This window comes from Trichosurus vulpecula, chromosome 1, assembly GCF_011100635.1.
Source record: "Trichosurus vulpecula isolate mTriVul1 chromosome 1, mTriVul1.pri, whole genome shotgun sequence".
In the NCBI taxonomy this organism is placed as follows: Eukaryota; Metazoa; Chordata; class Mammalia; order Diprotodontia; family Phalangeridae; genus Trichosurus; species Trichosurus vulpecula.
This window is the reverse complement of record NC_050573.1, coordinates 193,394,101-193,466,189: the sequence shown is the minus strand read 5'-3', so window position 1 is coordinate 193,466,189 and position 72,089 is coordinate 193,394,101. Positions and strand designations below refer to the sequence as shown.

The 72,089-nt window shown below is 37.6% G+C and overlaps 2 protein-coding genes across 5 annotated transcripts in view; one reads left to right on the top strand and one right to left on the bottom strand.

The window, feature by feature from the left end:
• The window catches only part of DCDC2 (doublecortin domain containing 2), a 204,545-nt gene extending 191,477 nt beyond the window's left edge, over nucleotides 1-13,068 (top strand). The window contains exons 10-12 of one of the 3 annotated variants that reach the window (XR_005010671.1): nucleotides 9,340-9,633; nucleotides 11,226-11,542; nucleotides 12,253-13,068. Coding sequence is in view for 2 of the 3 variants with exons in the window: in XM_036763243.1 (XP_036619138.1) it covers nucleotides 9,340-9,633; nucleotides 11,226-11,330 (399 nt within the window). In the remaining variant the exon portion in view is untranslated. Of the gene's footprint in view, nucleotides 1-9,339; nucleotides 9,634-11,225; nucleotides 11,792-12,252 lie in introns of those variants that run through there. The other 2 variants (XM_036763243.1, XM_036763247.1) reach the window with 2 other exon arrangements.
• Nucleotides 13,069-35,040: 21,972 nt separating this feature from the next.
• Nucleotides 35,041-53,137, bottom strand: NRSN1 (neurensin 1). 2 transcript variants are annotated; one of them, XM_036750763.1, is made up of 4 exons: nucleotides 52,998-53,137; nucleotides 51,253-51,326; nucleotides 41,722-41,919; nucleotides 35,041-36,799 (listed from the first exon to the last, which is right to left on the bottom strand). In XM_036750763.1, exons 3-4 carry the CDS (start codon nucleotides 41,908-41,910, stop codon nucleotides 36,401-36,403), a joined length of 588 nt encoding a protein of 195 aa, XP_036606658.1. In that variant the 5' UTR covers nucleotides 41,911-41,919; nucleotides 51,253-51,326; nucleotides 52,998-53,137; the 3' UTR covers nucleotides 35,041-36,400. The 2 variants fall into 2 exon arrangements, with proteins under 2 accessions (XP_036606658.1, XP_036606668.1); XM_036750773.1 differs by lacking the exons at nucleotides 51,253-51,326; nucleotides 52,998-53,137 and adding an exon at nucleotides 46,664-46,685 and having other exon boundaries at nucleotides 35,050-36,799.
• Nucleotides 53,138-72,089: the final 18,952 nt, after the last annotated feature.

Sequence of the window (72,089 nt, the reverse complement as noted above, 5' to 3'; positions counted from 1 at the left end):
CCACCAAGGGTCATAGGTGGGATTTGAATTGAGGTTTTCTGACTTTAGCTAGTACTCTTTCCACTGTATGGTACTATCTCCAAACTGGATTAGGAATAGGAAGCTTGTTGTCTGACGGTGGAAAAAATTGGATTGGATTTGGAATTGGGGAACCTGGAGCTACTAACGAATGCTAAAGCAAACAAAAAAGGATTTAAAATAGTTATATTGAAAGAAAGAGAAGGATCAAAGAAAGGATAAGATTCCTATTTGGAGTTATTAGAATGTTGATAATGGGCAATGAAACTGATACCATCTTATTAGTGGCAAAACATAAATAAAGCTCTTGCTTTATTTATCTAAACTAGTTGGATTCAGGGAATAGCACAAGTCCCATTCTCCTTAATAAATCATAGTATGTGTGATCCTCACCAAAGAAATTTGAATGAAGAGAAGAAAATTAGGCTCCTTCTCATAATTTTCTTACCTATAATTCTTTGTTTGGCTTCTGTCCTTCACTTTGGCCACACAAAGGTTTGTTCTTCCATTGTGGTCACACACCCCATAGTGAAAAGACTGTCCTTTTGACTTCCTTACAGGTAATCAGCCAAGTATAGATTTTCTGGGTATCTGTGTGAAAAAAGTAGTATTCCTTCTGGGGATGGCTTGATTGATGTGCACACTGGAAACATCTTTAATAATTGAATGCCTCCTTCAAAGGAGATTACACCAAAAAGCACATTGCTTTTCATTTATTCATTACAAATATGTCATAGCAATGTTTTTGCCTTGAGTTGTTAAGACTGTCATACCAATATATTTTGTGCAAAATCTGGGATATTTTAAAGGATTATAAGCCTTTTACCTAATCTTACTGCTTCATTCAAGTTGATCAAATCAGACATTTAGCATATCCTTGCCTTTCTGGAATCAGAGCTAATGAGATGTGGCTTCACTGATGACTGTTCAAATAGTTGTCCTGGGAAGAGTTCATGGGGCAAAAGGATAAACCTGCTTGTTAATAATTGCAGTGATTTTTAGCCAGTTGTTGAGGGAATAGAAGTGTGAATTTAGGGAATGAATTGTCCAAACTTGGGGTTTTTTATTCTTTTCTTTGTATCAAAGTTAGCCATTTATAGTTGGCTCCAGACAAGATGTGTAAAATGAAAGAAGAGAACATATTTGTGATAAGGTCAAGTACTTTCTTTTGTAATTTAGAATGCTGCATTTCTTGACACCCTTCTCTCTTGTGTCGGTGCACCCTTGTGATTTTTTTTTTAAATTCAAGACAAGTTCAGCTGTTGAGAAATGAAAGCAGAATTATTCTTTTATTTTGTTATGGATAGTAACCTATAAAGTTCTATGCTTATTGATGTGATAGTACATTTTCTCTTTTTCTTTCTTCAGTGCTTAGCACAATGCCAGGTACATAGTAGTTGCTAAATAAATGTTTATTGATTGATTTCTATAGCATTTCTGGGTTCTAGCTAGACAATTGTATTGTCAGGACTCAATAAAATAAGCTTTAAAATATTCCTGTCCTATTGCAGTCTAGTTTTTGGCATGCTGAATATTTTGTTCTAAAGGGGATTTCAATGGAAGGTGGCATAAGGGGAAATAAACCTTTAAATAGGAAGAGAAATACTCTAAGACTCAGTAGTTTGCCTAGATGTACAAGAGTGTAAGGCTGCTCTTTGTTATCCCCAGAGCCACCCAGTTATTGTTGGCTTCTTTTGGTTGTTTGCAGTCAAGTGCCTTCTTACCACAAACTTATCCCTAGCTGAATGGAAATATGGAAGCGACTGCTTAAAAGAATTTGGATGCAATGAATTTAGCAGACTGGAAGGGAACCTTGCAATTCTGGAAAAAACTAACATTGTAGGCTGTGTCAGAGCTATGTACTGTATTCAGTACCATTCCTTGGGGACATTGTCAGCCTTGAGCAAGTTACACTGTGTTACGCCCACTACCATCAGTTTTGTGCAAGTGAAATAAGCTTAAAATGAACCTTATAGGCTGCCTTGAAGGAACTCAAGGAGTTCATGAAAGGGTAACCTAAAGTCTCATGAGCATGTGTGGAAGAGGGAGTGAGATCATGATTTTACTTGGAGATTGGAGGAAAGAACTTTAGTAGGTGAGATGATGGGCTGATTTTATGCATGCATAAGAGCCTTGAGTCTTATTTTATTTTTTAAAAATAGTTGAGATATTAAGATAATATACATACAACATTTTTTACTGAGCACTGACACAATTTTCAGGATTCCTAGCCACAGATTTCTCTAAAAAATTATCTAAGTTGACAAATAATAATTTTCTCTCCCTTCCATTCCTACCTCCCCTTCCCCGCAAATAAAATAGTCAAGCAAAACCAATTCCCATGTTGGTCATGTCCAAAAAGGTGTAGCTCATTGTGCACGTTAATTTGGTAGTATTCTTTATCCTTGGCTCTTTGGAATCATGCCCCATTGGTCCTTGTGCTTATCACTGGGCTATGAAGTCTTCTAAAGTTGTCAGTTTTTGCACTCTTGTTGTTAATTGGATAAATCGTTTTTCTGGTTCTGCTCACTTCACTCTGTATCAGTTTACTCAAGTCCTCCCAGGTTTCTCTAATATTGCCCCCTGTAGCATTTCCTAGAGGGGAAGGGAATAAACATTCATATAGTGCCTGCCATGTGCCAAATATAGTGCTAATTGCTTTACAAATGTTATCTCATCTGATTCTTACAACAAACCTTGGAGGTAGGTGGTGGTATTATCCCAATTTTACAGTTGAAGAAAGTGAATCAAATGGAGGTTAAGTAACATGCCCAAGGTCGCAGAATTAGTGAGTGTCTGAGGCTATATTTGAACTCAGGACTTCTTGACTTCAGGCCCAGTGTTCTGCCTACTGCACCACTCAGCTATAAGCATAATAGTATTCCATTTTATTCATATATCCTACATTAACTACCTCCTTCTTCCCTTCTGACTGGTACTCAGCTTCTTGTTTTCTTTCCAAGTCACTGTAGGATATCCAAAGAATTGCATCCTACCCTCCCCTCCCCCAACAGGACCTAAAGAGATCATCCAGCTTTACTATATCCTGAAGATAATGGTGACTGTACTGTATTATTATTATTATTACTATATTGTGTTTACATAATAACAGCTAGATGAAAACAGATGTGTAATTGTGCAGGTAATTTATTTACATTATGCCAAACAGCCTGGCATTTGGAAATAGCTGACTGATTGATGGTCATAATCTGGGACAGTTGGGTGGTTTGAAGATGTATCACCACCAGAGGTGTTTGTCTTCCTTGGCCTTCTTCTTTCTCCTACATCTCTGACTCTGGGCTGCCTCAGAATGCATCTGTGGCTATGCAATGGATGACTCACCACCACTGGGGGCTCTCTCTCCCCTGGCCTTCCTTCTTCACTTACCTGAGCTGCTTGATTTCTTGATAAAATGGGAGCACATGACCTTTCAGTGAGATGGAGGACCACCAGGCCTTATCATCTGCTCTACGTTTATGCTCTGCAGTCCATGTCATCTGATCTCCTTAAGTAACATAAGAAACCTTGGACCTTGAATTCTTAGGATTTCCAGGGCCTTTCCATCAGCCCTGAAGCTGGTCTTTTATTTATACATTGTCTCTCCCCCAGTTAGAATGTTAGCTCTCTGAGGGGAGGGGCTGTGTTGCTCTTTTCTATTTGTAGCCTTAGTGCTTTGCATAACACTTGGCATATAACAAGCACTTATCACATGCTTTTTTGTATGTTAATTTATTCACATTTTCATTTTTCATCAGTTTGCCAAGCATCATGTGAACCAATTTGATGGCATTTCATTTAGTATCTGAAAATGGAGATTAATAAAGCAGATAATTCTCTCTCTCTCTCTCTCTCTCTCTCACTCTCTCTCTCTCTCTCTCTCTCTCTCTCCTCCCCCCCCCCCCCCCCGCCTCCCTCCCTCTCTCTCTTTCTCCCTCTCTCCCCTTCTCTCTCCCTTATATCTCATGTATAATTTAGATCTGGTAGGAACCTTCTAGGTCATCTGCTACAACCCCCTAATTTTACAGTTGAAGAAACTGAGACCCATAGAGGTTCGTGACTTTCTCAAGGCAACAAAAGTAGTAACCAAGATATTATTTCACTATCATTTTAAATGCTATGTGAAACTTGAGTCTGAGATTTTTGGCTTTTATTTTTTGAACAGTCTAGTTTTTTTAAGTCAAAATAAAGTGAAAAGAAATGATGATCATTTCTAGTCAATCAATAAGCATTTATTAAGTGTCTCCTATGTGCCGGGCACTGTGCTGAGCATGTTATTGTTGTCCAGTTGTGCCCACCTCTTCGTGACCCCATTTGGGATTTTTATTGGTAAAGATACTAGAGTGGTTTGTCATTTCCTTCTCATTTTACAGATGAGGAACTGAGGCAAACAGGGTTAAGTGACTTGCCCAGGGTCACACAGCTAGAAAGTGTTTTTGAACTCAGGTCTTCTTGACTCCAGGCTCATCGTTCTTTATACCACTTAGCAGCACTAGGAATACAAAAAAGGCCAAAGACAGTCCCTGCTCACAGTATAATGGGGGAGATAACATGCAAATGACTTGATACAAAGAGGCGATATGTGTGTGTGTCTCTCTCTCTCTATATATATATGTATATATGTATGTAGTGTGTGTGTATATATATGTATATAATAAATAGAAAATAATCAACAGAGGGAAGGCACTAGAATTAAGAGAAATTAAGAAAGGCTTCCTATAGAAGATAGCATCTTAGACTTGAAGGAAGCCAGGGAAGCCAGGAGGTAGGGCACTACTGGTGTAGGAGAGAGCCAGTGAAAATGTTTGGAGTTAAGACATGGAGTATATTGTTTTAGGACCATTAAGGAGGTCACTGGATTGAAGAACACACAGTTGGGGGTAGATTGGGGTGGTTCAAGTAAGAAGACTGACAAGATGAGGAGAGAGGAGCTAGCTTATGATGGACTTTGAATAGCAAACAGAGGATTTTATGTTTGATCCTGTAGGTGATAGGGAACTGCTGGAGTTGACTGAGGAGGAGGGTGACATGTTTAGACCTGCATTTTGGGAAAATCATTTTGGCAGCTGAATGGAGGATGGACTGGAGTAGGAGAGACTTGTGATAGATCATCCATGAGAAATGAAGGCCTGCACCAGGGTGGTGGTAGTATCAGAGGAGGAAGTGGGTGTATTGGAAAGATATTGCCTTGGCAACAGATTCAATATGGAGAGGGGAGTTGGATGGATTGTAGATCCCTCAGTAGAAATAGGGAAATTTGGAAGGGGGTGGGAAAGGTTTTGGGGAAAAGATAATGAGCTAAATTTTGGACAGGTTCATTTGTAGATATTTATAGGACTTCCGTTTGAAATGCTTAATAGGCAGAGAGGTTATGGCTGTAGATTGATAGATAAGCAAATAGACATTTGCATTTTCTGTATGGTAATGAGAAGCACTGTGTCTTAGTCATTATAAAGCTGGCCTCAGAGTTAGGAACTACTGGAATCAAGTGCCATCACTGACATTTATATAATGATTGGATAACCATGGGCCAAGACTTAAGTGTTCAGTGCCCCTAGGCATCAACTAGCATTCAAGACTCTTTAAGTTTCGCAGCAGATACTGATCTGTACTAGTAGAAGAATTTTCTCTTTGCGAGCTCCTTATACCCCTTTTCCCCAAGTGTTTCTTTATAGTCATACTAACCATGTGAAACCCTTATATACTTTGTATTGGACTTGTAGATGAGAAATTTTCTTTTATTGTGTTAGAATATGAGAGATGAACTTTTCTTTTTTGTTTGTTTTATAGGAATTTATTGATATTTTATTTTTACATCACAAATATTTCTCACTTTATTCCTCTTTCACCCTTTCCAGAGAGTTAGATTTTAAATAAAGTTTGAAGGAAGAAAGCAAGAAAAAAATTTCAGTAAAACTAAGGAACTTATATAAAAAAATCTGACATTGTGTGCAGTATACCACACCCATGGTATCCCATTTCTTCAAGAGAGTGTGTGTGGAGAAAAGTTTTTTTTCTCATATCTCTTCTTTGAGTCAATTATATTCTTTTAGGGGTCTTTATAAGCCTGCAGCATTCAAGTTCTATTGTTTTGTGGTTTCTTCCATTTACATTGCTATAGTTGCTGTGTTATACAGTTTTCTGCTTCTGCTTACTTTGTATAAATTCAAATAAAGCTTTCCAGGTTCCTCGGTTTTCATGACATTCATCTTTTCTTAGAGCATATAGTATTCCATTACATTCACATATCATGATTTTTAGCTATTCTTCAGTTAATGCACATCTACTTGGTTTTCAATTCTTTGCTATCGCAAAAAGTGTTGCTTAAATATTTTGGTGTGCATGAGTCCTTTCTTTTTGTTATTGGCCTCCTTAGGACTAGCAATGGAATCTCTGGGTAAAAGTGTGTGGGCATTTGTTTACCAGATTGCTTTCTGTAATAGTTGTACCAATTCACAACTCTAGCAGTGTATCAGTAAGGCAAGATTCATGACCTCGAGGATGACCATGAATGTCCCTATATGGTTCAGAATTGCAAAGTATGAAAAACTCTCCAGGTAGAAGGCAGAGGGAAGTATAACATTTATTTAGACACCAGAGGATCCAATCCCAAGACCAATAATACCAATTTGATATAGGAGTAATTATATTTCAAAACGAGTAAGCCCACCTCAATGTAGCAACAAGGAAATTATAACACAGTATTATAGCAAGGAACCAAATCACACTGCAGCCTACCCCCTGCTAGGACCTTTTTGTAACCAGTCACTGATGAATCCTAATTGTCTGCTTGCCTGCATCCTCTCCCACAGTTCTGAAAGCCCTTGCAGTTCTCAGAGTCCTTACAGTCTCCTGGATTCTCTGGATTCTCAGTTCTCCAATCTCTCCATGCTATATTTTCTCAGTTCTTTGATCTCCACAACTCTGCTCTGCAGTCTCTCTCAACTCTGGCTCTCTCTCAATGTCTTCTCTTCAAAGCCTTCTTGATGTCTGCTGCCTCAATGTCTTCTTGATGTCTCCTTCTCAATTCTGCTTCTCTCACACTCTGGGCTCTGCATATATGTAGTTCTAGCTGGCATCTGATTGGTTAAAACTCAGGTCTCTGATTGGCTGAATTCATGCAGACCTGATTGGCAAACACTCAGTACACATACAATTGGCTTTGGTTTTAGCACCTCTCCTTAAGGGCCTTGGAGGGCTTCACACCTCTTGTGACCTAATTAGCAAAAGGGTGTGGATAAGTAAAGGGTGTAAGTAAAGGGCCTATTAAATGGGCAGGGGAGATCTTTAATCACATTAACACCACAACCAGCAATGCATTAGCGTAGCCACATTTCTAACATTTACTATTCCAGTCTTTTGTCATTTTGCTAATTTGCTGGATATTTAGTGAAACCTCAGCTGAAGTGTTGTTTTTGAAGTTCGTTGTAAGAATTAGTTTATGCATAAGCACGTTTTTAAGAGAAAGGAGAATTATTTTTTGGAGAGGGCATATTCTTATAATATTGCTTTTTGAAGACCTACACTACAATATGCTAGTCTCATCTGTTCTGTCTAAAAGTTTGTATTATTTCACTAATAGATATGAACACAATACAATAGACAAAAGCACTGGTAATTATTTACTGTCTCCATGAGGCCCCTGATAAAATGAATTTGTGCAACTTGGGAACTGGAGGGAGGTCTTCGAGTAGCCCTTTGTACATTAGGACAAGTTTAGATGACTATCTGGGAGAACACAGACCTGAGGAATAGAGATATCAGACAGAAAGAAGCAAAAGGAAAAAGAAGAGAAGTGAAGTATGCCATTGGAAAGCCCTTGATGGAGGGGTAGATGGTGGAGGTTGTTGCAGAATGGGGTCAGTAACAAAGGAACACAGAGGCGAGAGAGAGAGAGAGAGAGAGAGAGAGAGAGAGAGAGAGAGAGAGAGAGAGACAGAGAGAGAGAGAGAGAGAGAGAGAGAGAGACAGAGAGAGAGAGAGACAGAGAGAGAGACAGAGAGAGACAGAGACAGAGACAGAGAGGAGTTGAAGATGACACCAATTTGTTAGCTTGTTGGAGGGAGGGGATTGGATGGGTTGTAGATCCCTCAGTAGAAATAGAGAGATTTGGAAGGGGGTGGGAAAGGTACCTTAGTGGTGGTGGGGAATAGGCAGAATACTTCCTATATGAATTCTACTCTTCTCCAATAGAATCTTGGGTCTGGATCCACAAAGGAGATTAGACATCATCTAATCTAGCCACCTCATTTTACAAATGAGACAGATAAGGCCTAGAAAGATCAAGCGACTTACTCAAGCTTATGACAGGGATGCTGGCAATACCCAAGTATCAAAGGCAAGATCTGAATCCAGTTCTTTTGACTCCAAAGCCAGTGGGCTTTCCACTGTACCACACTGCCTCTCCCTGTTATTTAGGTGGTTAATGCCTTGTAACATTGATAAAAAGTCATTATACAGGCACAGATTTGTTCACTTGGACTACATGACCCCCAAGTGTGTATTCAGAGGATCAGAACTGTTATTTACTGACCACTGAATATAGAACAATTCTCATGGACTCTGTACTTGGGGTTTTCTTGGCAAAGATACTGGAATGGTTTGCCATTTCCTTTTCCAGTGGTGATAAGGCACTTTTAGACAAAATGCTTTATGATGTCCCCAAAGGAGAGATTTAGACATAAGCTTCTTAAGGGCAGGGACAGACTTTCTTCTTTCTTTTCTTTCTTATGTTTTTGAGAATCGCCAGCACCTAGCATTGTGCCTTGAACATAGTAGCTGCTTAATGCTTATGGGACTGAATTGAAATTCACATGGCAGAGGTGATTTTTGGGTTTTGATTTGCATGAAAATAGGTTTTTGTGTTTGTACATCTGTTGGAATTTTCCTTATTAAATGCTGAAGCTATTCCCTGTCTGAGTATCAGGAGGAGGTATATGACATATCTCTGTGTGTATATGTTATTATATTTACATATATGTCCCTGTGTATATATGTATATAAATACGGATATATACATACTTATATATGCAATCTACAAATACATGCACATGAGCACACACAAACACCTTGTCCCTATACATAATTCAAACAAGTAGATGCGTTGAGAAGTGGGACATACATGTATAGATATACGTATATGTCACAATTCTCCTGATATATAACATTATACAATATAGCTATTATATATTACATAGAAAAAAATATAAGCATTGCTTAAAACTGCACTAAGACTTTTTGGGACACCCTGTGTATTTACATATGTGTGTGTTTCCATTAAAAAATTCAGTTAAGGAAATGACCACATTTCTTTTGATTCCTTAGAGGCCAGCAGAAATAATAGATGAGGAAGAAGGTGGAGGGAAAGAAAATGAGGATATAGAAGAAGAGAAGGAAGAAGAGAAGGAAGCTTTACCAGAAGTAAATGGTGATATTGAAGAAAAAGAAGTGGAAGAAGGTCCTAAAGAAGGGAATATTGGTCCCCCTAGAGTCAATGGTGGCACAAATGAAGAAAATGGTGAGGAACTGGATGAAGTTAACAACGATGAGCATCATCAAGTGAAAGAGGAAGAGATAACATTAGCAAAAGGTGATGGTGATGGTGATGGTCCAAAGGAGGTATTGGTTTTGTATTTTTTTTATATGTTTGTGGGTGTGTCATGGGAGCTACAAAAGAAGACAGGGTTTCTGCCCTCAAAGAGCTTACAAACTTGTTTGGCTGCTCTCTTTTAATGGTGGTGAATTTGATCTGTGTTCAGCCAGAAGCAATATTACCTGCTTAACATGCCAAATTTTATAGACGATAAATTAGAAGTTAATTATTTATTTAGCCAGAAAAAGACTTGACTTTGCCAAAGAATTCACAATAAGTATCATTTAAATTTTTACAGAATAGGCAGGGCTCCAAGGGCATTTGAAAGTTGAACTGAATTTATATTTTTCTATACATATAAATATATATTCCCACACATCTATATCTATATACATACCATCTGTATGTATATATATATGTATACACACACACACACACATAGACTCTCAAGCACGTTTAAATGAAAAAAGTAGAGAAAATATAATAAGTAGACAATAATACTTATTGAGTTATCATTATATGCAAGTCACTATACACACATAAAGCAACCTGAGGGGAATCAAAGAAGTGTAAGACACAGTTCCTGCTCTCTAAGAGCTTACTGTCTAGTTGAGGAAAGTAGGACCTATAGATACCTAAGAATGACTAGCAATACAGTGGGGTCTACAATATACAATATGAGACATATATATGTAAATATAAAAGTGTGTTTATATATACACATATATCTATGCAGGGCAGTATAGTACAGTGAGTAGAGGGCCATCCTTGGAGTCTGGAAAACAAAGTTCAAAACCTGTCTTTGACTCATACCAGTTGTAGGACAGTTGATGAAGCCCCAGGAACTTAGAAACTTAGAAAGACTATAAATTACCGAGTAGTTGCTGGTCTGCATCACTGGAGGAAGTTTCCATACAAAGAGCCCTTCCCCCCACTGAGATGAAATCACTTGATCCTCCATAGATATCTATATCTATGTCTAATCTAATTTACATACATGCAAACACACATGAACACACACATGCCCCTATACCTAATAAAAAGCAACAAATGTGCCAAGAAGTAGAAGCATCAAGTGTTATTGGGTTATTATATCAATACATGCTGATTTTTTATTGTGTTCTTATTCAGTAGGACAGCAGATTTCAAGGAATACTTATATTCTTAATGGACAAAAATGGCAGGGAATTGAATGTTGGGTGGTGTTGGGGCAGGGTCGAAGTGTTTTGAGAATGGGACTATAGCATATTTTCCCCTCCCCTTTCCCTAGAAATGTGCAAAGTTCAGAAATCTCATTGAAAGAGAGAATTGTAAAGGGCAGAAGAAAAAATCAGGAAAACTGAGGCTGATAAATAAGAAAGAGGCACTGGGTTGGTTTTGGGCAGGAAAAGGAAAGTTGAAGAAGAGAACACATTGATTTCAAAACCTGGCATGTCACATATGAAAATGAAAGAATAAAAAAGCCAATGAAAAGATGACTCATGGGAATTTCTTAAAACCAAAGTTTTATATAAAGATTTGTTTAAATGGAGTAGTGAATGCTTTAAATTCCCTGCATATGTATCCCTGCTTATTATCTGTGCAACCTAAAGGGTTAAATAATTTTGTTTTTCACTAGGATGAATCAGATCCTCAAAGACCACCAAGGCCTGAAGTAAAAATCACTAGTCCGCAGGAAAATGATAACAATGAACAAAACAAGGAGTATGCTGCTGTGGCATAGACGCTTAAAAATGTGGATTATAAGAAAAATTAAGGGTTTCATATGATACTTGAATTCTAAACACTGTTATTTGTGGTTGTTACAATAATGTGGCAATATGGCTGAATACTACCTATCGAGTTTCAAAATTATAATGAAGAATTGAAAGAATAATCACATTGATATCTATTTCCCCAACTGGTGTGTTTTAAAGCCATCTAAAAGAGTTAAATGTAAGAAATTTGGGTGGAACTTGTCTTGGAAGAAAATTAACTCTTCCTTTTTTCTTTGTAATGGGGTAATAATCATATCTGGATAAATTTTAATGTGCCCCGATTTCAGAATTTTAGTAATAAGATTGTTAGATGACAGAATATTTTAAAAAGTCTTATTTTAAAAGGCACAGAATATTTTGTGAATTTTAATGGAAAATGTATGTAATATTCTTTAGGATAATAAACTTTAGAAAGTATGAGTTGCAATTCATTTTTAGATTTGTAATTTCAAGATGTCATTAAAATCAAGTATTCTTGCTAGATGCTTACATTTCCTTTCTTCCTCTCCAGCCTTACCTTTATGATATTCTAAGCCAAGATGTTTATTTTGCAAGTAGAATATTTACTTATCAGAGTGTTATAAGTGTCGTACCATACCATGTCATATCATATCATATCATATCATATCATATCATATCATATCATATCATATCATATCATATCACTAAGCTTCATCCTTATAGCCCTTTCAGGTATTAAAGCTTTGTAGGCTAAATGGTACCTAGTATAAAAGCTAGGAGGATTCGGAATAAAGGAAGGAAATTAAATTATCTAATTCAGCCATCTACATTATTTTCAACATCATTTGGTCTGTGGAAATTTTATTCATTTTATAGAATTTTTATTCCTCTAGCCCTTATCAATCCTTCTCCTACCTCTTGTTTCAGGTTCTCAATTATCTGCATGTTAGAAACAAAGTTTCTCACAAAATACAGATTCTCAGAAAACCAAGGGAAAAGACAAAGAAGGTATATAAAAATATTTACCCCACTGCCCAGTTCATTAGGTTTGCTATATAATTCCCACTAGAAAAATAAAATTTGACAGCTTTGACCTTAGAGATTAGTTGGTCCAACCTCTTCATATTTCAGGTGAGGAATTTGTGGCAAAGAGTGGAAAAGTGGCTTGTTAAAGATTGCATGACTAGTTAGTGACAGGACTAGAATACAAAGCCACTGACTTTCTATTATACTGCATTGACCCGATTGCTTTATATCTCAGCTTATTTTCACAAATGGGTCAATTAAAGTTACAAGTGACAAAAAAGTAAAACGACTTTTCTATTTTAGTTATGAGTAATATTTGCTACTTTAAATCTTTAAAATAGCAAACAGTTAAGAGAAAAATTTGGGGAGAAATGCTGGAACATTAATGAAACCTATTTCTGAGTAACCTCTTACCTTAACTTTTGTTTTGTTAGTAACTAAATGTGAAATAATCAGAACTTGTAGAGCCCATTTGGCCTCAAGATTGCATTTACTTTGGTAGATATTTGGAAAATATGTATTGCCATTAGTTTTTTGAATGACTAAGGAATAACACTACTGCGCTAATAGAAATAATGCATTTTTCTTATATGAGTATTTTCATTAATTAGACAGGCAATAGATGAGACTGTACTTCTTGGATACAAGTATTGTTACAGCTATTGCATTTTATGGTTGTAAGTGCCTTTAACTGGTTAATTAGTAAATCATTCATTCATTCATCCAACCAAGGAATATTTGTTAAATACCCATTGTATGTGTAAAGCATTGTAAGGAGATATAAAAACTAGGTAAGACACTTATGAAGCTTATGTCCTTATGAAGCTTAAGATAAGAAACAAACATAGATAACCATAATACATAACATTAGGCGGATCCATACATTTAAGTAGTTTCAAAAGAAAGTGCTGTGTGAACTCTGAGGTTGGAGAGATGGCTGGAAAGGTAGGGGATGCCAGATTGTGGAGGATCTTGAATGCCAGGCATAGGAATTTCAACTTTAATCAGTAGACAGTAGGAAGCCTCTGAGGATGTTAAAAAGATTATTGTTCTATTAATATAAAGGTTTGCAGGTTGGAGGAAGGATGGAGGAAGGAAGGACCTGCTAAGAACCCTTTGTAATAGTACTTTAGGATGGTAATGGGGGTCTATTTTATGGGGATGTGGGTGGAAATAGAATAGGAGACAAGGGAGACAATGTTGTGGGGGAAGAATCCACAGAATCTAGTAACTGATTCAATGAGAGTTGTTGGAGAGACAAGATAAGGCTTGTTACCTCCAGGTTCAATAATTAGTTGAAATTAAATTAGTTGACACATATCACAAAATTTTAACAAAGATATATTTTCCCAAGTAGCTGTTTTCAAAAAACTCTAATGAATTTAGCAGTATTAGAAAGATATGGGGATATAAGGGCATGCTATTCTGGGAAGAAATAGATTAATTCTTAAAATGTTTTATGAGATAAAATATAAGCACATAATTTCTATTTGGTCTTTAAAAAAGTTAAATAAAACTGGGCAATAAGCCTTTATTCCTAGAAAAATAAACAAGATGATATAATAGGCTAAAGTCCTATACCATTACTGATGTTTGAGGTTTTTTTTTTTAAATTTCAGCTAATTAAATGAAGAAATCAAATGTAAGAATTTTGACTTGTTAATAAGGTGATTCTTTGTCAAAACTTTTCATCTCTTCCAATGATTCCTTCTCATTCCTTTTCCATTATGTTATCTAGTTTAAGCAGTTGGGGGGGATCATTTGAGGGTCATTTCAACAAAATAAAAATTGATGTTTTTCATGGAAAATAATTACATTAGGTATTCTAAGTATGCAGTACCCTTCAGGGATCTTTAGAACCCACAATTACTGTAGCATAATGTTGAAAAACGCAACAAATTCTTCCCTAATAGGTACATATTTTATCATCTGCTACCAAGACATAACTCCTACCTTAAGGGGATGAGGAGCAACTATATTTTAAAAACACTTTAAAATATGTATATATACAAATATATATACACATACTATATCATATTCATAAAATACTTTATCTTACCATGGAGAAAATCACCCCCAGTGAATGAAAAAATGTGCATCTTTTGTTAATAATTTAAAATAGGTTGTCAAAAGTTAATTCTCTTCCAAAAGACAAACTTTTCACCCTGTGAGAAGAGTTTATTCCCTTAATCCACTATTTGGATCAGTCTTACTGATAGCTTTGGGTACCATTTGTATTTGTGTGGGACAAAATCTAGACCCCTATATTTATCTCCAGATTATACGTTCGTTCTTGTATTGTTTTCAAAGGAGTTTGCTACTAATAACTGACAACAGATAGATTTCTTGATACTTATGAGTCAAATCTATAAAGGGTCAGGATAACTTTCATCATCCAGTATATGGCCATTTTGTGGGTTCATCTGCATAACTAACTGCCTTTTCCCTTCATTTTGTACCTTGTGGTTTTTAGTATTACACAAATCTTGTGTGAAGCTAAATTTGATTCAAGATAGTAAATAACTTTGTGGACTTTGAACCTGAGGTTATACAATCAAGTAGAGTCAGATTTAGCTACATTTTCATTCATTCAAATAATTAAACTATTCCTCCTGATTTTTCCACTTATTGCCTTTTTATGGCCCTTAAAATATAATAACTGGTGCCATAAAATGGCATTATATTTTTAATGAGAATTTTCTTTACTCTGATTTGCACTGTATTGGTTCCTGCCATTTTCTGGTTTCTGAAAATCATTGTTGGCATTAAATGGCACCGTGTATATATAATGTCATCCTAGTCACACCTAGTGAAAGCTAGATATACCTGAAACCTCATTAATAAGACCTAAAGTTCTAAAATTATTCATTAATTAACTGGCTCAGCACATAGAAAGTAAGCCAGTGTCCTGAAATCTTGTATGCACATCTGAAACAGCCTGCAATATTGACTGCTTATTTTTTCAGTGCTTTAATTTTTGTAAAGCCCTTTCCTCATAACACCCCAATGAAGTTGGTAGTACAAGTATCATTCCCATTTTATAGATGAGGAAATCAAGGCACAGAGAAGTTAATGGACTTAAGGTCATAAAACTGGAACCCAGGGCTCGACTCTAAGACCAATGATCTTTCCTCTATTGGGATGTATGTATGTATATGTGTGTGTATGCATATAACACACACATACATACATACATATATATACACATATATGTATATTTATATACAGAGAGTTTGTCAATTATATATATATATATATATAAATATATACATGCATATATATTATATTTGAAGTTGATAGCTTAAAAAGGTGAGATGTCATTTTGGCTGAAAATATTCTAGTTTTCTGCAATGTACTCAAATGAGGGGCTACTTTAGCATAACTGATGATCCTTTGAAACTGTTCATATATTATTAATTCACCATTATTTCTTTACGTAGTAATTAGGCAGAGTAGGGCTACGGTAGATTAGCTGTTCAGCCACAAGCATCACAGCTAAATTGTTGCCAACATGAAAGGAGCTGCAAATTCCTGTATGTGTTGTACACATATAGAGAGGTTGTAGAGAGATATAGAAACATCATCTCTCTAAAGTGTATGCACACACACTTAAAAAAAGGTCACTAGGCATAAAGACATTATAAGGGAAGGACTATATTGTTTGTATGTGAGAGGAAACATTGAAACAAATACTGAGGTAGGGTGGGTGTCCTGGCATTGATATGGGTCATGGTGCTATAATGGCTTCCAGAGACATTAACAAAGACTTAATATATTTTTCAAAGTATGAAAGGGATCAGATTTTTTTAGAAAGACTTTATTTTAGGAAGGATGTTGGAGAGATAGTTTAAAAAGAGATGTCATATAAGGAATGTCTGAAAGAAATACAGATCTTGCATTTCTGAGGTGACTACAGAGTATAGTACTTTCTCATTAACCTTAAGCCTTATTTATATGCTTTTAACTGTGGTAGTATCTTGTATAGATGGTACTATTGCTTGTCTTTTACAGACCTTGTTTATAGATTATATTGTTCACATTATGTATTTTTCATGAATTTTGCGCAAGTTTCAATTTAAAGAAAAATGGAATCCTAGAAATTGGAGTGGATCTTAGAGGTCATTTTGTTCAACCTGCATGTGATATTGTAATCCCCTATAATAAATATGAAAGTTTAGCCTCCGGTGATGAGAAACTCACTACCTCACAAGGCGGTACAGTTAATTTTTGTACAGGGTCAATTGATAGAAAGTCTTTGTCATATTGGGCTGAAATTTGGCTCCCCCAAACTTTTTTGGCCTTTGGGTTTAACTTTATTCTCTGGAGCGATGGAGAATTCTTGATATCAATACTTGTAATATTTGATGTAGACCCCTCACCATAGTGGTTGCTGTCCTCTAAACATGCTTCATTTTCCAGTTTTTAATTTCCCTCTTTAAAATACGGCAACCAGAACTGAACATGATAGTTAAAGATACTATCAAATCTGAGCAATAGCCCCATCTATCACACGTAAACAGATGCATCATAATAGTTATACAAAATACACATTTGGTCTAGGAACTTCACTGAAACAAAGAAAGTTAAACTTTGAAGAGAACTTAAAGATCATCAACCATGGATTTGTAACATTTTTTTTGGTTGTGGATCCTCTTGGTTACATGATAAAATCTATGGGCCTCTTAGAACATCGTTTTCAAAGGCATAAAGTAAAATACATAGGTTTGGAAAGGAAACCATTTATATTGAAAACAATTATCAAAATCTTTTTTTTTAAATCAAGGACCTCAGTTTAAGAACTTTTGATCTGGTCAAATTCCATCATTTCTGAGGGTATGAAACTGAGGGCCAAGAGTTTGAGTGATATGCACATGGCCACATGGCTCGCAACTAGTAACAGAACCAAGACTCAAACCTTGGTCTCTTCCTTATCTAGTCTTCTCTCTATGTTGTAGTCCTTACTTACTAAAAATGAATGGCTCAATAATCTTGCGTTCCTTACACAAACGTAACTTCTCACTGATCTTTTGCCTTTTAAAAATCCTTTCCATATATTTAGTAGGTTATTTTGGGATCTTATTTATGAACTTCCTGATATGGACTTCCTAATATGAAAATCTTTGATAGTACAGTGAAGCCATCCAGATAGTGAAAACCAATTAATGTGGCATTTGGGACCAGGCATATGTTATTACAGGGGAATTGAGGCATCATTGAAGTCCAGTTACTAAAAAAAAAATTTAAAATCATGGGAGGTAAACACAGAGGCTTCCTTGACTTTAGCTAGAAAAGACTTGAGTTGGCTTTGGATTGTCGTTGTGAAAGGTCTCAAAAGTTCATCAGAAGCCCTCTCTTCTTTTTGAGAAGTTGAAGCATTTTTTGAAGTTGGCTGTTAAAATCACCTTTCCATATGTAATAAGTGTATGAGAGGAGGAAAGACTGAGGTGACTTTTCAAAAGAAACAAACCCCAATTCTTTCAATTTTTTTCAGTAATATATTGACTATTGTTTACTTAAAAGTATGTTGTCAGTTAATTTCATTGTAATTAATTTTGTTGACAAGTATCTTTTTGTTGCTCAAAAATTGTTGCTCAAGTTTTGACAAGATTACAAAAATTTAAGTCGGGTCATTTGTTTTATCTTAGAATTCTGGAAAATGCTCATTTTTTATAATACAAAAATTGACTATGTCTCTTGAGAAAATGGATGCTTTATGCAATTATAGAAATGTGTTTTCATGGCTCATTGTTTAGGTACATGAAATTGCGTTACTATTATTTTGTATTTTAATACTCCACATGAAAATTTCAGCCACTATAATAGATACCACTGAACTTAAACCCTATGGAAGCTTGGCTCATGACAAAGAATCTTAAGTGATTATACAACAAGGATGAGAAGTTCAGTTAGGTGTGCATGAAGCTGTGGTTTTTACAGTTTGCACAATCTTTATAAATGCTATTTAGTTCGTAAAACATGTATAACTTTGTACCAAAATAAATCTTTTTTCTTTTCCTTATCATGAAGCTCCAAATTTATAGACACTAGAGGGTAGAATTTTAGCTATGATCCAAGGAATTAAATAAAGACCATTATATAGGGCTGTCCCTCAACAGACTTATGCTGAAAACACTTACGGAACCATGCAAAAAGGATGCATCTGGAATTTTTGCCAGCATGTTAATATTTATGGAGGCTTGCTATAAACCTTCCATTAAATGGGCTTTGTGCTACTGCAGCTTTCACTGAATTAAAGTTTTTTTTGTTTTATTTTCTGAGTTTTAAAAGCAAACACCATGAGGCAGAGCTGATAACCCTTTTGGTACTTAATTACCATAGATGAACAACTCTGAGTCCATGACTAAGGAGTTTGTTAAAGTATATTTTACACACATGAACAACATCCATTGGGTTTTATTCCCAGTCCATTAGGTTGAAAAAGTAACCTTTGGCAATAAAGGAAATATCTCAGTTTACCAAATTGTATTTGTATACTCAGTTCTTGAACAAGCATTATGTTCCATACTCTACAAACAAAATTATTATAATCCATATATTGTATTGGTAAATGGTAGTGTTTTGTTATGACATTTATTTATGGAAATAAATATATAGCTTTACTTCAGATTTTTGTGTGTTTTTCTTCCACCCTTCCATGAGGATCTTAATTTCCTATCTCTAAATATCCCTCTCAAAGAATCCATGATCTTGGCTTTGGCTGAAAGGGCCAAAGATGTCAGACTCATCCTTGCTTCCATTTTTAGTGATTTATCAAACTTAGTAGTCTAATCATAAGTATTTTGATGAATATGCAAACTCACTAATATGAATAGGCATTATATCAATCAATCGGACAATCAAAAGCATTTATTAAGTGCCTACTGTGTGCCAGGAACTACATTAGGGACTCAAGACAGAAATATGACAGATATTCTCTATCCAAAAAAGAAGCTTACATTTCTCTGGAGTGATTCAGCATGTTCATGAATAGGTAAATAGAGGATCTATTTCACCCCTTCTCCTAATACATAGTGATAGGAAGAGCACTAGTAACTGAACAAATCAAGAAAATGGCACTTGAGCCTTGAAGGGCATTAGGCCTTTAATTGAAACCCACCCTTGCCTCCTCATACCATGGCACATCTATATTCTTCCAAAAATCCACTCCAGGGAATCCACACAATATTGTAAGGGTCTTCCTGCATATTGCTTGACCTGATATGGGGTACCAGTGGTATGAGTGGGCTGTTCATCTCTTATCTCTAAATTTTGATATATGACTGAGCCACTGCCCTTTCCAGTTGTATATCTCTTTGCTATGATACATTTCTGATATATTTACATGATATGGATTCTGGTGCATAATTCTTTATTAGTGAGGTGCCTAAGCTCCTTTATGCCCACTGTGCTTCTTTCCTGCTTTTTTGGGTGGCCTCCAGGCTAATTATAACATTAGAAAAAGTAAATTCATGATCGTCTAACTGCTCAGATATCACCAAATAGGAACCTGCTCTTCCACAACAAATTGGATTTTCAAGACAATAAATACACTTAGACTTAGGTCCAAGCTTACAAGTAAATCAGGGATTCCAGAGGTGAGGAGAAAATGTGTTCCAGTCATGGTAAACTGCTTGCACAGATTTGTGGAAGTGGAGGGAACTTAGAATGAGATGGGATGTAGCTAATCATTTAATTTGGTCAAAATGTAGGTTACATGGTGAATGAATGAATGATAAAAAAATTTATTAAGCACTTACTACGTACAAAGGACTGTTACAGTGGTAATGTGAAAGACAAGAAAGATAGATTGGAGCCATATGTATAAAATCTTAAATGCCAGGGTATAGAGCCCTACATTGTATCCCATAGATACATTGTTCAATCATTTTTCAGTCATGACTGATGCTTCATGACCCCATTTGGGGCTTTCTGGAATGGTCTGCTATTTCCTTTTCCAGTTCATTTTACAGATGAGGAAACCAAGGCAAACGGGGTTAAGTAACTTGCCCAGGGTCACAAAGCTATTAAGTAAGAAGATTTCTAGATGTTAAGATTTAACTTAGGAAGATTAGCTTTCCTGACTGCAGACCTGGCTCTCTATCCATGGTACCGACTAGTGCCCCACTCCAACTCCCCAGATGATAGGGAGCTATCTTTGAGCAAGGGAGTAATGTGGCCATCTATATATTAAGGAGATTACATTGAGAATCCAGTAAAGGACTCTCTTGCCTTGTTCTTTTGTCCTTGGTTGCCCCTAAGTTCTTCATAGTCTAACAATTTAGATAGATCTCTAAAGATTTTGCTACCGATATATATGTTGGGTTCACAATCCAAGTGGAGACAAAGCATCTGAAAACACCTTGACCTTATCATATTTTCCATCTCTTGTCTGTGTTATTATATCTTCTTTGTACCAGGTTTTTTTTGGTAGCAGTCTATTGAAACCATAGACCGCCTTCTCAGAATGTTTTTAAATGCATGAAATAAAATGAGATTTTAAAGGAAACCAAATAAATTATGATTATCAAAATACTTTAAAAATAAGTTTACAGACCCCATGTTAGAACCCATTCCCTTCACGGTATTCTTACTACCTCTCTTTAACCATCTGGATATTTTGTTTGAAGTAAATATGCTTCATAGGAGATGAAATGGTAAACCATTCTTATTGGCCTAACTAAATTTGAGGAAGAAAAGATTTCACCATTAGATCATAGGGAACAGGGCCAAGTCACAGGGTTTATTGAAAGAGGTAAGAATTTTTATATAAAATGTTTTCTTGAGATCTTAGTTATGGTGGAGAAGATGTTCCACTATAATACATTTTAAACCTGCATTTTCTTGGGCAGCTTCCATAGAGTGTATGGAAGGGAAGGGAAGGGAATAAGCATTTATATAACATCCACAATGTGCCACATACTGTGCTAAGCACTTTTACAAATATATCTCGTTTGATCTTCACAATAACCCTGTGAAGTAGAGGCTGTTATTATCTGTTTCTGCAGTTGAATATTAGTATTTTGCTCATAGAAGTTTAGAAGATAAAGTTGGGAGGAATCTCAGAGGCCATTTCAGTCTATAGATAAGAAAAAAGAAGCCAAGAGAGATGGAATGACTTGCCCAAATCATTCTGCTAGTACATGGCAGATCAGGGACTTGAGCTATGTTCTCCTGCCTCTTTAAGTGGAATTGTCTTTTTGGCTGTGTCACTTTTGCACCTGAATGCTGTTTTATTTTATGTATTTAAGAACTCAGAAATTAAAAAAATTAAGCATTAATAGGTAAACTACTAGTTTTCCTAACTGCTTGTATTTTAAATAGTATTTCTTTTGTATGGTCTTCTCCTTCCTGACCCACTTTTATCACTACAACACCTTGGATAAGATGCATATTGAACAATAGAAATACTAAAAAATCATGCTTGAAAATCCTCTCACATACATGTTAATTTCCGTGAGAGTTAAGACTTTGAGAGGTTTTTTTGATGGTGGGATCCATTGTAGACAGCCCATGAGAAAGGATATTGCCAGTTTCCACTTTCTTTGTCCATTTCCTTACGAGCTGATGAATTGTCAGGGTTTGATCACATATAACGAAATTCAGACCCTTTATAATTTTCTGTTGGAGGGTTGATTATGATATGGTTTTGTGTGTCGGGGTATTCTCAACCCCCTGATACTTTTCCAGCAGTGATTCACATAGAAAACTCCTGGATTTGACTGCCTTAGTTTTATTCTACTCTACTGAATATGCTCACTTAGTTATCCATATTTGGATTTGCAAGTAAAAGTTGGTTGTCTTGCCATCGTGTTTTTCTCAATGACTTAGAAGCTATCAGGCTGAGCCCATATGCTAACAATGGGACAGTCACAGGAATTGTAAAGGCCATCAAACACATGATTATTGATAATTATCTGTTATGGAGAAACTACTATATAATTCAATGGCCAAGCCATTTGTGCTCTTGGATATTTCAGTGGTAAGCCAATGAGCTATTTGTGACCAATGTCACCCAGGCACTGGCCTGGGTGAGGATTTAAGAAGTTGTCATTTTCATTATCATCAGCAAACATTGACTACCCATGAGGCACTGTGCTCAATGCTTCTTCATAGTGATGAGACACTTGGATGATATGTCTTGATGCCTTCAGACCTTGCTATCTTTGTTCACAGGTAACTCAGTGTCAAGAGACATTGAATCACCAGTATGTAGTCATCCCTTTGCCTGTGTGAGTGCCATTAAGTGTCTGACAGACAAAATTTCTAGTGCCAAAATGAAATTGAATTGAGGTAATGATTTCCTTTATCCAGGTAAAGAAACCCTGCTCTGGCTCTCACTTCTCCTAGAATCAGCATTCCTCATTTTTTTGCTGGATATTATCACTCTCCAACCAATATCCTGTCTAATTTTTAAAAGAAGAATTGAAGAAGGTAACTGACATACTTATCTAGAAAATTCAAGATATTGACAACAGTTGACCAAAAATGTGGTTGCTTAGGAAATCTTGAGGTTACTTGATTGAAAATGTAGACTTTATTTAGTCTATTTTTTATCATTAATAATCATTGCCATCATCAAAACCTCTTAAAAGTGCTGGTTTGTAACTGGCACTGTGTTGGAAATAAATAAAACAAGTTTTAAACAGACATAACCACTGGCTCTCCGCCATACATGGAATGGTCTTTCTCTTCACCATCACCTATTAGATCCCCTAGGTTCCTTCAAAGCTCAGTTCAGTTGATATCTTCTAAATGAAGCCTTTCCCAGTCTTCCAGCTATTACTGTTATTCCCCATCTCCATTTACCTTGTATTTATTTTGCTTAGACTTTTATATGTACATTTTGTCTCCTCTGAAAGAATGTAAACTCTCTGAGGACAGGGGCTGGTTTTTTTTAATCTTTCTGCTTCCAACACCTTGCACAGTGTGAGTCTGGCAAATAGTAGGTGCTTAATAAATGCTTGTTGATTAACTGAAGAGATTCAGAGGCTATCTAGTCAAAGTTAGAACAAAGCCAAAGCTAAACATCCTGTCTAATTGATCCTCCATTTCCACCAAGTGGTAGACATGACTTCTGACAATAAGGAGGGTAGACAAAATGGACATACAATTGCCTAAACAATGAAGGAGGACATAAATATGCTATACAGTAATGTTAATTAATAACATTAATGAGCAAAGGGGTAGATACATTTTGGGTAGGGGTGGTGTGGAGAATGAAAGTGGACACATAGGAACTGCAGGTTTTGACAGTGAAGAGAGTAGTAATTCATTAGTCTTTTCTGGCTAAGTAAGGCTTCAGTGAAGAGGTGATGCACTAGAAGCTTGATTGAAGCAAAGAGGCCTTGGTAGGTCAGGGTGAAAGTGATCTAAGCATCATATATGGTGATGGGATGATGATATGAAAGGGGTATTGGATGAATTCCCTTGAGAGTGGGAGGAGGGGACAGGCAAGAGGAAACAGGAGAAGAGAACCTTGATGGTCTGAGGAAAGATTGGGAAATGTAGAGAGATGATCTTGGACCTGATCCTACTCCTAAAAGCCCCTCAGCGGGCCCCAGTCACGCAGAAAGGAGATCCTGGAACATGACTAAAGCTCCCTATGACCCCATGGGGATGTGATCTGCTTGCTGAACAAACTTGCACAGAAGATTAGAAGCTGCAAGGTATTTTGGCATGTGAGTCTATTCAGTGTTAATCCCTTAATATGAAGAATGAGTCTTGAAAATAATTTCAAAGCGCTTAACTGATTCTGTAATTGGGAATGATAACCAAAATAAGTGAAATCAGCAGGAAAACTTGCTTAAACTTTTCATCCTAAATAGAGAGGCAAGCTGGTCCACTAAGTAAAGAACTAGCTCAAGGAGTTAATAAACTCAGACTGAATTCTTGAGTTTTATGGGAAGGTAAGTAGCTATCCAGAACATGCTGACAGACCTTACAAGAAGCCGAAAATAACTAAGACATTTTACTGAGTTAATAAATCTCCTTTGCTGAGCCTCAAGGGAAAAAGTGGAACATCCTATTTTAGCTGCTCAACAACCTTAATTAAACTTGATGTTGAAAAGGTCAATGTCCTATCTCACAGTATCCAAATCCCTATGGACTTGACAGTAGGATGGAAATGAAAAAAAAATAAACAGTGAGCTTTAACAGGCAAATGAGTATCTAAGCATGGTGGTGTGACTTGTGATGGTAATGATTTAAATGGATCACCTTATAGCAAGGTCAGTGCACGTGCTGTTTATATGTAAAATATATGTAGGCAGTTTTTCCTATTGTATCTTAAACACAAGAATTATGTGTTTCTGTAGGCTCCAAGTTTCAGCCTTAGTCCTTATCTTGCTCTGAATTTCTATCTTTGGTGATTTATCCAAGCCTATGACTTTAATTTTTGGCTTGATGCAGATGACTTACAAATGAAATCCCCATTCTTGAATTTCCAACTGAGGCAAAATCTATTGGTGGAGTTGGTATGAGGAGAACACAGGGAAAAACATTCTCCTTTCTTTAAATACAGCTAGAGTGGTGAATTTATACACTAACAACGATATCAGACTCCAAATTTGCCTTTTCTTCCATCCTGCATATGATGGTATGTGCTCTCAGATGCAGAAGTTCTATTGTTTAAGATTGGTGTCTTCTGACCTATCCATAAATTGAAAATTGAAAAAAAAATGCTGGTCCTAAGGGTCATTGGACCCATTAGATCTAGCATGCTTATCTAGTAGGATTGGTCCTAGGGCCAATGACTAGAATCAGATATTTAGGATCTTAAGAGATGGTGGGTTCATAGAATGTCTGTATCCTGCTTGGTGGATTTGTCCAAAGAGACTGGGCATTTCAATCAACGAACTGTAGTAGTTAGTTTAATTAAATGCAAGTCTGATTCTGACCATTGGAAATCTAGGACCACACTATTTTTGGACCAGACTATTTTTGTATCTCTTTTACTTAGATATGTTATCCAGCTAAGAATGTGAGGTCAATTTCCATTGCCTATATTAAAAACCATGCAAAACAAAATCAAAACAACAACAACAAAAACCAAGTGCCTCTTTCCTGGTAGGGAAGCTTGGGGCTTAGATAGGGGTATGCTGGAGCTAAGTCTTATTAAGCTCACTAGAGCTGAATATAAATTTTCATTGTGAACATGTTACACTTTGGAAATTGGCAAACACTACATATTAGGATTTAATTTATTGTTTTCTTCATTATTTAGATTTAAGAAAGTGATGGAGAAAATGCTAATAATGTAGATTAAACTTAAAAGTGTGTCCCACATTTTTGGAGCTCTGGTTGTTAAACATTTAGCAGCATACCCTTGGACTTAGAATGATGACAGACCTCAAGCCTCAGAGCCCTCAAGTATAGGTCATGTGGCTAATGTGTGGATCCTTAGGTTTTTTAACAGCTTGTGGTGTTGAAAAACATGTTTGAAACCAAATTGATCTTCCTTTTTCCAAGGCTGGCTCCTTTTCATGTCTTCTCTATTTAAATGTTTTAAAAAATTTTTTGTGGGTATCTTTTGTTTTTATCTTACCCTCATTTCTAGACATGTTCCTCTCTTCTCCACCATAAAACATATGCAAAGAAAAACTACCATTTAGCCAAAACTAACAACACATCAAACAAGTTTGATATTATTTGCAGTGTTCCATACCTACAGTCATCCACCTCTGCAAATAATGAGGGAGATGCACTTTCATATCTCTTTCTTGGGGATAGACTATATCAGTAAGGCAAGATTCATGACCTTGAGAATGACCATGAACATGCCTGTATGGTTTGGAATTGCAAAGTATAAGAAACTAGGTAGAAGGCAGAGGAAGCATAATATTTATTTAGACACAAGATAATCCAATCCTAGGACCAGTAATTCCAATTCCATACCATAGCAATTCCTGAGTTCCTGCTCCTTCTCCTTGGGCCGAATTCCAATTCTTGTAGCTCTCCTGCCTCAATGCCCTCTTGACGTCTGCTTCTGAATCCTGCTGCTCTCAGTTCTGCTCCCCTTCTTATACAGTCCTAGCTGGCATCTGATTGACTAGAACTAAATGCACATACCATTGGCTCTGGTCTTAGCAATTCCCCTTAAGGCCCTGAGAGCTTCATGCCTACATTACCTTAACTAGTAAAAGGGTGTGGGCCTGGGCCCTTAGACCTAGTTAGTGAAAGGGTATGGGCCAACTTGTTAATCAAGCCTCCCACTGAGGTCTATTAAGTGGGTAGGAAGAGTCTTTAATCCCTGATTGACACCACAAAGGTGTGGGCCTGCCTCTAATTAGGCCTCCCTTTGTTGGCCCCACCTTAGGCCTATTCAGTGGGCAGGAAAGATCTTTCACTTACTGATTGGCCGTACACAAACTTACTCATAGTAGTTACATAGCATTCAATTTTTATTTAATTATTGTTCTTTTCATTTATAATGTTGTAGTCTTTGTATATGTTGCTTTCATTTTATATCAGTTCATATAAATATTGGCATACTTCTCTGTATTCTTCATATTCATTGTTTCTTTTATTGATTATTTGTAAAGCATTTGGATTTATCTCTCTAACCATCCCTCTCCCATATACATTGTGTATTATGGCACATTGCATTCCTTTACATATCTGTACTATAATTTGTTTAGCAATTCCCCAGTTAACAGTCATCTATTTTATTTTCAGCTCTTTAGCACAACAAAAAATGCTGTTCTTTTCTTTCTTTAAACAAATTCCTTGGGGGTATTTGCCTAATAGTGTGATTTCTGGATTAAAGAGTTAAAGTGACATTTTAGTAATTTTCTTAGCTTAATTACAAATTGTTTTCCAAATGGTTAAGCCAATTTATGCCACTACCAACAGAATATATGTGCCTATCTTTCCATGATCCCTTTAACCTTAACTATTTTCATCTTTTGTCATCATTGCCAATTTTCTGAATATATGGTGGAAGCTAAGAGTTGTTTTTAAACCTTTGAGTTCTAAATTCTCTCCCCTAATAATAATAATATATAACTCATAATAATAATAAATAATAATAATAACTAATAATAGAAACACACGCAAAAACTTTTTTGTTGTTGTTGTTGTTTTTGAACGTCTGTTTTTAAACCTTTGAATTCCAAATTCTCTCCCCTCTTCCCTCCCAACCCACCCTCCCTAAGAAGGCAAGCAATTCAACATAGGCCACATGTGTATCATTATGTAAAACCCTTCCACAATACTCATGTTGTGAAAGATTAACTATGTTTTGCTCCTTCCTAACCTATCCCCCTTTATTGAATTTTCTCCCTTGACCCTGTCCCTTTTCAAAAGTGTTTGTTTTTGATTACCTCCTCCCCCTATCTGCCCCCCTTCTATCATCCCCCCTTTTTTATCTTCTTCCTCCTTCTTTCCTGTGGGGGAAGATACCCAATTGAGTGTGTATGGTATTCCCTCCTCAGGTCAAATCCAATGAGAGCAAGATTTACTCATTCCCCCTCACCTGCCCCCTCTTCCCTTCCTACAGAACCACTTTTTCTTGCCACTTTTATGCGAGATAATTTACCCCATTCTATCTCTCCCTTTCTCCCTCTCTCAATATATTCCTCTCTTATCCCTTAAATTGATTTTATTTTTTTAGATATCATCCCTTCATATTCAACTCACCCTGTGCCCTTTGTGTGTGTGTGTGTGTGTGTGTGTGTATGTATATATAGTTTTTGCATGCAACTAGGAAATAAGATACACAGGCAATGGGGCATAGAAATTTATCTTGCCCTACAAGAGAAGAAGGGAAAGGGAGATGGGAGGGGAGTGGGGTGACAGATGGGAGGGCTGACTGGGGAACGGGGCAACCAGAATATATGCCATCTTGGAGTGGGGGGAGGGTAGAAATGGGGAAAAAATTTCTGATTCTTAAGGGATTTAGGAAAATCCCTGTGCATTATCCCAGCCAACTTCTTGCCACGCCTACTGCTGCTGCTACTTCTGTACTCTCCACATTAGACCTCCTTCACTTAATTCATTCAATCAATTAGTCAGTGTCAGGCAACTCACTCAATACAGCAGTTGCCCTGTTTCTTGGTTTCTCCACTGCCTTAATCCGCCCCCCTGCCCCCAACAAAGTTCACAGTATTGTCCATGAGGGACAATCAACAATTCTTGAGGGTCCAGATTTCCATAATAATGTGGGCCTGTTATATTAACCCACAACACGATGGACAAAGTTGCTCTAGACTCTTGCCTACCTTGGTGTTTGAAAGCATCTGTCCCAACCTCCACTCCAAACAATAACTACAAGAAAAGCAGCAATAGAAAAGGTAAAAATAAAACAACTATTAGCAAAAAAATAAGATAAATGATAAAACTTGGAGATGCTAGAGTAATAACTCTTTATGTTCATCTCAGAGACCCATATAAGCTTCCAGCCCTACCTGAAGAGTTATACTCCTTTGCTGGAAGGGGAAAAGTTACCTGGGGTTGGTGGTTGTTCTTCATTCTCAAAGAGGACCAAAATGACATCACTATGCTTGAGTCAAGATTCAATGTGTCCGATTGTGGCTGATCAGGCCAATATGAGCTTGGAATGCTCTACCACAGGTCGGGCACAAATAGTCCATGTGAATATTTGGGGTGGGTGCTCCAAACTTGCACATTCTGCATTTCCTTTGAGCTGTTTCAATTCTGCTTTGCTCATAGAGCACAGCACCTTCTCTGATGTGGGCATGCCGTACTGAGCGGTCCTGTGCCAGTCTCCCATGTCACACAATCAATTCCAAAGTTCTGGAGAGAGACCTTGAAAGTGTTCTTGTATTGCTTCTTCTGACCACCATGTGGATGTTTGCCCTGTGTGAGTTCTCCATAAAATAGTCTTTTTGACAAGTGTATGTTTTGCATTCAAACAACGCAGCCAGCCCAGCGGAGTTGCGCTCTCTGAAACAGTTTGAATGCTTGGCATTTGTAACTTGGGGTTACAAAGAGGCAATTGACCAAATAATTTACAGTAGTTTTATAGAACAAAATCAAACTCAGCCGCTTTTGTTCCTTTCCTTAAGAATCTGGGACTAACTAAGAATTCCCCTTCTTTATTCCTGTGTGGGTTCCAGAGCACTTCAGGAAATTGACGTTGTTTAGAAAATCCCATCTCCTCTAGTTCAGAAACTCTTACCACTTGGTTAGATGATTCCTCTGTATGGCTACCTTCTCTCCTTCTGAGAAGTCACACCATCCTAAGTAGCTGGGGCTAGCAATTCACCTTTTGGGTCTATGTGAGTGAGAACAAATGCAATTACAGTGTTCCTCTACCTTAAGGCAATCTTTAGCTGCTCCTGGTGTTAGTAGTGTTAGTGTGGTTCGTGTAGGATGAGGATATGTAGATACATAAACTTTTCTACAATCATATATGTAAAATATATGGCATTTAAAATGTCATATAAGTGCTAGCTATTTTTTTCCTTTTCTGGGATCCAGGTCTATTCTAACTCTGATATTCTTTAGCTTGTTCTCAGCTCTTTTAGGATCCCTGCAACCCTCTCCCCACCAAGAAGGAAATAGCTAGTTCTATAATAGATTCCCCAATTTAATTTAAAGGTCTAACACAAAGGGTTGGCTCCAAATCATAAGAGCTGGAGGCAGCAGTCATCACCAATGCCTAGGATATGTCCTTAATCCTCTAAGGAGATGAACAAAAATATGGCCCATGTTCTTATGAGGTACAATCAAAATTTCCCCCAAAGGCTCATCTTCCTGCAACCTCATCAAGTTGATCAAAGAACTTCCCTAACCAATCTTCTACACCTGGATTATTATAATAGCTTCTTAATTGGATTTATCCCCACTAACTTCTCCTTTCTCTGATCTCTTCTGCCTATCCTGCTAGTTTAACCATCCTTAAAAGTACAGGTCTGATTTTTTTCTTTGCGCAAGAAGAAAAAAAAAAGAAGGAAGGTAGTTTTCAGTTTATAAACTGATGAGCTTGACTTCTATTCCTGGCAAAATAATAGAATATATTATTTGAAGGATGGTTTGTGAAAGAAAAAGTGGGGATCCATAAAGCTTTAGGTCATGCCGGACTCACTTTCCCCCTCAGTTATGAATCCATCCATGTTAAAGTATACAGCCTATACTTTCATTACATCTCATTCCATTTTCCGTAAGACTATACATTGTAGTGTAGAATGGAGTTGAGGTCATGTGTGAAATGTTAGTGTTTACAGAAGCTGTCGTCCTATACCCCTTTTCAATTCCTCTCCTTTCCTCCTTATACATTTCCCCCTATGACAAGTTGGTTTTGCCAATTAAATGGGGTTGCTGCCATTACAAGAAGGAAATATCCCTTTAAAGATCCCAGGTACTGGTCACTTCCCGGGAAGTATTTAAACTTCAGGGCAAAAGGGAAGAAATGAATTTTTTAAGTAATTAGCATTTTAAAATAATTTTAATAATTAGTAGTTTTCAAAGAATTTTTTTCCACTCCCAAGCCTTGTGCAGATTCTTACTTAAAAGTTCATATTAACCAATGTTAGGTATTGATACATTGTGAAGATGAATATATATATACTTTTAATAAAACCATGCACAATTAAACTTCATTAAAACTTGAGGAATTCTAAAGGTAGTATAGAAGGCTACAGAGAAGCATGAAAGGGTGAGGACTTTCTTACAGTCTATAAATGCCAGTAACCTAACAGGTTAGAATATCCATGCTTGAGAATAACTTGCCTTTTCTCTGTCTGGTTGTAAGTGTGTTTTTGCTTTTAAACCCAGGAATATTCTTGGTGATCTTCCTCCATGGAGTCCTACCTTGGTGGCTTATGGGGCAATGGAAATGATCTTAAATACTTGAAAACTCTGCTAATATTGTTTTAAAAACAACTTTGAGCAAATAAGTAATTTTGACTATTACAAATACCTAAATTTACTACAAAGGACCTATTAAGAAGGATGTTACCTGCATCCAGAGAACTGATAAATAGGAGTATGTATAGAATGATTTTTACATATGTGTATGTATATATGTGTGTGTGTAAATATATATGTATATATATTATTTGTGTCCAACAGTAGCTGTCTCTAGGGAAAGGGGAAGAAGGGAGGAAGAAAAAAATTTACATGATAACTTTATTACATATTTTAAAAGGAACAGCAAATTGTACACAATAGATTTGCAGTTTCATGTGCAATCTTTTTTTAAAAATAATTCTAAGTTATGGAAATGCTTGTTTTATTCCATAAATTAAAAAGAAAATAAAAAGGAAAAAGGAAAACTATGCCAAGGGAGCATAAGCTCTGACATTCTCTCAAACTGGATAGACTGAGTACACTCCTCAGGGTGGACTGCGCTTGCTGACTTGGATGAACTTAGCTAAAATAGAGAGAACTTCGTCACTGGGTGGGTGGGATTAAGTGATGAATTCATTGGCTATGGCAAACCATGAAACAAAGAAAAGTACAAAACACCCCCCAATTCTATATGGTCCCTTTCTGCTCTGGCAGTGACAGTGGTAGAGTGATGAATAAAGTAGCCAGAGATGCAAAAAATCACAAAGATTTTTGACTTTCAATAAACAGAAGCAGTGTTGAGATAGCAGATAGAGAGGTGATCTTGGATCCAAAAATCTTTGGGCTCAGTTCTCACCTCTTATACATATGGGCTTTGTCACCCCAAGCAAGCCACTTAATCCCTCAGTGCTTTCTAAGTTGCAGAGAAGGTGCCCACTTGCATTGGTAGAGGGAATTTCCTCATCTGGGAGTTCCATATATAAATGAGGTCACAGGTCTAGTTCATATCCATATCCTATAAATATTAAATTACTGTTTTCACTTTTAAGGCAAGATCCTTACCCAATGACCACTGAGTTTTGATATACTACTGGAGAAATGAAATAAATATATAAACATTCTTCTCATAATAAATAAAGTCAGAAGATATAAAGAAGTTGCAGTTAAATTAGGAGGATGGTTCTCAGATCTGTAAGGGAGGTGGTGAAGTTGATTTCATTGTGCTTGGCACAATGCTTAAAAGTCCCAGACAGAGTGTGAAATTCAATGGCTTGGTGATTTCCAGAACACATCCCAGGTCCTCTGTTCTTTCAATTATACCCTTACTCCTACCCCTACCATGTCTAGGCTTAGTCCTGTTTTGATTTATTTTGAAAGCACTGGGATAACTGGCCTATTGGCAACAAAATAAGTCAGAAATTAGAAAATACTCTTCTGGAATATTGGAACACTTATATCTCCCTAATTTAGCCTTGCTAGCATTAAAAAATAACAGTAAATGTTGCACCTCCATCAATAACCAGTCTTTAGTTTTGTTTGGCCATCATGTTTGTTTAGAAGCTCTATATGTTTTCACTCTCCTTACATTCCTTCTCTACCTCCTTTTGGGCAATGATATCACAAACATCTTAGGGCTCTGTCAGTATCTTTACAAATATACAGTTCAGTGAAATCTGTATACAGAGCAGGAAGCTGAGACAGTAAATATCCATTTTAGAACTATTCTCCATTATTGCACATCATGCTTTTTTCTTACCCTGGGCAGCTAGGGCAGGACTCATTTTTCATACCTACTTGAATCTCTGTACACAAAAGTATCCAAATCATATATATCATTCCAATGACATTTAAAAGTCAGATACCATCCCATGAGGCTTAAGAATGAACAAAAACTGAATTAAAATAGAAAAAAAATCAAAACAGGTCCTCCTATGTAGGTACCAGTCGCATCTTTACAAGATTAGAGGCTCTTATCGAAATAAACATTTCTCTGGGAAGGTCAGGTAGCAAAGAAGCCAGAAAGAATTTTCCCAAATCTGGCCAGTTGTTGTTGAGTTGTTTCAGTAATGTCTGACTCATGACCCCATTTGGGGTTGTCTTGGCAAAGATTCTAGAGTAGTTTGCCATTTCCTTTTCTAGCTTATTTTACAGATGAGGAAACTGAGGCAAACAGAGTTAAGCGATTTCCTCAGGGTCACACAGCTATTAAGTGTCTGAAGCTTTAATTGAATGTCGGTCCTCCTGACTCCAGGCCCAGTGCTCTATCCACTGTGCCACCTAGTTGCCCTGACCAAAGTTGAAACTTATGGACTTCCCTACTCCAATATATCCTACACAAAGTCACCAAAGTGATTTTTTTCTAAGTTCAGGTCAGACCATATCCTTCTCCAATCCCACTCAATAAACTCCCAGTGGGTCTCTATTACCAAATAAGTGACACAGTGGGTAAAGTGTTGGAATTGATGTCAGGAAGATGAGTTCAAATCCTGCTTCAGATACTTAAAAGCTGTATTACTCTAGGCAAGTCATCTAATCTCTCTGTGTCTCAGTTTCTTCATCTGTAAAATGAAAAGAGAGATTAGACTAGATGTCCTCTAGCATCCCTTCTACTTTAAATCTATAATTAATTTATCTTAATTATTAAATTAGATAGAGAAATTAGATAGATAGATTAGACTAGATGCCCTCTCATATCCCTTCTAGCTTTCAATCTATAATCCTATGACCTCTAGGGTCAAATACCAAATGCTCTTCACAACCTTGTTCCTTCAAACTTTTCCAATCATCTTACACATGTGTTCCCTTCATATACTCTATGTCTGTCCATCTGTACTGGCCCATTTGCTATTTGTCACACACTACACAACATCCTCAATTTCTGTGCCTTTATAAGGATTGTCACTTATGCCTAGGATGTTATCCCTTCTTTCTTCTGCCTCTTAGAATCTCTGCTTTTCTTTAAGGCCCAACTCAAATACTTTCTTTCTACATGAAGCCCTTCCTAATGCCCCTAGCATCTAGTGTCTTCTTTCTCTAAACGACTGTACCTTATTTTCATTTGGCATATATAGTATATACACACATAACTACATACATATATATTGTGTGTATTTATATATGCCCTTTGGACCCTGATGGAGACAGCCCAAAACCCTGAGCCCAGGAGCTTTGGGAGGGGCAGTGCTATTATCCTAGTAGGGAGTGGGTGGGTGCTGGTTGACAGCCACAGCTGCTGAAGACCCAGAAAAGAAAGTTCTTGCAGCCAAAATATTTGGCACTATCAAATGGTTAAATATCAGAAACTGATCAAGGAAAATGACATTAAAGGAGAAGCTTTACCATCTTTGCTGCTGTGCCCTAATGGCCATAGGACCATCTGATATGCTTCTGACACCTTCCATATATGTTGCTGCTCTGATTAGAATGTGAGCTCCTTGAAAGAAGAGATTGTCTTATTTTTCTATTTGTATCCTCCAGTGCTTAGCACAGAGCTTGCCCATAGTAAGTGCTTACTAAATCCTTCCTTCCTTCCTCCCTCCCTTCCTTCTTTCTTTCCTTCCTTCCTTCCTTCCTTCCTTCCTTCCCTCCCTCCCTTCCTCCTTTCTTTCCTTCTTTCTTTCCTTCCTTCCTTCCTATCATCTCCCTAATTATAATGTAAGCTCTTTGAAGGCAGGCACTGCTTCACTCTTATCTTCATATCCCTAGTGTTTTGTATACCACTGAGCACAATATTGGAAATGAATAAATGTTGACTGTTTTTCCCCTATAATTTATGTTAAATTGTGTAAAATAGATAGTGCACCCATAGAAACATTTATTAGAATTTTTCTTTTTCTACTTAGCCATCTAGTTACTCATCCATTGCTTATTCATTCTCATAATAGAAAGCAGGCAGAGAAAGCAAACCAGATGCTGAAGAAATGACAATGCAATTTATATTCGGCTCATTCATATATTTTATTTATCCATTCAAAAATAGCAACATAAGTTGGCAGGGTTTTTTGAGAGGATACCACGGTCATATCTTCCATTTCACAGCCTAATTTAAACCTACAGATTAAATTAAAGTGCAAAGGGAGGAGATGACTTCCTTTCAAGGAAAATAAAATTTGTTGTCTGTGAAGGAAAATCCTTTTCAGGTTAGTATCTTCACAGAGATTTCTTATTTGATGATGGCTTTCTTTAGTCTTTATAAAAATATGACAGCATTGTAGAAACTTCTTTCAGTATCAAATTCAAAGTCAAGTATTGAGATACCTTGTCAATAGAACATAATAGGATATGGGTTACCAATGAACCTCAAATCTGTGGCTTTCAATGAGTCAAGGTGTGAAAGAATGACACTGGTCTGTGGAACAAACACATTGAAACAAACCCCAGAGGAGGAAGATAAAATCACATATGGTGTACAGTAATCAAATAATTTAAAGCTGGAAAGGGCCTTAGAGGCTATCTAGTCCAACTCCCCTCATTTTATAGATAAATTGTAGTGAGGCCTAGAGAAGTGATCAGAGTCACCCAAGTAAATTAGTGGTGGAGTAGGGAGCAGAATTCCAACTTCCTGACTTCCAAGTGCTGTTTTGTTTTATTTTTATTTGTTTGTTTTTCATTTCAACTGTGCTCCCTCCCCAATACCATGAATAGAGACACCCATATTCTTAATTTTTTTGGTCCTATTGTCTAGTGATCCTCAGTTGGGTGATTTTTGGCATTTTTGCACAAAAAAACTCCAAGGGTACGTAGGATCCATAAGGGAGGGTGATAAATTTGAGTCTAATATGAGGAGCCTCATGTTTAGTAATACAGTTAAAAGGTAAAGCTGTAGGTCAGAATAAGGAAAACCAGTTTTTCCATGAATATACTTGACAATATCTTATACTACTCAGTAGGGATGGAACTGAAAACAGTACTAAGCAGAAAAATATTAGAAAAAATAAAAAATGAAACCAGACCACATTATCCTTAAGTTGGATGTTGACCACTAGTAGGGCTGGTTTAAAATTGTATAGCACTTTCAAAGAGCACAGAAAATGACGATGAAGTCACAGGATGTCAACAAGTATTTCTGTGGGGTCTCCTGGTTTAGTAAAGGGAAATACACATCATAAAGAGTGGGATGTATGCGCTGTCTGAAGCCTGGAACAAATGGCTCTGAGTTCTGCTCAGCTTTCCCTGTGAGCTGGCGGCGGCGGCTGCTGCCCAGTGGTGTTTGACACGCCATATTCTTGCCATTACCAAAGGGGAAGTTCTCCCATTTAACTGATATGTCTAAATTACAGAAGGGAGGCAGAATAAAGCTTCAGGTTTCTGACAAAGGCTGGATGTTATGAATTCTGGACAAAGTGACTGGTATCTTGGTTTCCCCTGGGGCTGGAGCTTTTGTGATGGGCTGGGCATGGGCTTTGATGTCTGCTATTCTCTCTTGGAACTTCTGCTGAAGGTACTTTTCTTCTTTGGAGTAGCTTTTTGCAAAAGCAGACATCAACAGGCACGCAGCCATGGTCATCCCTCCAATACAAAATAAAACAGCTCCTGACAGCTTACAGATGTCTAGTGCTCCATTAAACTGAATAGCCTGGGAATCCACCATTACAAAATCCCCCTCTCCAAAGGCTTCAATTTTGGGGGGCACCAGAAAGCCCACTCCCAGAACAGTCAACCCTAAGATCAGGAAGACTGTGCCAGAGATGAGTCCGACCTAGTGAAAGACGCAACCAGGAACAACAGAAGGTGAGAAAAGAAGAAAACAAAAAAGAAGTTCAGAAGGAGACACACACACACACGCGCACACACATGCACAAACACACAAAACCCCAACCCATGCCAATTTTGTTATGACAGTGTTAAAATTAAAATAAATATAAAAATAAAACAACTGAAATCTAATAAGTTCATCATCTCTTACATAGCATCAAAATCATCATTTTTGTTCTTTGTATATTAAAGTGCTCATGTTTGTTGATGATTCTTCAGTACATAATGAAAAATAAATTAAAAAGTGGTACTCTACAAAGGGCCAGGTATAGTCACTATCATCTTTCTCACATAATTATGGCTTGGAAGCTTTCCCATAGCTACTGGTTAAGGCCAATTTGTTTTTCAGTTAATAAAAGAGAAAGAGACTTATTTGCAAGCTGCTGTCCAGCAAGTCCAGCAGGGATACTGTCTACAGCCCTCAGGTGAGTCCATCTTTTTCGTTGTTGTTTTATTTTTAGGTTACTGTAACTAATCCCCCAATCATAGACTATTAGGGCTAGAAAGGGACTTTTGAGATAACCTAGTTCATACTTCCTCTATTATTTTATTTATTTAAATTTTAAAATTCAATTTTATTTTCATTTTTGAATTTTCTCCCTCCTTCTTCCTCCATCCATTGAGAATGAAAGAAAAAACAAACCCATTACAAATATGAATAGTAATGCAAAAAAATAATTCCCACATTAACAGGTGTTTCCTCCCCCTCAAAAAAAAGAGAGAGAAGAAAACATGCTTCAATCTGAATTCTGAGTCTGTGACTCTCTGCGATATCTGAGGCTCCTAGAGGGCAGTTGACTAGCCTGAGGTCATTTGGTTACTCAGTGGCAGAACTGGTTCTACAACCCCGACTAGTCCCCAGAACACCAGACCAATCTGATTTCTACAATTAAACACTGGTGTGGGGACTCAGATGATTTTACAGTTTCTACACAGGGTTTAGGTTCAAAAAGGGAAGTGAGATTAAATTTCACGTGAGCTGCAAATTAAGCCCAACCTATAGAAGACATTGCAGCAAATATACCTCTTTTTGTATTACTGCATTGCGAACAGAACTGCAACCATGTGTGAGGGCATGGAAAAGAACACTGATGAATGGAGTTAATCATTCACCTTTTGGATGTGTCTGCCTTTGCTATTGTACCAATTACCTTCATTTAGAAAGAAAAAGTAGAAAATCTTTTCACCTCAAAAAGCCCCTTTAATCTTGAATAAGAAAACAAATGGACTAAGTTCATTCTTTTGAAACAGAAATGTGTGTGTGTGTGTGTGTGTATTGGGAGGAGTGTCTGGATCTATTACTACCTGTTATTTCATTGGTGTGGGATAATCCCAGTGTGGAAACTCCCTTCACTAATGCAGTTCTGTAATTTATAGTCTTAGAGAATTGCATGAGGTGCTGAGAGATTAAGTAACATAGTCACATAGCTAGTATGAGTCAGAGTCAGGACTTGAACAGGTCTTCCTAGCTTCAAGACTAGCTCTTAATGAGGGTGATATATCATCATACCTAATAAATTATATGTTTATTGAATAAAATAGAATTTTCTGTTTGTTGTAAAAAATGACAATTATACTTTACAAGACTAGTTCCTGATTATAATTGAAAAAAAAATGGACAGCATTCCTGAAGGATAATGGAGGTTTATATCAAATGTAACAAAAGTTAATCATGTCTCATGTCACATTTCCTGGAAAATTTTGGTTCCATGTCATAATAATCTGGGCTCTGTTGGTCATTGCTAGTTCTTCTATTTGTATTTAATCAATGTCAGGATCTCAAAACTGAGGTAACAGAAATGTACCTAATTAAATTCCAAGATTTTTAAGAATGTAGGCTATGTCTTATTTTTCTCTTTATCCACTTATAGTACCAAGAATAGTTATGTACACAGTAGTGCTCAATAAATAGTGGCTGACTAGTCTAAATTGCAGTGCAGCTAGGTGGTACAGTAGGCTTGGAATCAGGAAGACTCATCTTTCTGAGTTCAAATCTATCTTCATACACTTACTAGCTGTGTACTCTGGGCAAGCTACTTCACCCTGTTTGCCTCATTTTCCTCATCTATAAAATGAGCTGGAGAAGGAAATGGCAAATAACTCCAGTATCTTTGCTGTAAACAGAATGGGGTCAGAAAGAGTTGGACACAACTGAAAATGACTAACAACAAAATCCAATTGCTGAGTATGTGTAAGGAGGAGTAGAGGATTTACCCCCAAGTAAATTGCTGCTCAACTGAATAGGCCTTCAACAAAAAATCCACATTGGGAGCTTCTCTCAGAAGTTAAAAGGCAAAATACAAAGATGGCATCATTCCTGTTCACTTAAAAAAGGAAAATGTATGATCTCATTAAGCCATATGTGGCTTTGAATTTACAGGTGCCAGATATAGGTACTGCCATCTATGATAAAGTTACTTAGAACTAGCCCCTGGCATTCATAAATTTCAGTCAGTCTAACAAGAGAGAGAGTATGGCAGGAGCAAGCCAGCTGCTTTGGCAGAGAAGAGGCTGGATAGAGTCGGGGGAAGTGAGAACCATTGTAGGAGGCATAAGAATACCAGTCAAAACTGAAAGCAAGAATGGTGCTAGAAATGAAAGAAAAAGCTACTCAGGTAAGAGTGACCTTTGGGCAGTTCATCATTAATATTAATGTTTTCATGTACAAAAGTCACTGCTTCTAACCTACTATCAGTATGGCAGGGCACATGCTTTGAGTTTTAATTCTAGTTGTGGTTATAGATTTGAGCTAATCTACAGTCTCATTGGGGACCCCTCAAGACCAGTAGTGCTGAACAGCAAAACAACTGGTTTGCATTAAAGGCAGGTCTGTGGCCATACAACTAAGCTGTGCTGAGCTCCCATGTGAGTAAGAATCTGTGACTCTGGCCTGACCATAGTGAGGGTGGGATGGAAAGAAATATTAGTTGCTCCAGTCATTCACAGATATTGATGGATAAAAGAGAGTACAGATGATGATACAGACATTCATATAACATGCTTTTGGGAAGTTATTGAAAGCATTATTTATCATCCATTCTCAATTCTTCTCTAGGAGGCAAACAGAGGGCAGTTATTTTATCTCCACTGTAGAGATGTGGACCTTTAGTCACATAATCCTTAAGCAACTCAGTAGGCAACAGAGGTTTCATAATTCCCAGTCCAGAGCTCTAGGTACTATCTTAATATCAAGAAGGCAGAAGGAATATCTTAACTAGAATATGAATCCAGGACTTGGACACAAGCATTGACTGTTTATAATAAAAGACAGGGTATGTTAAATAATGAATTCTGGGGCCATTACATTTGTGTGGAGATGTCTTCCTATCACTCGAAACCACTTGATAAGTTTATGTCCCCATCATCATTCACCATTACTCATATTACCAATTCTTAAAGTGCTTTAGATGTTTGTAGCATTTCACTTGTTACGTGCTAAAAGTTTTGCCAGGCAAATATTTGATTTTTGCCAAATAAGAAACATAGAAGCTCATCATCATAGTACTTTAAAATATTTGATCCAGAAAAGACATCAGAGGTCATCTAGTCCAATCCCCTGATTTTACAAATGATACTCAGGGAGATTAAGTGATTTGTCCAAGGTGACAAAAATAGCTGGCATCTGAAGCAGGCTGTGAATGTAAGTCTTCTGATTCTGGAGCTGGGCCTCTTTTCTACTGTATTGTCATGTAGTAGGTGAGAGACAGAGCTGATACCAGTATCTGGACACCAGCCTAGCACTCTGCTCTAGGCTGCACTGTCTTTCATCTGCTTCTTTCATTGGCTTAGGTCCGTGAGGGTTGAACAGATGGAGCCTGGGTAAAGCCAGCTAGACAAATTGAATTCTCCGGTTAACCTTGGATCTTGGGTCACCTATTAACTGTTGCTATCTTACACAACTGTGCTATTTTGTTTATAGCTTATTAACCCAATCCTTTCCTAGTTCATTTATAGAAACATTAACTAACTTTGTATTCTGTCTTCTAATACAATTTGTTACTTGTAAAATATTACATAATCCATCAGAGTGCCCCATTGTCCAAATGCTTAGCAACACTGAGTTGTAAAGAACTTTGGAAGCTGGAGGATATTAGTAATGGAAGGAGCTTTAGACCTCATCTAGGCCAGAGTCGTGGATATTTATCCACATGGGAACTCAGCACAGCTTAGTTCTATGTCCACAGATCCCACCTTTAATACAAACCAGTTGTTTTGCTGTTCGGCACTACTTCTTAAGGGGTCCCTGATACCTTGTCCAAGGTCAGACTATTAGCTAGTAGCGGATCTAGGAGGAAAGCCACATTTGCTGACTTGTTCTTTCTACTACACTACTCTCCCTATGCATCAGCTCCTTCAGTTTTTCTAGTTACTATTTCAAAACTCACATCGGCAACTGATACCTGAAAATGTTTCCTTTGCTCAGTTAGGGATTTACCTATGCATTAAGAGGATCTTGCAGGATATTAAAAGTGTTAATAGTCATAACTAATATTAGTAATGCCAGTCTATGTAAACAATGTCAAAGACCTGGATCTCAGTTCCATAGGATAGATGGGCCTAATTTGATTGAGACCTGTATCATTGGCAGGCATACCCACATGATGAGATCACAGATCTATTGGGGGTACTGAAGTATTATTTGTCTAGTGATATTGCTTAGGACTCAGCTTCATACCCATTTTTCTAAGACAAGCCAAGAGCACAATGTCAGTGGGAACCATGCATTTAGTCAGAGAAAGACTAAAGACCTGGGCTTTATTTTTATAGCTGGGTTAAATATTTTCTCTACTAATTCTCTCTTCATTACCTAAGCTAACAGTGTACACACACTCACACCTACCTGCACCCCAATATTTTCCCCCTTACCTTCCAGAGAACCGAGCTCCACCTATTAGGTGATCTCTGGATCTGAAAATCATCCTCATACTCCCAAATGGAAGCTGTACAGTCCTCATAAAACTGATGCAGGTAGGATCGGACTCCGTAGCGTTGATATCCACCCTCAGGTGTATTCTGTGCTTGTTTGGCGCCACAGACGTTGGTACAAGAACTCATTCTTCTTGGCTGAAAGGATAGTGGCCAAATAGGTAGGTCCTGAGTATTTTGCCCTTACAGTAAATGTCAAAGAACTTAGAGACATCTAGTGTATCTCTTGTTCTATTAATTTATGAGGTAGCCCATTTGAATAAAGTCTTTTCCCTTCCAAATACATACACACACACAAACATACACATATATACACATACACACATATTTATATGTATATATACATATATATGTGTATATACATATACATATATACATATACATACATATATATATATATGTATATATATATATATATATATTTAAAATCTCTCTTCATAGGCTGCCATTTCTTTTCCCCTTTAAATTACAGCAAATACTCAGTGGCCATAACATATAAACTTTACACAAACAAATGCAAGATAAATAGCATGGCTCCTTCATATTATGCAAAAAATAGGAAACATCCCATCCGGCAACAGAAGCAGAAAGTTTTTGATAGCCATCTAGATTGCCATTGTCTGAGCAAGAAACCTTTTACTTTCTTGGATACCAGCACTCTATATTTCCAAGTTCAAGAATGAGCTAGAGCTGTTAAGTTACCATGGACCAAGTTTGCTTGGGACTCTCTTCAAGTGAAGACTGGATCACCACTTTTTCAATCAGTAAATCAACAAGCATTTATTAGGTAGCAACTTTGTGATAGGTACTGTGCCAGGGGGTTGAAATATGAAGATTAAAACAAGGTTCTTTGTTTTCCTCATTGTTGAGGGATATTGTGGAGGGGCTTCAAAGGTCAGGGAGAGGGTTGGACAAGATGCCATTCTGTGATTCTCTGATCTCTTTAGGACCTTGAGTTTTCCCTCATAGAACCTTTGCCATTGTGCTCATCTCAGTAGCTTGAAAGTGCTTAGTCCTTACAGTCTCATCACCTGTATTTTCTAAGATTTTAATTAATTGTTAAGTTTCAAAGAATCTTTATTAAAAAGCTATTGGGGGAACTTAAGGCTCATGCTTTATTAAACTGCAAGCTGCTTACTCAATAATTAACATGTCATTAACCTTGTACTCTAGTCTTTACTTGCTAGCATTCTTATGCATGTGGGCCGTAAGATTACAATGTTCAGGGGAGAGGTAGTTTTTTGTTATTTTCCCAAGAAGGAACATAATATAGCTATGAATTCATAGCTAGCTAAATGAGATCAGGGCCTCATGAACTGGTCTGCTTCAATGAGAGATTTTGCCTCAACTTGTGAAAAATGGATGATCTTACTGAGGGAGTAATTTTTTTTTTATTTTGGCTATGAAATCCCACTTTGTGATTCACCCACTATCCTCAATGGATAACAGTAATATCTCACATTTATAGACTGGCTCAAAGGTTGAAAAAAAACCCCTTCACATGCATTCTCTAATGTGGTCCTCACCACAACTGTCTGGTAGGTGTTGCTATTATCCCCATTTTATAGATGAGAAAACTGAGACTTGGTGTGGGTAAATGACTTGCCCAGAGTCACACAAGTAGTAAGCATCAGAGGTAGAATTCCCGTTTGGGTCCTCTTGGTTCCAATTTGATGGCTCTTTCCATAGTGGCTAAGTTTGTGATGGCATGAAAAAGGCAAATAATTGGAAGAAACAGAAGACTTTCTATGCTTTCCCATGCCATTATGTTCCTCACCATTAGTTTGGGGGCCCATTTCCCACTGAATCTGACTATAACTTAACAATGTCATATATTTGCATATCTGGAAGCATTTAGATGTCTGACTAGATCTCCCACCCCCCAGTTTTCATCCGCATTTGATATGTAGAGATAATCCCAATGTGACTAAGGGAACACAAGTTAAAATATCCTTTTCTCCATTGAAGATTCTCTCTGGGCCCAAGATAACCTCCAAATGTAAATTAGCCACTTTTCAAACCTTTGTTGGCCACCCCTTGTCAAAAACATACCATTTAGTAAGTTATTATTTTGAGGAGAGGAGTATGGCACCAGTTATATTAAGTATCTATGAGTGGTCAGTTATCTCAGTTGTCCAGTTGGGTTAAAATATCCTAATGAGTCAAAGGCCTCAAGGACAAGAATATACACATTTTCAGGAAAACGGGTTTACTAATGAACAATTGGTGGAGCTGTGAATTGGTCCAGCCATCCTGAAAGAACAATTTTAAACTATGACCTCACCTGGCTACATCCATACTGTATCCATATGCCAAGGAGATCAAAGAAAAAAGGAGAAAAACCTATATGTACAAAAACATTTATAGCAGTTCTTTTCATAATAGCAAAAAACTGGAAATGAAGGGAGTGCCCACCTATTGGGGAATGGCTAAACAAATGATGGTATGTAAATGTAATGGATCATCATAGTGCCATAAGAAATTATGAAATGGACAGTGTTAGAGGAAACTGGGAAATCTTCTATAATGTGATGCGGAGTCAAGTGCAGAGCAGAACTAGGCAAACAACTTATAAGACAACAGTATGAAGAAAAACATCTTTGACAGACTTTAGAATGCTGAGTAATGCAATGACAAACCACAATTCTAGAAGATCAAATATAAAGCATGCTACTCACCTCCTACCAGAGAGGTAATGGATTTAAAATAAAAATGAAGCATCTATATTTTTTAACATGGCCAACAATGTGGGGATTTGTTTTGCTTGGCTATACATATTTGTTGTGAGGATTTTATTTATTTATTTTTATTGTTTAATGGGAAGGAGGGAGTAAAGGAGAGAATGAATGCTTTTTAATCAGAAGAAAACAAACTTTAAAAAGAAAAGAAGTCTATACAGAATATATACAAGATGAATTCAAGATTGTTTTGGGAAGGACACCAGTAGGAAATACTTTGTGTAGAAAATAATACTCAAGCTGCTTTGAAGGAAGCAAGGAAAAATGACAAAGAGGAGAATAGAATACATTCTGGACATGGAGGACAGTGAATGTAAAGGCATATGGGAGAGGGAAAGTAACATGTAAGGAAAAGCAAACAAGCTAGTATGACTGTACTGTAGAATTCACGAAGGGTGGTCATGAGTGAGAAGATTGGAGAAATAGGAAGGTACAAAGCTGTGAGGAGCTTCAAATGCCAAACGAAGTCATTTACCTTTGATTCTAGAGATAATGGTAATTGGAATTTGTCAAGTAGAAGAAACTGGGAAAGATTCCTAAATTTATCCTGTGGCTACTGAATATAACCATAATCTTGTCTAGTCACCTGGTAAATGTGTTCTACTGATTACAAGGGCAACTGGTAGGATAATGTAGGTACATATAGGCCAAGCCTTTAGCAGGCCTATAGAATGAAAGCCGATGAATCCTGCCAAAGGTTGCCTAGCAGCGGGATCTGTATGAATAAAAGACAAGCATATTTATACTTTGAGTCTACCCAGAACTAGGATAAAAGGAAGAGAAAGTAGGCTGCTGCCTAGGACAAAAAAATACAGGGGTCTCAATGAGAGACACTTTAAAATTTCACCTTTTCTAAATGTACACATTTTGAATTCCAGAAAATGGAACTGCCCTGGGCATAAAGGCCTTTATTTTGTGGCAAAATATTGTATGGGACATAACAAGGGTTTCCTAGTGAACAGTGACTTCTATTATTTTAAGAGGTAAGGCAGTGCTCATCTTTTTAATGGGGAGGGGGAAGGGAGGGCAACTTAATTTTTAAGCCTCATTTAGAGTGAACAAAAGTCTCATCTCACCTCTGTGCTCATCTTCTCTAGGAAGGTCATTATAATTACCGTACTTGAAGACAATCAAAGAAACAGAGTTTTTAGTTAATGTAGGATAAAACTTTAATCAAAATACCTAGATAAATTTTTGTTGGTCAGTACTGGCAAAGTCCCACAGATCATTATCCCAATAACTGTTAATATAATAATGAATAGAGATGATTTCTTTTGTATATTTTATCTTGCATTTAATGAAATAATATTTAGTAATAAGTGTTTATTACCAATCATATATTTATAGAATTACTTTTGAGGCATTTTCTAACTCATCATAGTACAATTCTTGTGTAGAAGAGATGGAACAGATGTCATTAACCCTGTTCTGTCACTGGAGAAATTGAGGCATAGAAAAATGAAATAATTTGTTAAAGATTGCACCATGAATCACAATGAACTGAGAGGATTAAATCAGTGATATTAATAAGAGCAAATATGGGCTATATAATTTACTTGCATAAGTAAAATTAGCTCATAAAGGCATACTTTACTGAGTGTATGAAGGACTTTAACATGACACATAGATAGATAAATCATAGACGTAATAGGAAAGAAAAAAATCACTCCTAGCAACTGTATGAGTTATTTCCTTTAGATTCTAAATTCTCTCTTTCCCAGGATCACAGCAGCTCTGATGCTGAACAGAACAGAATGACACATTGCAAACATTTCCTGCACTGCACAGCTTGTTCCAGGAATTTCAGGTTAAATACCCCTGTTGTTTAAGATTGCAATCCAGAGACTTAGAAATCTAACTTGATTAAAAATATCATGATTGAAATAACAAAAGGAATACAAAACCATAGGTTCCTAGGGTAAAACTAAGAGATAAAAATGAAAATGGGTTTATATTTTTAAAAATAACAAAATGCTGAGAGGTCATGTGACCATTATAGACAGACAGCTAACCTTGGAGTTATGCAGACTCCAAAGATTCAAGTCCTTGCTCTGATATATGCATATCATGTGATCATGGGAAAGTCAGTTGACCTATTTTAACTTTAATTACCTTATCTGTAAAATGAGGCTTATAGTACCTACCTCCCAGAGTTGTTATGAAGATCAAATGAGATAACATATGCACAGCACTTTGCAAACCTTAAAGAACCATATAAATACTATCATCACCATCATCATCATCATCATCATCATCATCATCATCATCATCATCATCATCATTTAATCTTTCATTGTCTTGAAGAAACTCTCTAAGCCTTGAAGTTGACAGATGAGATGCTCATCTGTATCAATGGAGAGAGTTTTTGTAACTACAGTTCCCAATACAGAAAAAAATAACTTGTCCAGTCCTTCTCACCCTGCTTCCATCAAAGGACAATTCTATCTTTAAGGCATGCAAACTTGTATTCCCTTTTAGAAGACACCCTCTGTTTGCATGATGTTAATTATGATCATAACATGGAGTTAATGTACTGGACAATACATTTTAACAGTTGGTCATATGACCCAGTACGTGGTCTTGCATGTAGTAGAAGAGCAATAGATATCTGTTGTTTGAATCAATGAATGTCTGATAGCCTTGTAAGGTGGCCTTAATGTTGTGTATATGCAAAAATCAGACAAACAAAAATGTTTGCATTGTGCGGACCTCAGAAATTGTCAATTGACCAAATTCTGATTTTTTCTAACTAGTTATATTAGCAAAACTATTTAAAAGAACTCATTTGGTACGTGAAAGATTTAATACTTCTTTCTAAATGCCTAAAGTATCATGCAAAAATCACTTGCTGGGGAGAGTTATTTCTAGAAGCCATATTTGAAAAAGTCAGATGGTAATTTGGATTCATATAAGGCCTGAAACGTAGTATCTAGATATGAAAGGGACCTTATAAGTTATCTAGTCTAGCACATTGATTTCACAGATGAGGTTACTTAAGCCCAGAAAGTTGAAAGGGCTTGCCCAAGGTCACTGAGGAAGTAAACAGCAGAGCCAGAATTCAAACCTAGGACCATTAGGCAGGAATGTTAAGGAATCTTTGGACTGTGTAGAGTCTCAAGTGTTGAACAAAGGAGAAAAACTCAATATATCTGCAGATGATCTGAAATTTACATTTGTAGATAGATATATTTAATGCTTATGAGTTTTTTTAAAAAATCATTCATGTACATTCATGATATTAATAGTAACTCATGTTTATAAAACATTCTTAAGTTTCAGATTCATATTCAACAAACGCTAAGTGTCTACAGTGTTCACAGCATTGTACTAGTTACTGGGGAAAATACAAATTTTCCGTAAGAAAAGATCACTGCCCTCAGGGATATTGTAGTCTAATAAGAAGACACAAACACAAGTAAGTATAATAGTGAATATTACATGACAAGTGCAGCAAGTAGGTGGGAAGTAAAGTGCTATGCAAAGTCTGAAAGGGAAGGTGGATTGCTCATAAGATGAATTAGGGAGGTTTTCATGGAAGAGGGGATATTTGAAGTGGGTTTTAAGGAATGCATAAGGATTCAATAAGGGAAAATGTAGAAGAGAACATTTGAGAATTTCATGAGCAAAAGTAAAGATGGAGTTAAATACAGGTAATATTCTAGGATCCAATAGTAGTTTAGTTTGGCTGGAGCATAGAACGCTTGGTGGAGACTATCATGGGATAAATGTGGTACCAGGTGAAGGAGAGCCTTGAATGCTGGTAAGGGAGTTTGAACAATAGGGTATATGTGGTTGCTGAAGTCTTTTTTAAACTTTTTTTTACTCAACTTATGCTTAAAAGGATTAATCAGGTGCCAAATGAGAAATGGATTGATGTAGGGAGAATTGGAGACAGGAATATATGTTGGTAGACTATTGAAATATTCCTGACTCATGATAGTAAAGACTTGGGTAGTGACAGTGGGAATGGGAGGAGGGAGAAGAAACAGATGAGATATTATAGAGATGGGATCAACAGACTCTGGTGACTGCTTGGATATCAGGGGTGAGAAAGGGTGAAAAACAAATAAAATAACATGATTTAGAATGTAGGAAACTGGGTAGACGGCGGTGCTATCTATAGAAACAGTGAAATCAGAAAGAGGAAGAAAAGGACATGTTAGATTTGAACACATTGAGTTTAAGGGGGTGGTGGAATGTCCAGGTGGGCATCCTTGATTGCAGAAGAGATACCAGGGCTGGACATACTCATTCAGGATTCTGCACACAGTTTGTAATTGGGAACTGATAGTTGAGGACTGAATGAGAGTGACAAAGGAGAGAGTGTAAAGAGGTCAGAGAAAAGGGCCCAGGACAGAACCTGAGGAAGCATCCATCTTAAGAGGTCAGGAACAGGGTGAATAACCAGTGAAGAGGATAGACAAGGAAAGGTTGGAGTGGAGATAAATCAAGAATCTTTGACACAACAAGACAGGATAGAGCATCCATTAGAATGACCAATGCTAAATGCTGCAGAGAGGTCAAGGAAGATGAGGCCTGACAAAGAGCTGTTAGACTTAAAGTGTTTTCCTGAAAACAACCTTGTAAGGAAGGTAGTTCAAATATCATTATCCTTTTCTTAACAAATAGAAGACTGGAGTTTCCTGAGTTTGACTGATTTGCTAAAGATTACTTAGGAAGTAAGTGTTAGAGCTAACTCTTGAACCCATTTCCCAACTCCACACTCAGTGATCTTTCTATTACATGAGCCTGATAAAAAGATTTTGTATCTCTTCATATATAGGAAGTCATCATTTCTTATGAAGCTCAAAGCATTTTATTGATCTCAACTTTTTTATTTTCACCATCTCTTTGAAGGATCATAGAATCACAGAACCAGAACCAGAACTAACTTTGGAGATTTTCTAGTTCAAACTCCTCAAGTTATAGAAGAGAAAATGGAGGCCTAAGGAGGTTAACTTGACCAGAATCACACAGATATTAAGAATTAGAGCTGAATTAGAACCAGGCTCTCTGATGCCAAATTAAATATTCTTTCTATTGCACTACAAGGGAAGGAGATGCAAAGTGAAGGTCTCCTATTGGTGAGCCTGTTGGCCCTTCCCTAACAGTTACGCTGTGAGACAGTTTCTAAGCCAGAAACATGCCATGTCTTAGTTGTTCTTTTAGATACTAAGAATCATTTTAGAATCATTCTGTTTCTCATATCTGCCTTTTTATTCCACAAATCAAATCCAGGCTAATGAAATTAAAGATTGATTGAAAGTTTTCCCCCTTATAGTCAGTTGTACAAGAGGTGGTGGGCACATGCAAAAGAATTAGGATATATAATTGAGATGACCTCATCATCCTGTAAGATCTCATGAGCTTTAGTACTCCATCTCATGACTACCCTCAGTCTCTCTGATTGGAAGGGGGAGGAGAGTGAACTCCAAACCTCTTTTTAAGGAGACACCTCAGTTAAGACATCTCTTTATTTCTTTCCTGGATGTATTACTTTGGTACTTACCTGACTGACTTCACCATTCCTCTGTTTGGCGTACTTCCCCTCCCAACTCCCTGAAGTTTTCAGTTTCTTTTTGTATTTTATCTTCCCCCACTAGATTGTAAGCTCCTTGAAGAAAGGGACTGTCTTTTTTGTTGTTAGTATCTGTATCACCAGCTCATAGCATAGTGCCTGGCACATAGTAGATATTAGCTATTTATTGATCAATGCAGGCTTTGTTTAGTTGGTTCCATAATAGTTGGCCATTTCCATGTAAAACAAATGAGTCTGTTGTGAATGTTGTATAAACAAAAAAAAGATGGACTCAAATTTTCACTTTTCAGAGTAAAAGAAAGTCTGTAAGTGCACATTAATTAGTTGTACAAGGTTTTATTTAGTGCAAGGCATCATGTTACATTCTGATAAAAGGTTGAAAAATGACTGCTGCCTTTCAAGGAATTTAGACTTATTGATCTTCAGGGCACTTTTCAGCTTTAAATCTGATCATCCTAATGGATGCGATGTGAAATGCATACACAATTCTTGGTAGAGAGTGTGAGAAGAAAAAAAGAGATCTAGACACAGTATTTTAGGAAAATATGAAAGGGAGAAATAACTTTGAGTTGAGGGGAGAATGAAGGAAGGCTAATGGAGGAGGGGACAAATGAGACAGGCTTTGAAGACAAAGAGAGATTTTACCAGAGAGGAATAAGGAGCTAATGCATTCCATGCATGGTGGACAGGTTGTTTGAATGCACATAGGTGGGACAGTACAGAGCAAGGTTAGAGAACAGCTATCAGTTCATCATGTTCGGAACTTGGACATAAGGGAAGTGGTGTTATATCTTACATTGGAGCCTGATTGATGAGAGCCTTAAAAACCAGGCTAAGGAATAGCCTTGCAACTTTAGAATATGCTACTATAAATGAGTAAGCTTAGAAACTTTTGGTTTCCATGGTAAAGACTACTGCTCTGTATTCTGAGCTTCATTACACTGTACTAAGTCAGTGGAGGTGCGATCAATTTTGTGAATTAAAAAAAAAGAAAAAAAAACCCTGCTGAATGAATTGGCCTGCTCCTCTGGGATAAATCCTTTCAATGAAATGTTAAAATCTATCCCCAAACTAGGAAGAAGAAAATGGGAAAAATATACAGGTGATATTGCATTCTCATTATTACTTAAATGGAGACTATGTGGTATTAAATGAATTTGTAGATATGTGATAATTATGAAACCAGATTATTACCTTTGATGTCCTCTTTCTCTTCCTGGTGTCTGTCCTGTGGGACTTTTTCTTTCTAAGCGCTCATCTTTCCAAACCTATGGAAAAGAAATCCTTATGGAATTTGATTCATATCAAATATAAATCCAAAAAAACCACTATTCACATAGTTCATATTTTAGTAGTTGAGAAAATATTGAAAATATTTCTTGCTCAGGAATAGACAGATAGGCCCAAACTTATTAAATAGTTTAAAAATTATATTTTATGGTTTCCCAATTCCATTTTGTTTAATAGTTTAGTATATGTCATTTAATGATTAACACTGACTAGACTAAACCATTTCTCATTTATAATTTTACATAGAAAACTTCCTAACTTCATCAATTTTCTGTTTTATGTGCTGAGTGGCTCATTGTAGTGTGAGAGGAATGTACCTGACAATTATTGCATTTTCAAATATTCTTCCATACATTTTCAACTTATGTCTATTTGGACAGTTTCTTTAGTAGGAGACCCTAAGTTTAAACCCATACTATGGTCTTAAATCTTCAAAATGAACTTAGAGTAACATCTTTCCTTCTTTATTGATTTTTTCTAATCATATTAATTTTTACTCTCCATCTTCTTGAGGATAGATCTCTATGAAAGATTTAATAACTATCCACAGCTACATACAATATTACTAAAATCATGTAAAATAAGGTAACTACAGTTTTCATATTTTCAAGATATTGCTGAGATTCCTTGCTGATGAACTGATAAGTCATCCATTTTCTGGAAGGCCTCAAAGATTGCTGATGAGTGAGCCTGATTGGTCATAGTACTCAAAGGGTCAACTTACATCTGGCATAGCTATATTTCCTTCATGGCCCTCTCCCCCAATCCTTTTGTGGGGTGCTGGTGGTGGAGGAAGGGAGACTTAAAGGGGGTTGAAGAGAGCAATAACAGGACCCTGCCTGGATAATCTGATTAAGGAAGAGAATACAAGTCAAACACATGCCTCTGTCTCTCCTTTCCTTTTCTCTCCCCCCGACTTTTCATTTCTTGCTTTTTTTAAAAATTCCCACCCCAAACCTTTACTCTTTTCTCTTTTCTCTGTCTTTTCTACAAAGCAAGTGCCTTAGCTACCCTTTCCTTTCACCAAGTCCTGCTCTTTATAACCTGGGACTCTCTCCATGGTGCTGAAAAACATTTCCCACTACTGAGTGGAGCACTACACATCATAAGAGCAAACACCAGCTGTTAATGCCCCATTGGTGCCCACCTCTATCCTGCTTACTTTGAGATCATGTACTTTAGTCTCAATCCAAAAGTGCCCCTTAAGTCTCTCTTCGGAGGTGGGAAAGGGGGTTCGAGGGGGATTTTATTCAGTCTAGAAAATACATTTTCAAAAAATTCGCCTTCAGTTGCATCCGGCGCATTTTGCAAATCCCAATTCACATTTTCCCCTCACCCAACATCCAACTTTCTCCCTCTCATAAAAATGAAGCTCTCAAGTTTTCAGCGGTTCTGTGCCCCCCCCCCCATTCTTACATAATACAGACCATCTCCAGTCAACGCAATTCGATCAAAGCCCAGGGCTGTCTGCTTCTGTGTGCTTGTAATAGGTATTTTTATGCGTATATATGTGATATATGCTGTGTTTTTGTGTGTATGTGTGTCTGATGGGGGAGGGAAAAGGGGAGCCGAAGAGAGGGAGAGTTGGAGAGAGAGAGAAAGATAATGGTAATTAAAAGCAGCCGCCCTTGTGTTCCGCATTGTTTTACCTGTCCCCTCAGATCCCCCCGACCCGCAGAGCAAGTGCAGCTAGCAAGCTAGCCGCAAATCTCTCGCTGGGGTCCCATCGCCGCTGCCGCCGCCGCTACCTCCGCCGCCGCCGCCGCTCTCGCTCCCGCCTCTCTGAGCCTCTTCAGCCTCAGACAGAGAGTTTGATTGACATCTCGGAGCTAGGCTCGTCTTGTGCTTGCGCACTCCGCTGCCGTCGCCGCCGCCAAAACCCCAGAGGATCCGAGCTGGGGCGGAGGAGTCCCGGCATCCACAGAACATAACGTAAACTATGTCACCCCAACATCCCCCGGGCCCAGGAGAGCTTCTACGCTCCTTTCACCTTTCCTGAAGGCGGACCAGGTGACTGAGGACGCCATTGCCTTTCCTCTTCTACGCTTTTGCCAGTATTGGTGGGGTTTTATTTTAAAAGGACTAGAAGCCTGGTCAGAGTGACCTGCAGATGGGATTAGGCCTTCTGTGCACTTTGCCTAAACCCTCAGCCTGACTTCCACGTGACAATGTGTAAAATTTAAGGTATTTAAAATGTGTATTTTACATATGTTTTGGATGTGCAATGAAGAGCTTCCCATTAGTCGGGCAAAATACACCCCAGACTTCCGAAGCCATTCTCTGTTTTTCTTACAAAGGAAATGCCTCATCTCCTTAGTTTTTCACCAAATCCTATTTTTTAAACTCTGGGACTGTTCTCCGTGGTCCTGAAATAACACTTCCCGTTTCTGAGCTGAACACCACACATCATTAGAGCAAACGCCAGCTGTTAATGCCCCATTGGTGTCCGCCTCTACCCTGCTTACTTTGAGGCTATATACTTTAGTCTCAATCCAAAAAATACCCCTCAAATTGCTCCTCGGAAGTGGGAAAGGGAGTTCTAGTCTAGCAAATGAATTTTAAAAAATTTGCTTTCAGTTTGCATCGGAAGCATTTTGCAAACCTTCTTTGTGATCCTTGCTCAGTTTTATGCTGTACCCCCAATCCTCCCAGGACCCACCACAAAATCTGAGTGTTTAAAAAAGAAGCCAAAGAAGAAAAGTGCTCTCTGCTTCCTGAAGTTACTTTGTATGTATGTATGTATGTATATACACACATACACATATCATATACACATATGTGTGTATACGTGTATACCCAGTATAAAGTAAGCTTCCTGAGGGTAAGGGCTATTTTGTTTTGTTTTCTTCTTTTTTGTATCCAGTGTCCAGCTCAGTTCGTTGCACAGAGTAGATTTGTTGAGTTGAATTGAATAGTAATGGGGTTGGGTTTGAGAGGCCCAAAATGAAGAAATGATTAACTTAAGGAGAGCAGTAAAGTATACTTTACCTTTTCAGAGTCCTGATTTCACTCCTGCCACCAATGTAGTTTGTAATTCTACATTTTGCTTACTCTTTTAATGAGTTAGGATGATATTAAAAAATTATTTTGTAGGTCAACCTTGAGGCATTGGGGTATAACTGAAGGAGCCCTGGTTCTAGAGTCAGAGGATTTGGGTTCAAATCCTACTTCAGAGGCTTAATATCTATGTGATCTTGGGCAAGTTACTTAACCTATGTGGTCCTCAGTTTTTACTGTGGAAAATTAGGGGATTTCATCTGTAAAATTAAGAATCTTAACTAGATGGCATCAGAAGTCCTTTCAAGCTCTAGATCTGTGATGCTATATGATTATGAGTCTTTAAAACTTATCTAGTCTTGGCTTCCAAAATAGTTCTATCTCTCAACTATAAGATAGTTCTCACTTTGTATAAGGGGATCAGTCAGACCAGTCAAAGACCTCTACTAAATTGATTTTTTTTTTTTGCTGGAGAATGTGGGAGGCAAAAGGGGGCAGCCTACCAGTGGAGGCAGGGGACTGACACACGGTTTAAGGGCACATGGAGTCCCAGGACAGAGAAGCAAGAGCATGAGAAGGATCACACCAGCTGGGGCCAGCCATGTTGGGGCCCGAGTGGAACTGAGAGGAAGAACATGCTGAGATTGAGGGGAGGTGGAATGGGGGGGGAAGATATGTGGGAGCCAAACATGGACACAGACAGCAGAAGACTGGAGACAATATGGGGAAAGGGACAGACACATGGTACCACAGCTCCGCTGGGAATGCTGGGATCAACATGCAGGTGGTGGGTGGAGCAGGGCAAAGGTCTCCTCTCTCAAGCCAAGCCACCCCTCCCCCCAGCAGTGATGGTGGATCCTTTCTTCTGCTTTCATTTGGAAGGTTTTGGTTTGGTTTGTTTTTTGTGGAAAGAGGGGGCCAATCTAAGGATCAGGAGTGGGGGGGGGGGGAGAGAGTGAGAGAGAGAGAGAGAGAGAGAGAGAGAGAGAGAGAGAGAGAGGGAGAAGGGAGAGAGGGAGAGAAATATTGTACAGTAAAGTTAACATAGGTGGGGTTTTTTGGAATGCAGATTTCTTTCTGAATTCTTAAGTAAAGTTGAATTTGCATAATGCCAATTTACATAAAGCAAGAACTAGCTATGTTTTCGAGTTCCATAAGGCACACCAGAGTTTGTGCTTTAGTGTCAAAGCCTTTGAAAACAGAGGGTCAGACACTGAAGTCCTATTAGATAAGTTTGGAAAAACTATTCAAAAGATTGGTCTTCAAAGTTTTAAGCTGACAATAAAGCTTCAATGGCTGGTGGCAAATATTAAATGTTAAAAGTTGGAAAGTGGCCAGTAAATAGAACTCAGAATATGTTTAGGAGTATTCAAGTTAAGTTGTAAACACAATGTGATAAGGTCAGCTGATCTTCTGTGAATCTCCTGAATAGTGTGATTTTATGTATTATTTATTTACAGATCTCCACCACACATTTTTACTCCAGTGCCTCACAGTGCTGTAGAGGAGACCCTGGGTTCTTTCAAAGGCTATGCAATTGAATGAAAGTTCTGGTAGGTATGATCAAACTTGAGAGACTTGGAGTCAGGTCCTGGAATTGTATTGTGTCTTTTGTCTTAGTATCAACTTGGCTAATTTAAGAGAGGCTTATCATTACACTGTCTTCCTGAAGTCCCTGAAGACCATTTATTAAGTTGCAGAGTGCTAGTGATTTGTCAGTAGAAGTATCTCTAGCAGTAAAAGAACAGATCCTTAAAATACTGAAGAAAACCTTCTAGCAGGATTTGGGCATACTTTAAAGTACACTCTGGACTATGTCACTGGTAGATGGGCCTCAGTAATAACCTACTTAGTTCTTATGGCCTAGTTTGAGAGGCCACAAAAAAGTATAGTGGAAAGAATGCTGGAATTATGATCAGGCAGCCTGGATTGAATCCTTGTTGTACCTCTTATTTGCTGTATGATCCTGGAAAATTCATTCACCCTTATACATCAGATTTCTCCTCTGCAAAATGGGAACAGGATCACTTGTACCATCAGCTTCAAAGTGTTATTGCAAGAAAAGCAATTTATAAAGTTCTATATTCCATATAATTGTGAGCTATCACTATTATAATTGTTATACTTATTATTGTGATTGGATGAAAGAAAGGACATTCATTAAAACACCCTTTGCAGATCATTGTACCAAGCACTAGGGACACATCTATTAACATGGAGACAACATATGTAAGAGATTTAAACTACAAGTCAGGTGGAAAAGTCCCATAGGCCTTAGGGTGCAATAGCAAAGCAGATAAATAGTCTTATTTGTTGTCATTTCAACTAGCAAATTCTTTTACCCTTTGACAGGGCCAAAGATTTTGGTATAAGAGGCTTTTTTTTCCTGGGTATTCAGTATTTGTGGTTGTTTAGGAGGTTATGGGTTCAGACCCTATAGAAACAGTTGCAAGGTTTTATCTTCACAGGGGTTGGTTCCCAGGATGATATTTACTTTACCTTACTTGTGCATATGTGACAATGGATTGGAACTTTATAAGGATGGCTGGTTCCTTCTTTATACTAGCTGCTTCCCTGGGAATAATCCAAGGGATACCTCCTTGTTCAAAATTGTCCTATTCACTGAATTCAATGCAATTCAGCAAGTATGAGTAAAAGGTTTACAATGTGCAAGGGACCGTACTAAGCCCTAGGTAAACAAGGACAAAAACAAAAATTGACCTTGTTCTCATGGAGTTTAAATTCTACTGGGAAGAAACAGCATTTATGTAGATAGATAAATATGAAATTCATATAAAATAAATACAAAATAATTGCAGGAGTGAGGGGGCAGTGCTACCAACTGGAGTGAGGCTCAAGAAAGGCTTCTTGTAAAAGTGGCCCTTTAGCTAAGTCTTAACTAACGCTACATGGACTATTTACGGCCGACTTGTGGTAGAACATTTCGAGCTTGTATTGGTCTGATCAGCCACAGTCGGTCACGCTGTAACTTGACTCTAGCATAGTGACATCATTTTGGTCCTCTTTGAGATTGAAGGACAACAATTAACCAACCAATGAAGTAAAACAAGAGATTCCAAGAGGTAGAAGTGAGAAGGGAGAGAAGTCCAGGCACAGAAGGCAATTTGTGCAAATGCATGGAAGTGGAGATGGAGTATTGTATAAAGGGAACAGGGAATAGGCTGGAATATAGAGTGAGGGAGGGAGAGTGATGTGATCTCAGGTCTGAGTAAGGCTATGAAGAACTTTAAATGCCAAACAGACGAGTTCATCTTTTATCCCAGAGGTATGAGGAAGCCACTGAAGTTTATTGAACAGATGAATGACATGGCAGGGCCTATGCTTTGGGAAAATAAATTTGGCATCTGTGTGACAGATGAATGGGAGATGCGAGGGGTGAGTCAGGGAAAACAATAAGAGTCTGTTGCAGTAGTTCTAGCAAGAGGTGAAGAGGGTCCTGACCTTGGTTGGTACATGTGGGAATGGAGACAAAGCAATAGATTCTTGCGAAAGGAGAACAGACATGGTTTGGTAAATTGATTGAAGAGTTGTCAAGGACAACTCCTAGGTTCTGAACCTCTGCCACTTTAAGTATGATGGTGTCCTACAGAGAAATAGGAAAATTAGGAAAAGGGGTGGATTTGTGGGGAAAGTTTCATTTTGGACTTGTTGAACTGAAGGCAGTCATGGGTGCCCAGGTGCTTTTTTTGGACAATTTTGCAATAATATTTATCTGACAAATTTTGAGCAAGCAAATGACCAAAGTACTTAAATATTTATCACTGGTGGCCAAAGAAAAGGCTTGTGTGTAGAATTTCCTCCCACCCCAGTTATCTCATTACATATAGTAAAGAAGAGGCTAACAAATGCCAACTCACCCTACCTACATACCAATTTCCTGTAATCCACCACAGAAATATCTTCATTTAAAAAATGTTTATTTAGTATTTAATTTTCCCCCAGTTACATGTAAAAACAATTTTCAACATTTGTTTTCAAAACTGAGTTCCAAATTCTCTCCCTTCCTCCCTCCTCACTCCCCTCATTGAGAAGGCAAGCAATTCCTTATAGGTTGTACACGTGCAGTCATGCCAAACACATCCATAATAGTCATGTTGTGAAAAAAACAACCGGTATTGAGACATCATCAGTTCTTTCTTTGGGGATGGACAGCATTTTTCATCCTAAGTCCTTCAGAGTTGTCATGGATCATTGTATTGCTGAGAATGGCTAAGTCATTCACAGTTTATCATCTTACAATATTGCTGTTACTTTTTACCCAGTACATTTCACTTTGTATCAACCCATGCAAGTCTCTCCAGGTTTTTCTGAGAGCATCCTGTTCATCATTTCTTATAGTATTCCATCATAATTACATACCACAACTTGTTCAGCCATTCCCCAATTGATGGGCATTCTCTTAATGTCTAATTTTTCACCCACAGAAAAGAGCTGCTATAAATAGTTTTGTACATATAGGTCCTTTTTATCTCTTTTGGGATACAGATCTAGTAGTGGTATTGCTTTGTCAGAGTGTATGGTTTCATAGCCCTTGGACATAGTTCCAAATTGCACTATAGAATAATTTAATCAGTTTACAACTCTGACAACAGTACATTAAAGTCTCATTTTCCCACATCCCCTCCAACATTTGTCATTTACCTTTTCTGTCCTGTTAGCTAATCTAATAGGTATGAGGTAGTACTTCTGAATTGTTTTAATATGCATTTCTTTAGTCTATAGTGAGTTAGAATATTTTTTATATAGCTGTAGATAGTTTTAATTACTTTGTCTGAAAACTGATTATATCTTTTGATCATTTATCAGTTGGGGAATGGCTCTTATTTTTATAAATTTGACACAGTTCTCTATATGAAAGAGAACTTTATCAGAGAAACTTGTTTCAATTTTTTTTCACAGTTTCTATTGCTAACTCTATTTCCCTCCGTCCTATTCCCCCTACCCCTGTTTATTCTATTGTCTCTCTCCTTTCACCCTGTCCCTCCTCAAAAGTGTTTTGCTTCTGATTACTCCTTCCCCCAATCTGCCCTCCCTTCTGCCAACACCCCTCTCTCTTATCCTCTTCCCCTTCTATTTTCCTGTAGGGTAAGATAGATTTCTATACCTCATTGCCTGTGTATCTTACTTCCCAGTTACATGTAAAATCAATTTTTAACATTCATTTTTGAAACTCTCTTGCTCATTGCAGGCACTCAAAAATGATTTCTGTTCTCTAATAAGGCACAGATTTTGCCATCAATGAGTTTGAAATTTAGTCAGAAGGGGCAGAATTGTCACTTATGAAATGATTAGAGAACCAAAATGAGTGGTCCAAAGGATAAGTACTATAAGAATTCAGAAAGGAGAGAGATTAGTTTGCTCTTGAATGATCGAGGAAGGCTTCATAAAAGAGGTACAGCTTGGAATTGGCTTGAAAGATTGATATGATGTGAATAAATATAGAAAAGGGGGGCATTGTGACTGGTAGATATCACAAGAACTGGTTTTAGCTGCAAGATCTGCCACCGCTTTACTCTTCTGTTTCCCTACTTGCAAGACAATAAAATCTTACCTCTATATAATACTAAACAGTTTTACATTGCTTTTCAAGTGCATTATTTCATTCCATAGACTTACAGGATTTAGAACAGGAAGGGACATTAGAGACTGTCTACTTCAATACTCTCCTTATTCAGACGAGCCAGCTGAGGTCTAGTGAAATACAGTGACTTGTCCAAGGTTACATAGGTGGTAAAGAGAAGAGATGAGCCTAAGTAATTTGAAGCCAGAACTCTTTCCAAAGTCCCATGTTTGAGTCTCACAGTAACACTGGGAGTCAAAACAAGGCAGGTATTAATATCTTCATTTTACAGCGATGGAGACTGAGGCTCAGAGAAATTAAGGTAATTGCTCCCAAATCATGCAGCCAGTAGATTCAAAATTGTAACCCAAGTCTTATAATTCCTCACCTTATAATGCTATCTCCAGGTGAAGAACAATAGAGAGGGACACTGCATTGGGGAGACTTTTGAAATAGGCAAGGAACCTTTGGTGCCTTTATGTTGATGACTGTTCACTCTAAGTTTAGGCATCCTGGCTAACATCTGTGAATCTTGGTGAGTAGCCTCTCAGAGTGCATACCACAATGTTCACCTCCTGAGCAGCAGTCCTTGATTAGGATGCCCTTGGTGTTCTCTGCCAGTGCAGATGTCTGTTTTTGCTTTCCTGCTTAATGGCTATAGCAGACAGTCTCTCTGTGACCAGGATCCAATATCACATTTGCCAGAATATAATGGCGAGGGAATTCTAATGAGCCAAACAGATTTACTTTCCAGATTAGCAAGAGGATGAAGGTAGAATGTCTGCTTTGATCAAATGTACACTCAATAAGATTAGGGACTGTTTTATTTTGTTTTTATTTTCCATCACCTAGCACAGTTCTTGGCACAAAACATTTAATAAATGTTTGCTTGCTTGATTGGAGAAGGCAGAGAGAAGGCATAGTGTGATCTGAGGGGCACCAGCAAAGCTCCCTATCTACACCCACATTCTTTCCCTCAGGCCTGTTGCTGAGACCTGAAATATCACTGTTCACAAATTAATCCTTTGGGTTAAATGTTATCTCTTTGTAAAATGCAAATGCCTGTGGGAGCAACTAATTAAGCTATTATCAGTCATTTACACCTTTATATGAAGTAGTTTATCAGATATTTTCCAGTAATCTGCAGTAGGAGAGAAAGCGCTGATTGGAGAGGATAGAAAGGCAAGTCCTGAGGATGAGATTACCAAAAGAGGGCAGCCCTAGGTGGGATGTGTCTTTTTACCAATGTATTATGGAACCCTTGATATTTGTGATGGAGTCCATAACAGCATGGGTGATTTTTCCCTCTCCTTGGAAATATAATTGGAATTTTTTTTACCACTCTCACTTCACAATGTATTTTTCCCACCTACCCAGAGAGCCATCCCTTATAACCAAGAATAAAAAGGAAGAAGGAAATAAATAATTCAGCAAAGATAATTAACACGTCAACTGAGTCTTAGAATATATACACTATTCCTCATCTATAGTCATTCATTTCTGCCAATATTGGAGGGAGATACATTTTCTCTCCTTTTCTTCATGGCAAGCTTGAGCATTGTAATTATACAATGTTCACTCATTTCCTTTTTTTCCTTTTCCCATTTTCATTGTTATAATCATTGTCATATTGTTTTCCTGAATCTGTTTCTGCTAGTCTACATCGGTTCATGTTGTGTTCTTTTTGCCTCAGGCTTTGTTGTATTCTTCATAGAATGGTTGATATTGAAAGAGAATGTGGGAGGACAGACTTATCTATTTCAGCATGTCCTGGGTGTAGGTAAGGGAACCTGTCCCTGGTGGAGTAAGGTGAAGCAACTAGTACACTGTACTATTGGTTGCCTAGAGGTTGTTGATTGATTTTAACCCAACAGACATTTGATAACCACCTATTATGTTTCAGTGTGCTGCTCCTGTTTCTCTTCTCAATATTTTTTCAACCAACTCTTGACTTTCTTCAACATAGTATACTCATCATCTCCTCATACCTACTCAATACAGGAATGCTTTGGCTTCTATATCTTTGTTCAATTTCGTTATCTTGGAATGAATTGACCCAAGCCTTTAAAGCCTAGCTCTCAGTGATTGTCCATCCCACACCACTCCAGCAGTGTCTCTTCCTCCCTAAGACTCCTGCAAATCTTCTTATCTCCACCCTTTATTTATTAGTAGTTTGCTTAGCCTGGCTTTCTGTTATCTAGTTGCCATATTAATGTCTTTTTAACTAGGCTATAAACTCACTGAGAACCTAGACTTAGTCATATATTTTTGCATCTTGAGTGGATCAAATGAGATAACCTATGTAAATCTCTCTGCAAATATTCAAGTGCTATGTAAATGCTAGCTTATTATTATTTGCTTAGCCCATTGCTTTTGGCATAGCTGGTGATCAATAAATGTTCGATCATGATTGTATATAGTTGAATCATAAAGCAGAACAAGGTAGGGTGGATCCAAGGCAATTCTGTGGTTAAACTATGAATGAAGTTTAAGGAGATTGACCCTTAAAATGACTCCTCTGCAATTCATTTGGAAGAAATCACAGTCTAGTCCAGGGGTGGGGAACCTTGGGCCTCAAGGCCACATGTGCTAGGTTCTCAAGTGCGGCCCTTTGACTAAATCCAAACTTCACAGAGCAAATCCCCTTAATAAAAGGATTTGTTCTGTAAAACTTGGACTTGGTCAAAAGGCTGCACCCGAGGACCTAGAAGGCCACATGTGGCCTGGAGGCTGCAGGTTCCCCACCCCTGGTCTAGTCCAAGACCTAAGTCCTCCTAGAAGTCATTCTGCCTTGCTTCGGCAGTTTTTCTCCCTCTTCCCAACTCCTGCTACACTTCTTGTCTATACCCAGCTCCTGGGTTTGTTGGTCTAAGAATGGGAAAGAGTATTCTAGAATTTTGCTCAGAAGCACATTCCTACCACAGGCTCAGAAATTCCTAGGTCTAACAAACTGGATTATGACAAGCTTCTTCCCTTCTTCCTTCCTTCCTTCCTTCCTTCCTTCCTTCCTCCCTCCCTCACTCCCTCCCTCCCTCTCTCTCTCTCTCTCTCTCTTTCTCTCTCTCTTTCTTTCCTTTTTTCTTTCTTCTTTCTCTCTATCTTTATCTCTTTCTCTCTCTCCCTCTTCCTTCCTTCCTTTCTCTGCCTTTTTCATCTCTCCTTGACTTTACCACTGTATAAAAATCTCTTGCCTTGTCTCTCATTGACTTTCTTGTATTTCCTAGGCTCAAATTTGTCTATAGTTTCAGTTTGTTCACCTCGAGTTTTAAAAGCTCCACAAAACAAACTTGGAACTTGACTTTGAATTTGCCCTTGGAAGTTGCTAGGTACTGGTCTGCTCACAGTTGGGTTCTTGATGGTTCTGAGAATTTTAGGACTTTCTTTGCCACTCTCTAAAGATTCCAAAGTATTTGACCCAGACAGGAACATCTAGGGACCATATCTTGCACTTTGATGCATGAGAAAAAGTAATTCAGAAAGGATCATCAGGGGAATGCTCTATCTCCAGACCTTGTTTATTATGCTATAGTCTTGGACTTCATGGCATTTTCTCTTGATGTCTATGTTTGTATAGGCTGCTGATCTGTGAGAGATGTCCAGCAAAGTAAATAATGTGTGAGTCCTCTGGATTGTCCATGTAGGTCTGTAATTGTGTTATTCTACTTTAGAGTATGGACCAGAGATGGAATTAGCATGGGGCAACCCAGGCCTTTCTATAGGTGCTCATGTGTGTGTGCGTGCATGTGCGTGCGTGCGTGTGTGTGGGTGCATATCATATTTTCTTTCCCTTTTCCTCAACTGTCACCTAATCTATCCTGCTCCATCACCTAGTCCCTCCACTTACTGTGGCCATCTTTTCATAGGGACAAACTGCCCCTTTAGTGATGCCTGGCTATATGAATGCCCAGCAAGGGTCCAGGTTACTAGCTGAACCTTCCTTTTATCCCTGACAACTCAGTCCAGCAATAGATCCTGAGGGTGGAAAGAATTTTACCTTCCCTTCATTTTTTTAGTACTAAACACAATACTCTGTAGACAAAAAATGTTGGTTGATGGTTAGATAAACAGCTATGTTTCCTCATGAAAAATAAACCACCTCCATCTCCCCACTGTAATAAGCTGAATTGATATACGTAGGGTTATTAGTACATCATTCTAATTGGAACCTTGGAGCAGATTTAATTTCTCTATACTTGGTATTCCCCCTGCAGTATGCATGATTAACAAAGTCCTACCTTTTGCTTCTCTCATCACCATGATTCAGAATCACCTTTTGCCTAGCTCAAATCCCTAGCTACCCTAGTTTCTCCAGCTGCCTCCCCCAGAAGTCTTTTTTCTATCCAGTTAATCCCTGGTCATCCCTCTTGTTGTCTTCCTTTATGCTCCCTTTCTGCTGTGCCCTTTGAAATCTTCCTCTACTGTTAATAAACACCCCTTTGTTCGAGATACTTTTTCACTTCTTCCTTCTACCTTTTGGGGAGGGCTAAACTAGATGATGCCTAAATTTTCTTTCAATTCTATGATTGTTTAGATTCCTATCTTTCTTCACACAGGCTATTGCCACTTCAAATACTCTTATCATCTGCTTCATCCTTCCTCATCCTTATTGATTTCCACAATGCCTGTCTCTTGTCTATCTAACTAGGAGTATTTTCTTCATCTTGCCTCTCTGAATTAACTTTGTTCCAAGTGCTGGAATTCCTGGTTACAACTATAAACTAGACACTGTTCAAAGGAATGGTCTAAATGATGACATGTACCCTAGGTTCAGATTGACCATATTCTTCTGGGCCTGGGGTAGGTGCTCCCTTCCATAGACACTGGAATGTAATTCTTAGTATATGCACTTCTGGGGAGCCCTGGGATTTATACATGGGCTATCTCTCTTGGCTCCCCTAGATATTGAAATGTATGTTCCTGGGAACAATTGAGTCACTGGGGGGAATTTTGAAATAACAGAGTCATACTCTCTAAGGTTGAATAGAATAATGGAAAACATCAGGTGGCCTAGGTTCTAATCCTTAGTTGGTTATCAGGGATCATTATGCAGGGGGAGTGTCTTGATGATTTCTTGTCTAGTGCTAATTTCTTCAATTCAGACAGCATGAAGATAACTGAGTAGAGGAAGCACTCAACTGATTTCTCCCAAAATTCCCCTCCAAAGAATTTTAAAATAATGCCTCAAATAAAATCTGGAGTGACAGGGCCAATAAAAGGTCAGGGTGAGATATTCTTCCAGCCCAAGGTGACACAGTATGTTGGAAAGAGTGGTCTGCGACACAGTGAGGGGATGGAAGTGGAAGCTGGACTGGAGCCCAAGTAGATAAAACACCAGTGGTAGGACTAGGTGGTGGTGACAGAAGCAGCAACAGCTTCAAGAGCCCTCAAGCCAGAGAGGGTAAGAGGACCTGGCAATTGGTCAGGAAGAGATTACAGGGGACTCCTGTGTTAGCACTGGATGCAGGCATCTCCATTGCCTACACCCACTTCTGGGATCACAGTTCAAGGGCAGAGAAGAGCACTTTTCGTCAAGAAGGAGCGGGTACCCTGAGGAGAAGTATTGCTTTTGGTCACAAAGGATCAATCAGCGACCTTGAGGAACAGTATAATTTCTAGTCCTAAGGGAGCAGGGGCCTTGGGAGGAGCAGTGTCAGTTGCTTGGGTCCAAGATCCAAGGGAGCAAGGGGCCTGCCTAGATGTGGACCAGAGTACAGACCAAGAGAGCAGTGACCACACCTCTCCCCAGATCACGCTGCCTTGGAAGCACTGAAAACTTCCAGTCACCCAGAACTGTCTTTGAAAATAACTGTGATAAAAAGCATGAAGTTCAAGACAGTACCTCTACCCTCAACCCCATCCTGGAGAGAGCCCAGTTTTAATATAAAGTTCAAAATCAAGAATCAGATGGGAAATGAGCAAACAAAAAAATAACTTGATCATAAAAAGCTACCATGGTGACAGGGAAGATCAAGAGACAAAGTCAGAAGAAGACAATGAAATCAAAACAGCTACAAGCAAAACCCCAAAGAAAAATAAGTGTGAATTAGACACAAGCCTGATAAGAATTCCTGGAAGAGTTCAAAAATTATTTTCAAATCAAATAAGAATGGTAGAAGGAAAATTATGTAAAGAAATGAGGGTAAAGTAAGAAAATTAAGAAAAGACAAAAGCTCAGCAAAAGAGGCACAAAAAATTACTGAAGAAAATAATACTTTTCAAAACAGAATTGGCCAAATGGAAAACAGGTACAAAAGCTCACTAAAAAAAATTCCTCAAAAATGAAATTGGGCAGATGGAAGACAGCAACTTCATGAGATATCAAGAAACAATAAAACAAAGTCAAAAGAATGTAAAAAAATGAAAATATGAAACATCTCATTAGAAAAACAACTGGCCTGGAAAATAGATAAAGGAGAAATAATTTGGGAATTATTGGACTACCAAAGTTGTGAACAAAGAAAGAGCCTAGACATCATATTTCATAAAATTATTAAGGAAATATCCTAGAACCAGAGGGTAAAATAGAAATTGAAAGAATCCACTGATCACCATCTGAAAGAGATCCCAAAATGATAACTCCCAAGAATATTATAGCCAAATTACAGAGCTCCCAGGTCAAAGAGAAAATACTTCAAGCATCATGAAAGAAACCATTTAAATACCATGGAGCTATAGTCAGGATCACACATATCAAAAGAAGAGAGGACTTAGAATGTGCTATTCTGGAAGGCAGAAGAGTTGGGATTACAACCAAGAATAACCTACCCAGTAAAACTGAATATAATTCTTCAAGGGAAAAATTGCTATCTCATGAAATAAAGGACATTTAAGCATTACTGATGAAAAGACCAGAGTCAAATAGAAAACTTGACTTTCAAATAAAAGACTCAAGAGAAGCATAAAAAAGTAAACATGAAAGAGAAATCATAAGGGACTCAATAGAGTTAAACTGTTAACCTTCCTATATGGGAAGATGATACATGTAACTTCTAAGAACTGTATCATTAGGGCAGTTAGAAGAATTCTACACAAAACAAGGTTGTAGGAATGAATCAATTATGTTGGGAGGAAGCAAACAAAAATGCATAAGCTAGAAAGAGGGATGCCCTGGGGGAAGGAGAAGAGAGAGAAAGAATAGTGAAAATTATCTTCCATAAAAGAGGTGTGCAAGGAAGAGCTTTTACAAGGAAGGGGAAAATGGGCAGAAGGTGGGCAACTCTGAAACCTCACTCACACCTGAATTGGTTCAAAGAGGGAACATACACAAATATACATACAAATGCACATGCACACACACCACACACACTCAATTGGTAATAGAAATCTATCTTACCCAACAGGGAAATAGAAGAAGAAGGAGATAAGAGAAAGAGGGAGTGATAAAATGTAGGGCAGATAAAGGAAAGCAGTGGTTGGAAGGAAAATAGACTTTGGAGAAAGGCAGGTATAATATATATTGTTTATAGAATTCCTACTTGCTTTTGAGAATAGTTGAATTAATAATTCACAGCTTGATCAACAGCACATTAATATGCCTGTCCTCCAACAGCCCAGCTCACCTCACAATTGTAGTTTTAAAGTTATTGTCCTATTTATTAATCTAATGGGCATGAGGAGGGACCTTAGAGTTCTTTTAATTTGCATTTCTCTCCTTAATAGGAATTTGGAACATTTTATATGGTTTTTGATACCTTGCCTTTTTTCTTTTGAGACTTGCCTGTGGACATCTTTTGACCAGTCATCTACTGGGGAATGTCTCATTCTTATATAGTACCTTAAAATAAATTCCTTATATATCATTGATATCAGTTGTTTATCAGAAAAATTTCCTACAAAGATTTTCCAAGTTAACTGATTCCATTCTAGTCCTCATTATATTGATTTTGTTTGTGCCAAAACTTCTCAATTTGAGGTAATCAAAATTTTCTGTTTTATCTTGTGATTCTCTCTAACCCTTAGTGATTTTCAGTTTTGTTATTAATATTATCCCTTATGATGATAATTTTCATAATATTGAATCAACCATACATTCCTAGTATAAATGTAAACCTGGTCATAGTGTATAATCTTTTAAAGTGTTTTGTGGTAGTCACCTTGTTAATATTTTATTCACTATTTTGCATTAATATTTGCCAAAGACATTGGCCTGTAGTTTCTTTGTCCACTTTATTTTGCCCTGGCATAGGGAGATATTTAGGTATTTGGTCATATTTGTCTCATAGAGTTTGACAGGATACTTTCTATCCCTGCTTTTTGAAGCAATTCATGTAGTATTTTAATTATTTTTTTTCTTTTAGTATTTAACATAATTTATTTATAAATCCAATGGGTCTTGTTTTTCCTTTCTTTGGAAATTCTTTTGCAGATTGTTCATCTTCCCGTCCCCCCCGCCCCAGATTCGGTATTAAAAGAGAGTATTTAAATACTCTATTTCTTGCTTTATCATCTGGGCTTTAAATATTTCTATAAATATGAAAGTAAATTCCTTTGTTGTTGTTATTATAAGCATGTGACTGAGCAAAATTTTTGTTGTTCAGTCGCGTCTGATGCTTCATAACCCCATTTGGGTTTTTTTTTTGGCAAAGATACTAGAGTGGTTTGCCGTTTCCTTCTCCAGCTCATCATTGTAGATGAGGAACTGAAACAAAAAGGAGTTAAATGACTTGCCCAGGGTCACATAGCTATTAAGTCTCTGATCTGAGATCTTCACGACCCCGTGCCTGGCGCTTTATTCATTGCCCCATCTCACTGCTCACTGAATAAAATAATTTCTTATAATTTCTTTTATTTTCGCTATATATGTGGTATATTCTTCTTTTTCAGCTTTGTGGCATGATAACATTTCCCTCTTTTGATAGCTTTCCTCTCTTTTTTTGTGAAATTAGTGAAAGGAGAAAACCTGCTCTTAATTTTTATCAACTTAGTAGTTTTTTTAATTTGAATTTTGCTTATGTTTTCTTTGATTTTTCAAAATTTCTATTTCATATTGAGTTTTTTACTTGTTTTTCTACTTTAAAAGTGATTTCTTGTACACTCAAGTAATTGATCTATTCTTTCTATATTTTGATCATGAAAGTGTTTAGTAATTATTTTCCTCTAAGGATTGATTTGACTATATTGCAAGCATTTCTGTAAGTTGTCTCATTGTTGTCATATCCCTTGATGAAATTATCCATTATTTCTATTATTTGTTTGACCTCTCAGTTCTTTAGTTTAAATTACTCACTCATCTTTTCAGTTTGAATGCTTTGTTTAACTGCTGTTTATTGATTATAATTATTATTACATTGTAATTAGTAAAGGATATGGCTAATATTTCTGCTATTTTGAATTCATTTATGAAATTTTATACCCTGGTGTACATTCAATTTTGGTAAAGATATTATATAGATGATACATATTGTTTATCTTTTTATTATACATATACAAAACAAATACTGTTAATCTTTTTTTATAGATTTGTCTAGCTCTGTAAGGGTCACATTGAGATTCTCTATTATTATAGTTTGCTATCTATTTTTCTCTCAATTGATATTTCTTTAAAATATTTAGATTATATGATATTTGGGGCATATATTAAATACTATCTCATTATTTAATTTACTCTTACTTCCTGTTTATCTCTTCAAATCATAGTATGCTTACTCTTCTTTTGTCTTTTTAAATTCAGTATAATTCTCTCCTAGTCCCTCACTTTAACATTTTATATATTTTTACATTTCAGGTGTATTTATTCTAAGCAGCTTATTGTTCATTCTGCTTTCATATCCATTGTGATACCCTCCTCCATTTTATGGGTGAATTCAACCATTCACATTCATGATAATGACTTTTAAATATGTATTTCCCTCTGTCATATTCTTTTTTATTTTTCCCACCTCTTTTCTTCCTGCAAAGAAAGAGGAGAAAGGGAAGAAATCTTATCAATATTAGCCTATAATTAATGTTGTTTATTCTTATTCCTTTTTACCTCTTCTCTTCACCATGCCCAGATTTTAATCTTTGGTTCTTATACTTTTTTCATATCTTTAGTACTGTATCTATGATCAACCCTTCAGTTTGTTTTACTTGTGATATTCCTCCCCTCCTTTCCCTCTCTTTTAATCATCCTCCCTTCTCATTTTATATATCTATTTCCTTATAGGTTTAATGCATTATTAGAATTATTAAGTTCTCTCTCTCCTTCTCTCTCTCTACTCACACACCTACCCACATAATTTAGGCTCTCATCACCTCCTGCTTGAACTATTATGATAGTCTTCTTATGGGTCTACCTGTCCAATTCACTCCTCATTCCAATCCATCCTCTTGTTGTTTGTCTTCCTGCTCAGGAATGTCTTCTTCATGTTGGTTTGCCTTTTGTTGGCTTTACAATGAATTTCTACCTTTGGGCCTCAGGGCTTTCTGTCCCAGCTTTCTTATTCTGGGGGTTGTGAGTCTAGAATTATAGCCTTCAGTTTCCTGAGGTGTGGGGGAGGGGTCTGGCTCCCTGGCTTCTCACTCCCTATGGGTGCTCTCCAGCACTTGCTTTTCAGCAATGGTCTCAGCTGTTTGTTGTTTGAGCTGATGTCTGGCACTTCCCCTGGGGGAGCAAGGTTACGTCTGGGCTCCTGGCGTTGACCCCTGCCAACTCTGCCCCTCTGGGACTGATGAACTTCTACTATTTGACTGCTGAAGCCCCACTACTTTCTGCTCAGTTCCAGCGTTCTTCCCCCCCACCCCCAGGAATTCTCTGGGTGGGGAGGGGAGGGATTAGAGCTGTTTACCTGGCCATTATGCCTCCAGGAAGTTCAAGAACCCGAGTTTCATACGTTTGGGCTGCAAGCCTCAGGAGTCCGTGTTTCACGGCTGGTGGCGTTGCGTTGCCTCTCGTCGCTTCCACAGACTGCCGTCCTATGTTGGGAGGCCTGGGGATCTCTGCCGGTTTCGGGCGCCCAGCTTTCTCCCAGCCCGTCTCCCATGTGGATTTCCTGGCCAGCCATTTCTGCCTTAGTCTGGAGCAGCTCCGCACTGAGCACTCTCTGAGCCTACAGATTCGTGCCTCTGGCCTTTCAGACTCTCCCGGCTCGGAAATTTGCCCCACGCAGACTGCTCGCAGTTTCTGACTCTCTCAAATCTGCTCAGATTCACTTTTTTATAGGAATCTGACAGACCTTGTGAGAGAGCTCTGGTAAGACACTGCCTTCATGCGGCCATCTTGGCTCCGCCCCCAATTGCTCAGGAATGTCTTGACATCAGGAAAGTGATATCTTGACTTGCAAATGAATTGGATTTAGGTGAGCCAGAACTGTGCAAAGCCATCAGTCTCACTTTCTCTCTAGAGTCATTGGAGTCCAGTAACAAGACATAGGTCAGGATGACTAGTGATGGACCTGGATGCAGTAGGAGACTTTGGCCTTTTTAAGCTAAGGTCCTTTCCAGGTCTCAAGTTGTCTGAGGCAACATCCATTCAATAATTAAAGGCTAGGTAAGAATTGAAGAAAAAGATGGCCTAGTTTGCCTTCGTAAGAGAATCAATTTGGGAGTGGCAGACCCTCAGAGTTTCTGTCCAGAATAGAAACAATTCCTATTTATACTCTGAGCCATCAAAAACCAAACAATGAGCAAGTGAGGCTTGGGGTGGGACCTATTATTTATTGGTCAATCAGTGGTAGTCAGAGTGATTTGGATTGAAAGACAAATAGCTCCACTTGAATGACAATAGGCTTTAACAAAGCCTGGTTTTCTAGAGCTATGTTTCAAGAAATCATAAATGAAATCTACAGTGAAACAAAAGAGTTAATTGTGCCAATTTTTTTTGAAAAAAAAATAGAATAGAGAAGAGAAAAATATCCAGCCCTCAAACCCCAAGATATGTTGAGAAGTGTAAGTGATAAGAGCTTATACTCCTTTTGACAGAGCACCCATGTATAAGGGCATGATTCCCCATGTGGGGGGGAGCAGGATGGGGATGAAGAGAAGAAGAAAGAGAAGGAGGATGAAGAAATAGCAGCATTGCCCAACTGCAATTGGCTGGTTGGATCTCTAGGGGGCAGCTACTACTATTCACAGATCATTGTTTGTGCTTCATTCTTGAAGAGGACCAATGACATCAAGAGAATGACTTCTTAACTTGGAAGTGAATTGGATTTAAGTGAGGCAGGGCTGTGTAAAGTCATTAGCT

Coding starts and splice junctions, on each gene's coding strand:
- NRSN1 (XM_036750763.1), bottom strand. CDS start 41,910: ATGAGTTCTTGTACCAACGTCTGTGGCGCCAAACAAGCACAGAATACA. Junction 36,800..41,721: donor GGAGCTCGGTTCTCTGGAAG/GTAAGGGGGAAA, acceptor GTCTTTCACTAG/GTCGGACTCATCTCTGGCAC.